Source organism: Ruditapes philippinarum, unplaced genomic scaffold, assembly GCF_026571515.1.
Source record: "Ruditapes philippinarum isolate M1 unplaced genomic scaffold, ASM2657151v2 ctg472_1_1_1_1, whole genome shotgun sequence".
Lineage (NCBI taxonomy): Eukaryota > Metazoa > Mollusca > Bivalvia > Venerida > Veneridae > Ruditapes > Ruditapes philippinarum.
In genome coordinates, this window is record NW_026858712.1 from 203472 (window position 1) to 275560 (window position 72089).

The 72089-nt window shown below is 31.2% G+C and overlaps 1 protein-coding gene and 1 long non-coding RNA gene across 2 annotated transcripts; one reads left to right on the plus strand and one right to left on the minus strand.

Annotated features, from left to right (window-relative positions):
- Window positions 1-1684: 1684 nt before the first annotated feature.
- LOC132754028 (uncharacterized) lies at window positions 1685-2417 on the plus strand. The gene is made up of 2 exons (XR_009629034.1): window positions 1685-1731; window positions 2136-2417. It is a non-coding gene; the product is annotated as an uncharacterized LOC132754028 (long non-coding RNA).
- Window positions 2418-44897: 42480 nt separating this feature from the next.
- Window positions 44898-54936, minus strand: LOC132754023 (uncharacterized). The gene is made up of 2 exons (XM_060744611.1): window positions 54270-54936; window positions 44898-48922 (listed from the first exon to the last, which is right to left on the minus strand). The coding sequence occupies exon 2, from the start codon at window positions 47915-47917 to the stop codon at window positions 46946-46948; it is 972 nt and encodes a 323-aa protein (XP_060600594.1). The 5' UTR covers window positions 47918-48922; window positions 54270-54936; the 3' UTR covers window positions 44898-46945.
- Window positions 54937-72089: the final 17153 nt, after the last annotated feature.

Genomic DNA, 72089 nt, shown 5'->3' on the forward strand with positions numbered 1-72089 from the left:
AGATATGTTAACAGAGACAAACCCCTATTTTAAAGTGAAAAGTTTGGGTTGGGTTTCAATGTGTAGGCAGTTTTTTTTTGTATTAAAACTTTCTGGGAAAACCCTCATTTGGTGGGGGTGGATGAGGGAGTGGCTATCCTTTTTCATGACTGGGTTCCCGCTTTGGCGCTGTGCCGTAATTGGGGCTTGGGGATATGATTTTTGGTGGTAAAAGGGGTGTATATAAACCCCTTTATTTTACAAATTTTTGCCCCTTTATCTTAAGTGATCCCCCGCAAGGGGAAAAATAAACTGTATTGAATTTAATTTTTCCCCTTTTATAACTTTATTGTCTAAATTCATTGGGATCCTACGGGTCTACTTGATCTTCGTGATCCCCGTTGACTTTCGGAAAAAGATTATTTTGGTTTTTCCCGGTCCCCAAACCCGTGAAGAAGAAAAAATAAAATTTATCGTTTATTTGGGGAATATGTTAAAAGAGAACAAACTCATATTTGAAAGTTTACTTGTTTCCCAAAGTTGTGCAGTTTTGGGGACTGGGAATGCTGTTTAAAAACCCTATTTTGGTGATGGTGGGTGAAAACAGTTTGGGGTAGTTTCCAAAGACTGTTCCGCTGGCGCTGTGGCCTAAAGGGCTGGGGATTCGATGTTTGGGGGTATGTTGTATATTTTTCCTCTCTTTATCATTTTTCCCGCACACTTGTAACTTAATGTCCCCCCGCAGGGGAAAATTTTTAAATGTATTGAAATTTTTTATCTCCCTTTATATAACTTTTTTTTGTCTAAATTCATTGTATCCTCGGGTCTATTGATCCCACGTGATCCAGTTGATTTTGGGAAAAAGATATTAGGGTTTTCCCCCCGGGGCCCCCAACCCGTGGGAAAAAGACAATTTAAAAAGTCATCGTTGATTTTGGGGAGAAAAAAATTTTTTTTTAACAGAAGAAAAAAACCTATATATGTGAAAAGTTGACTTGTTTTTCAATTTTAGTTGGGAGTTTGTTTACTGTATTTTAAAACTTTTTCTGAAAAAACCCCCTTTTTGGGGATGGTGGAATGAGCAGTGGCTATGCTTTCAAAGACTGTTTCCGGGTAGGCGCGTGCCTAATTGGGGCTGGCAAATCCGATTTTGGGTTTTGGGATGTTGGGGTAATATTCTCCCTTTATTTCATCAATTTTCTGCAAACCCTTTTATCTTAGTGATCCCCGCAGGGAAAAGTAACTGTATTGAATTTAATTATTTCCCTTTAATAAAATATTTTATCTCCCAAATTATTGTATCCTACGGATCTAAATTGAAACTTACCTGTCCTTTACTTTCGGGAAAAAGTATATAGTTTTCTTGGGCCCCAAACAGTGAAAAGAAATAAAAAAACATCTCCCTTTATTTTATATATTATATATAATTATATATTTTAAAATATATATATATTTTAATATATTATTAAAATATATATAAAATGTTTTATATCATCAACCAAAATAACGTAGGGCTTTTCCCGGGAAATAGTCTTCATTGGGCCTTTTTTTGCGTATATAAGAAAGGTATGGCCCCCTATTTCAAAATTTCTAAAGGGAAAATTCAACAAATATTAAATATTTGAAATCTCGTTTCTTTTTAAAACATTTTTTTTTTACTTTAAAAATTTGGGTTTTCCCGCCAAGACCTTAAACACAGAGAGAAACCGAATTAGATTTGTATCTGCTATGAGGCACTTTCCTTTCATAAGGGTAAAATTCTTTTTCTTTCTTTTTTTTTTTCATTTGCTATTTTATTCATTCATTTATTTCCAAATGCTTGTAAGTGTTAAGCACTATATCAGTTCGCAAGCAATTTCTTAATATCAAATTACTTATGGAGATTATTGTATCTTAAAGTCAATGCATGCCCCATGTTCGTAATACTTATTATATGTCTGTAGAATGTCTGCAACTAAGCACTCAAGGCAAACTAATTGGCATAAACATGTAAATCATGTAGTAATTGAATGTCAAATAAATTTTAGGTTGACTTTTCAATCATCTCATGACTGCATTATAACATTCAATATAGTTACAAGTTTTAATTGTTGTTGTTTTTTTTTTTTGGGGGGGGGGGGGGGTACTTTTTTGTAATGATTTTATTTCTTTTACAGGAAACGATCCAAGGAGATGTATTGGTATACAGTATGTCCATATTGTCACCAGCTGATATAGCTCAACTTGACAGCATGGAAAATAATAGCTCCAACAGCTATAATGTTTAACACTTCCAACTCCGTTCTCTTTTTCTAAAATTAATATATTGTACACTGAAATAAAATAAACATTGAATTGAAGCACGATTATAAAAATTACTAAGAAAAATAAATATTTGTCTTGGAAGTGAAAATATTGCCGTTTCCTTTTTGAAGATAAAAGGCTTGCAACATTTTCAATTGTGTCGTGTTGGGCTTTCTTTAGGGATTCTTATTTTCTCTATTTTATCGCCACATCAGCGTTGTTTTTGCCGTGTGGAGGCTGTAAAACGTCGCCCCGTACATTCAATCAGAGATGTTATATTTCCGATCCTTAAAGATCGTTCAGCGCGACATTATTGTTGTGCTTGTAGTAATTTAGTTCTTTCTATTCGGCTATTTTTGTTGGGTGGTTCCAGTATTCCTCATCCTCACTTGAATACTGTTGAATCACCCTTAGGATATGTGGCCTACTTTTTAAATTTGTCTTTTGACGCCTAATCTGTGATATGCAGGCTTCATAACCTCTTATCCCCTTTCAAAATACCATTTTATTTAGTTCCGCCCATTGTTTTCTCGTTTAGGGCACACGCATTTTTTTACTTGAGGACCATATGCCGCTTTTCATGGAATGGCACTTGCGTGTCACATTAAAGGTTCCATGATAACCGCCATATGAACACATCTGCGGATGTTTCTAAATTCAAAATTGTACCAGCTCATGTTGAATGTTGAATACTGCTTAAGCCGGTGCAAGGGGGCGTGGACGGTAGTTTGCACTTGACAGTACCGTCTATGAACAGGCTCAATCAAACCGAGCCTGCAATATTTTCAATTGTGTCGTATTTGGGCTTTCTTTAGGGGTTCTTGTTTTCTCTTTTTTGAACTGTTAACTTTGGTATCATTAGCTGCTTTTCGTTCGTTACTCTCCTGTGTACCTTACCGGTGCGACTTAATTATGTCGGGGTTTCCTACTTCGAAAAGTCCTTGCCTTGTAGGTTTTGTATTGTTTGACTATTTATCATTACCATCATTGATAATACATAATCTATCAAAAGGTTTTAACACATAAATTGTAAATGCTACATATTCAATATGGACGAGGTATGAATATGATTTTCCTATGTCAGAATTCGATAAATTGTTTTAAAATTCACATATGTTCATTAGAAACTTAACTCGTAACACATTAGTGAATGGTTTTCATATTGCTATTCGGAACTTTAGAGAGGGTGAAGTACCTTAACATTCCTACTATTATTTTCTATTTTATTTTGTTTAGTCAGTTGATGAACGTTACTGACCCTCGGTGATCTTGTTATGGAACAGAATTAAATCGCATTTATTCCATCTTGCTTTATGATATCAAAACTTACATTATGCTTGCTTCTATAACTTCTTTATGACAAATGAAAACCTGCGTTTTGCTGAATTCAATCATGTTATGATTACTGAAATGCACTTTCAATGAATTGCAAAACCTTGTGTGGTTTCGCCTAACTAAACCCATAAACTCACATATTTTTAATATGCTTATATGGTTTTTTTAAAAATTTTTGGGCAATCTTTTTTTAAGGACAAACGTATTATGTTTGGTGTTTAAAGATAACATTCTTTATAACTATATGTAAACATGGTAGTTGTATCTTTAAAATTTGCTTAATAAATCTGCCACTTAATATTGTGTGACAATTATGTCAAATTAAACTAAATTCATTTTTGATCAATAATTGGCTGATTTGATGTGTCTTAGAATTCATATGCTTCAATATATTCACATTTGATTACAAATATATGCAATAATGATCACTGCGCATTCGACAACGAAGGTGACAAGATAGCGATATTTATAGTCGCATGTGACATTACGGCACTAAGCAGTAGGCAGTAAGCATAATGCGAGTTGCAATAATTTGTGTTCATATTATGACAGAGGTGTCGCTTTCTCGGTTCATTCCCGTTATTTTCGGATGACCCGTGTTTTGGCACGTGGATTAAACAAAGTTACGTCCACTTTTATATAGGGGCGTATACAGAACAGTGTTAGTTGGGGGACTGACATGTAAATTTACACCCAAAACAACAAGAGAACACGAATGCGACAGACGAAAAGTGCGTGTTTTTGAGATTCCGCCAGCATGTGGAAAAAAAAGTTATATATGTCTCTAGTAACTCATCCTACAAGTGGCAACAATTGTTTACGCACTTCTTTTTGAGCGTGTGTGATAAGTGAAATTGAATTTTTATCAAACTTAAGGTGGCACGAAGGTGACATGTGTGTTTTTTTATTTATCTCGTGCGCACGGAATACTATGTCTGTGTCGTGGGCCACGGGCTAACTAAGGTGTGGCCACGAGATAGTAAAGTCGTGGGAACGAGATACTATGTTGTGGCCACGAGTTACTAAATCGTGGCCACGAGGTAATTTAAGTCGTGGGAACGAGATAACTTAGTCGTGGCCACGAGTTTACTAAAGTGTGGCCACGAGATAAATAAGTCGTTGGAACAAGTTACTATGTCGTGGCCACGAGTAAGTTTAGTCGTGGCCACGAAAATGTTAAGTCGTGCGAACGAGATAAATACCAAATCAAATTACACTATTTATATGAATTTTCCTAAACAAGGATGCCCCTACTTCATTTGTCCGTAAAAGTGCCAATTTATTATAAGTTATTGATTGGTCAAAGATTCAGCGTCATTGTGACCCTGATTTCTGACCAAATTTGCCTAAAAATTATTAGGTGTCATCTACTGATCTTTTTAGGTTATATAAACTTACGGCTTATTCTTTCTAAATCATTCAATCAGACAAGGATTTTGCATGAAGTGTCATGTTTATCCGACCTGTGAGCTCAAACATCCTTATAGGATATCTACTGTCCATGGGCAATGTCCCTTCCCAATAAAATAAACCAGGACTAAGTCCTCTCAAGTTATGGTATAAACAATGTTAACAGGCCTTTGTACGTACAAAATGACCCAATTCTATCATAGAATTGTCCAACAAAGGGCTATAACTAAAAGAGATAAATAAAAACACACACATGTCACAATAGTAACTCGTGGCCACGACTTAAGTAACAGTAAAACTTGATTTTTTTTTTTTTGTAAAATAAAATAAATATAAATTTGGCTTCACACAAAACATTGTGCTTTAAATACTTTACACTGTAATTGTGCAGTATGAATATTCATGTATAGTGTTATTACAAAAATATATATGGAAGTTTCTTTTAAGAGACAGGCACAACTTTACTTGACCCGTAATAAGGAAAAGCATATTCCTATACATTATGTGTAATGTGTTTTTATTTAAATAAAACATATTTAGTAAGAATATTATAGATTTCAATAAAAATTTCTGTGATAAAAATATATTACTGTAAGATGTGCATAGTATATCTTTAAGCACAAATGTATGTGAATGTGGTGGTGTGTGCGGGATGTCTGATCTATAATCAGACACACATTTGCCCAACATTTGTAATTGACTATGCACATGTCACAAAAATAAACAACTTCCTACTTTCCCTTATTATACATGTATATTTTTAATGTGTTACATACCTATTCGCCACTATTAGTGACTGAGACAATTTATTAAGTTAAAAGGCCAATTAATAAGTTTTGCTTTTCAATGTCCAAGTCATTAGATAAAGACCTTCGCAATCGTAGGCAGGTGCTTAACAACTGGATGACAGCATTATATGTTTTGATAAGGGAGTACACTATGACCCACTATTGCATGAAACTTACACGTATATATTCCATCCCAGCTCATCAACGTAATCTTTGGGGGTAGGTCGGCAGCCCTTAAGCCAAGGTCTGAATCCGCCACTGTACGTATAACTGCCCCATTGAAATAACTGTTTACGAGCATATTTTTTCTATTAGACTGTATACATATACATGTATAAAATTATATTGCATAATCCTTACTACTTGTATTTATATTCTTTCCACTGCAATTTATGTATTAAGCGATTGGTACGTATTTATAGCATTGTCGCCCTCTGTATTTTAACGTATAACCACGATGGCCCTAACGGTATTCCGTAATATATACATGTACGGAAAATTCCGATGATAGGCGAATCATGGAAAAAATCCGTTGATATCGATAACAGAGTTCTCGCCCCTTAACAGTTCACAAATTTAAATTGTTTATCATAATGTAAGATGATCAAACATAATCCACAAAGCCTCAGACACCGAGCTTTATAAAGCATAAACACTGAATAATGGATATAAGCGAAAGCTAATAGTAATCACGCCATGCGAGCTGTAAATCAAATAAGTCCCATTTTAACAAATTCCATCAGGGAACAAAAAATAGTCAATTTTAAATGACTTCTACATAAAAGTAATACAAAAAAACTAAACCGTAAATGGTTTGTATAGAGCATGAAGAAAGGTAGCTGATACATAAAGGAATAAGACGTTAATATTTTAATATTCCAAATGGCTTGTTCCAGTTTAATAGTTATCACTCAATGAAAGAATTGGTCACTACGAAATGTTTGAATGAAATAATGAAAAATGGAATCAAGAATAATGCAACGTTTAAATATCATAAAGCAAGATGGAATCAATCATAATGCAAGTTCTAATGTCATGTAGCAAGATGGAATTAAGCATAATGCAAGTTCCAATGTCATCAAGCAAGATGGAATCAAGCATAATGCAAGTTCCAATGTCATCAAGCAAGATGGAATTAAGCGTAATGCAAGTTCCAATGTCATCAAGATTCCTTCTCACAATAAATAAATGAATAAATAAATGAATAAATAAATAATATCAATCGAGTTATGTCAACTAGCAATTTTTGTGTAAAGTGACAAATAAAAACGAAAGGAAAAGGGAAAAAAGTAAACAAGAGATAGAAAAAGAATCCTAAAAAATGGATTTCGTTTCAACTGTTCACACTTAGTTTATATCTTCCTTGAGGTTCAAGTTAGTATGTCTTATACCATTACCCATTATACTCTTTTCACAAAAGATATGGGTTTTGAAAAAAATCTTAAAAATAAAATAAAACATATATGATAGGTAAATGTTTTCCTTTTGTAATACAACGCGAGTCTCTAGTATAAACCTTCACTTTATCAAATTGATCAAATGGCATTCTTGCCAAGCAGGAAAACATTTTCATATCGATCATATCAAAAAGCACCTGGAATGAATAAAATTCACCATATACATGTTAAAAAGTTAATTACTGCTTCTAGTACACTAATATCACTATGAACAAGTTCAATCAAACCTTTTCTTGCAAAGTTGTAAAGTTGCTGTTTTGAAAGTTCTTTTTTATCAAAACAATTAAAACATGGTAAACAAGATTAACAAGGAAAGTCGGCGTTCAATGAAAGCAACCCCCATATGACCCCGCAACAAGAACCAGTGGCGAAGAGCCCACGCGGACCCCAAACAAAAACAGGACAGGTCAAAGACAGATCACGGACAGGTTTATCACTAAATGATAAATAATTTGTAACTGAGGAATTAAAACAAAACAAATAAATGATTGAATAATAGGCCCACAAAGGGGAAGGGGACAGGAGACCGGGGAAGGGGGGGGGGGTTAATCAAATAAATAAAAAACTAGGGGCAATGGGGAAGATACCGTAGACGAGAAAACAACAAGGGACACAAGCAAAAGTGTCACCAAAACAGTATGAAACAACATAGACATACATCTGCGGAACACAGAGGGGCGCCGCCTTGGAACGGTCAACAGCATATTAATGACTGCTGGGGAGTTTAAACCTGTTAATGGTGCACCAAACCTCGCTCTTAGCCCCACCATGTTCCTATAAACGAGACAGTGTAAATAAAATGAATCCCCGCCAAGTGAAATTCTAACAGTTGTTATGGTTACAAAAGGTTAAATAAGTAAAACACCAAAATGATCATGTAGAAGCATATAAAAGTAAACCCAATGACCATCACAAAAGTACTCAATGTCCTAAAGGAAGACAGAGCAACAAGAAAATCACCTACAAGGGCCCGACGAAGCAAGGCAGAAGACGAACATTAAGACAATACAGTCCCAAAGGGTTTTAAGAACTATACATCATAGAGTCTCCCACTTGGTCCGTCAGATGTAAGCAAAAGAGGAAAGCGTATTGTCCAACTGTAAAAGGGTTGAACTGTAAACATGCTGTATCTCTTATGGCGCATGCACAAAATCATTGCTAAACGGATGAAACTCTACTTAAAATAGCAAAAGCAAAATACTAATTTGTTACGGAACAATTTATCCTGTTTACATACATTATTCATGTGTATTATGTAAGAGAGACATTCTATGTTACAACCTTTTTGGGAATCAACAATATAATAATGTCACCAATATAATTTTACTTTTGATAAATTTTATTAATTAAAAAAAAATCATAAGCCTAGGTATAAATTTATACCCGTTAAGCTATATTTGATAGTATGTTACTTTTCAGATACTTATGGGGTATTTTGAGCTTTTTAATAAAAATAAAACACAAATTATAAACAATTTACTGGTAATCAATATTTAGACTGTTTTGCACATTTATAAAAGTACTAAAATCAGTTATTGTTTCATTAAAAACTATTATCCTGCCCGCGACGTGGCTACCAATTTAAGGGCAAACAATTGTTTCTTTGAGCAAGAAAATTTATACTTATTGCTCAATACTGCTTGGTTCCAGCAAATGTAGAGAGTGTTTGACGTATACAGTTTGTTTGTTGTTTTTTTTTTTTCATTTTACACCTTTTTCCAACAGTATTTCAGTCATATAGGCGGGTAGTTACCTAACCATCGTTCCTGGAGAGTTACACCAGTACTAGACTACCTTCATCCGCGCCAAACTACCAAAGCATCTCCCCGGGATAGAGCCTACGCCAGAGAGGTAACTGGATTAGAAGTCATAGACTCTAGCCCCTCGACCACGGAGGCGGTAACGTATATAGTATCCTACACAATCGAGCTATAAGAAAATACTGTATACAGTAACGTGCACGAATCCACTGTTTAGTTAGAATTCATATTATCCGAAGCTATGAATACAACAGCAAAATGTGACATAGTTTCGAAGAAGGGTGAGCCATATTGAAGCGTTTTACATGTCGAATACAGTATCCTCCTTAGATATTTAATTTTTTGAGTGGATACTTAAAAGTGTTCTAAATGTTCAAAAAATGATATTTTGTATCAGTACATATAGATCTGACTTTAATGTAGAAGACTTCCGGTCTGCTGCATCTGACATTCTGATAGTTAACATGAATCTTACCTAGGAAATTTGAACACATTTGCGCACATTTGAACACATTTATATCCTCAGAAGATTTCATTTATATGATTATCCTACGGTGTTTGTCTATGCTTATGCTTGTACACCATTGCCATGATATCGAGATGCAATGCCGTTAACGAAAAAATGACATTTGATGCGTAAAAATGTCCTAGGTACGGACTTGATAGACGTGATATGCATTATTTAGAAGACAAATTTACATCAGGCAGTCTGATTTGTATAGTGCAGGTCAATATGATCGCATAATTTCATATTTACTGTTATCTAAAATGCAAATGTTAAGCATGATTTTTAATGAAAGAAATGTCACTTGCAAACATTTAATTTTGTCATGGCTATTTATGTATTTTTATTTATCACTGGTTTACAGGCTTCATAACCTCTGATCCCCTTTCTAAATTTTATTTAGTTCCCGTTAGGGCAAAGCATTCTTTTACTTCGGGACAATATGCCGCTTTTTATGGAATGGCACTAACGTGTCACATCGAAGGTCCCATGATGACCGTCATGTAAATACATCTTCGGATGTTTGAAAATTCCAAATTTTATCATTTCATTTGAATGTGTTTAATACTGCTTAAGTCGGTGCGAGGGGGGCGTTGACGGTAATTTGCACATTCCGTTGCCGTTCATTAACTGGCTCAATCAAACTGAGCTTCAACATTTTCAATTTTGTCGTTTTGTGCGTTCTTTGCTCTCTATTTTACCATTCGCATATAGATATAAACTTCCCTTATGCATAAACATCTGCAGAGAAACAAATAATATTTTGATGGTCTCGGAATTAAATTCAGCACGAGGCATCCGCAGCATAACGGTCCGGTAATATTGAGTTAGATTGAGAAATAAAATAGAAAAACAGTAACTAAATGAAAACCTAAAAGAAAGACGAAAAACAGACAATTTAAGAGTTGAACTCTGAAATGAAGAAAACCCGATATGAAGAAACTCTATTACAGATTTTTTTGTTTTGAATAGAAGGTAGCATCGTTTTGGATTTTATGTATCTTAGATATATTCCGTCATGTGTACAAACTCTTCATAACTTGGTTCAAAGAAGCATAATGAAATAAAGTAATGTAATATAAAAAAATTAAATTATATAGATTTAACGCGAATATTAATAACAAATGAATGTCAGCTGATTATTAAAGACAATGTGAAATATTTGGTAAGTTAATTTATATTCTTGGATACAAATATTGACTTCGTTTATGTCCGTGTTAGCGTTGATTTTGAAATGTTCCAGATTAAGGCTTTGTTATTTAGTATTATTTAGTATTCAAGTACATTACCAAAGTCTTGTCTTTATAAATGGATTCCTATATCGAATTTGTACGACCATTTTGTTCGTCCTTGTTAATGACAACTCTACTTTTGTCACAATTAGACACAACTTGAGTTTTGAGAAAAGTGTCCGTCAGTATGCAATTAAAATTAAAATACTTCATAATACTTCTAAAAGTAGGACTGTCATAATCAACAGATGTATTAGTTTACAATATTCAACATCACTTTGGCCACCGAATTGAACCACAAAGATGAGAAAATACTTTATATCAAAATTGACAAAAATCCATGTTCGTCAAGTTAAATAAGCGCATGCGTTTACGTTTTGCTATGTTCCACGTCTCAGAAACTTCATTCGTACGGAAAGTGAGGCAGAAATGTGATGGGATAACCCAATATAGAGTTTAACTTGAATATAACATTGGAAGTAAACTACTTATATGAAGAGTCAAGGGGTTATTTGTTTGAAAACGGGACAAGTACAAACAAATATAGCAAAAGTCAGGCCAGTTCCCTCAACAGTAAAACAGTCTTATCACTCTTTACTTAGGTATCAATTATGTTTCATGGCAACGATAAAAATGTAATTGATTTAATATCCATATCTGTTCAGCAAAAGGCAAACAAAAAACAGTTTTATAAACACAATTTCAGACCTTCATAAAACGAGTTTTTCCACATAAACACAATGATGTACTTTAAGTTATGAAACCTGAATAAATATAATGAAAGAAATTTACAAAAATATTCGATGTTAATACAATCATGGTCTAAGCAACGTCTCGTAACATTGCTTCTATGTAAAAGTATTAGTGTCGAAATTCGGTATATTTTGAAATCATTTACAAATATTCCCGACGTTTCTATGTAACACTACTATTCTTGCGCTTTCTTCAAAGAAGCGTCCAGCTGCAAGAGTTATATTGAATAGTTTGATATACAGCTCTTTAAAAAGTTCGACATTAAACACATTGTTTTGTTATTCTTGCAAGGAAGAAGCTAATTTTGATTTAGACATTTGCCACGAGACCAATTTATATATGTACTGTTGAAAATGATTTATTTTGAACTCTGACACCTAGCCGTCAACAGCAACTCTTGGAAACAAAATTGCAGAATTAATTATAAAAAAACACGATAAAGCGTGTCCCTATACGTGAGTATAAAATCAATTTTTAGCAATAGCATATATCAAGAAACTACGGTTGTTGACTCTCATTACTTACTTAATAGTCGTTTGTAACATTTCCGATTTAAATGAATGATTTGGTTTAAATTTGTTATTTTTAGGTATTTTAGTTTTTCTCTTTTCTATCCATCGATTGCTGGAAAGGATCAAATTACCAATAACGTATAATAGTATAATAATAAACAATATACTGTTTATACCATTTTTGTTTAAGTCGTAAGCTTCATGAAAGGATTTTGAACAATGTTGATGATAATATAGTGAACTTAATATTTTACAGTTTTGTGTTTGCGAAACAAATTGGTTTCAATTGTTTATTTGTGAATGATGCAATTTGTGTGACACAAGGATAAAAAAGAACAAAGAAGATACAGTTCAATAAGTAACAACCCCTTATACTGTTATTTTACGTTATGATTATGGTACCTTTTATGATGTAAAGCATACTCTTAAATCCGATTTAACTCACTAAAGTGGTGTTGGAGCAGTACCTATATACGCTTGCATAAACCATGATCACAAAGTAGAAAAATATCGCTTTTTTTCGTCGATTCTTACATTTCATTTTCCAGTCAAAATCGTATATAAAGCATTGTGAACATATTAATTAGAAGTCATAAAGTGCATGTCGGCGGGTACAAAGACGAGATTTTAGCATCAATTTTTTATCATTCAAGCGCCGTGTCCGGTACATACAAGACTGCGTGGGCGTGATTGGTATTTAGTGTGTTGCTCCAACACGTTTTAAGTCTCCCATGCACTCAGTGAAAACATAGGTAGATATAATAACATTGTGCTAAATGGAAATAGCCGATAGAATGCGATTGAATAGGGAAATGATCCAAGCAAAGTACAGTATCTTAATTATTTTGTATAAAGTAGAAACGTCAATCGGTACATTGAAGACTTCATTTGTTATGTGCAGTATAATTCTAAACCAAATCGTTAATATTTAATGACAATTTTCACGGAAATTAAATATGTGGTGCCATTGTGATAAAAATGCTTAAAGAAAGATCAATTAGACGGCGAATCTTTATCAATTTATTTAATAAAATAATTGTCTATCCTCAAACAATATATAATGTGTGTCAAAGTAATTAATTTTGAACAGTGTGTTCTGACGTTCCACACTCTACGGAGCTATTTCAATACTGATTATTATCTTAATTTTGTTTGCTTTCAGCGTCGTATTTACTGTGATGTACTATGTATTTCTTATGATTTGAGGAAGGAATCGTAAATTATATAGAATATTGAAATATACCATTCATTTGCACTTCCAAATGGATTATTAGTACTACCCAGATAATATCATACCGTAGTGTATAGTTGATGCTGTTACATTCATTCCTGATTCCCCTTAATTCAGAAGTAAAATTAATTATGTATTATGATTGTAAATTATTCAGTTGCTGGATAAAAGACTGTTCTGTTGAAAATTTCGATTAAATATCTGCCGTAAATTATTTGCCGTGTTAAGAAGTTTTGTCACGTAAACCCATATACTGTACAATAAAGTACATCTATCAGGCAAGTCACGTACAAATTTAAGATATGCAGGCAGGTAGGAAGAATCTCTCTTGCCACTAGTAATGGAAAGAAGTATATCAGGGTGCAGCTTACCTTAACACAAGTAAAGCAAATAAGAAGGAAACAAAACAAGAAAAAGTGCCAATATAGTGTAAGTGCCTTTTTTATATTCTTCTTCATTTTAACAAAAACCAATCAACCAAGTTGAACAATGATATTGTTAGAGTACCAAGCAACAGGTGATATTTCTTAAATATAATGTTTTAATTCAGTTAAGTCAGTATTTGAATCGACATCAACAATAGTTGTTATACAATTTTATAAAATGTTAGCAGAATAATTCATAATACATAAAACATGTTTTAAAGATGTTTTGTTCATTTTCTATTTTTTGTAGATCTGACCAAAAATGTTAATTCAATATTTGAACCGACATCAACAATAGTTGTTAAAAAACATTTGAAAAATGTTAACAGAATAATTCATAATACATAAAACATTTTTTAAAGATAATTTGTTTATTTCCTAATCTTTTTAGATCCGACCAAAAATGCAGGTAATCATTCTTTAAGCGTAAAAACATAAATACTACTGTGTTTATTTAAATATTTTTGCGACACGGATAACCTCGGAATACTTCATATGTATGATTAATCTACTGTTTCTGTCAAAGTTAACTCTTTAAAACCATCGCAAATATGTCCGCATGTAACGCATTAAACGAAAAATTTGTCTATAATATGTTAACTCAACTCAACTCAACTCAATATGTTAACAATACCTGAATATCACCTAGTATGATTTGAAATACACTATTTAGAAGACAAAATTACATCAGACAGTCAAATTTATACAAGGCCGGAACATTTAATAGAATGTGCTGGTTATTTCCTGTAAACTGAAATGTGACAGTTTAGAATATTTTTAAAGGCCAGAAATGTCACTTACAAACATTCAGCATGAACGTCTGCAGGGATGCAGGTTCAATCTGTTTAAGTTCGGGAGCATCGCAAAAGTTAATGCACGAAAAAATGAATCAGCAAAGATAAAATTCTTGTTCGATTATTTTGTGTCCATTATATAATTTGACTCCATAAAAAGTGAATAGTTTTGTCAATTGCGTAGGGTCCGACATGGGTGCACTTTAATCAAACACTTGGCATTTGTTACAGAGGCAACATTTTCCTCTTAAGGCGTTAAATGTGCGGGTGTCACGACATTAGACAGTTAGGTTTCTCAACAGTTTTGTTCTTCCTTGTTAATGACAAATCCATTTTTGCATAATATGATACAAATTGACTTGTGAGAAAAGGTGTCCCTATGCAAAAATATACAAGTTCTTTTAAAAGCTTGCTTATACAAAAAGCGAGACAATAATAGCAAGGATGACAACCGATTTAGTAGTGGACAACATCGAACATGTTTGATCGTTTCGGAAAGAAATTCAAAATTTTGCCATTGAAATTAACTAAATAAATTACACTTCATTAATAACCGGGACTTGAATTTAATGTTTTTTTACGTAATATCAGCCCTAGTTTTTATGAAGGATTCAAAAATAGAATTGGAAAATCCAAAACATATTGGAAATTAACTTAGAATTTATGTGTATAGCAAAAGTTAGGACAGTTCTTTCAGCAGTCAGTCTGGCATATCATACTCTCATTAAGAACTAGGTTTTCACAATGTTACAATGTCATTATAAACATATAACTGAGTTTATGTTTATAGCCGTGAAAACGTTTTTACATAAACAAATTTAAGGGTGACAGAAAAGAACGTGCATCACATTATCCGTTTATCTTTTATCTGTAAAAAATGAAATAATTTACTTGAAGTTTTGAAACCTGAATGCTTCATATGACATATTTAACGAAATTATTCGCTGTCTATACAAGCAGGTTCTAAGGAACGTTTCATTACAACATTGTATAAATTTGGGATATTTTGTATTTATGCAATTTATCACTTCAGTGTTGTTATATTTTTCCTAGTCCTTCGAAATCATTGATTCCAACACTTTCAAGTGTTGAAAATTGAGTACCGCTCATGCTGGTGCTAGAGAGCTTGACGGATGTTGTAATTTTCATAACACTTATGTACAGACTCCATTAAACCGGGTCTGCAATGTTCAGGCTATTTTGTTGTGATAAATGCTTCCAAGGGATCACACTTCAGATTTTTATGAAGTGAGTAGTGTTCAAGTATTTATCTTGCAAGGAAGAAATCATTTTAATAACAAATTTTGTCTCGAGACAAACTTATATAAATATTCGGTTGAAAATGATTTATTTTGTCGTTTTACACTCAGCCGTTATAAGCAACTTCAGAAAACAACAGTGTTGTTCTTCCTTGTTATTGACAAATCCATTTTTTTGCATAATATGAAAAAACTGACATGTGAGAAAAGGTGTCCCTATGCAAAAATATACAAGTTCTTGTAAAAGCTTGCTTATACAAAAAGCGAGACAATAATAGCAAGGATGTCAACCGATTTAGTAGTTGACAACATCGAACATGTTTGATCGTTTCAGAAAGAAATTTTCATAACACTTATATACAGACTCCATTAAACCGGGTCTGCAATTTTCATGCTATTTTGTTGTGATAAATGCTTCCGAGGGATCACACTTCAGATTTTTATGAGATGAGTAGTGTCATGTAGTTATCTTGCAAGGAAGAAATCATTTTAATAACAAATTTTGTCTCGAGACAAACTTATATAAATATTCGGTTGAAAATGATTTATTTTGACGTTTAACACTAAGCCATTATAAGCAACTTCAGTAAACAAAATTACAAAATTGATATAAAAGCACGTGTATACCTTTACGTTACGTATAAAAGTAATGCTCAACAATAAATATACCATTTACTAACGGTTATTGACTTTTACTAAGCAGTCGTTTGTACCATCGCCGATCTTAATGAAATAATTCGTTGCTGGTGTTTTGGGTCTTTAAGGATTATTTGTTTTCTCTATTCCTTCTATCGGCTGCTGAAGGTTGTCTAAATTACCATTCACGTATAACTATTTAGAATATACTGGTAAGTAAAATATATCTGAAAATTATCCAGTTCATCTTTTTTACAGTATTACTTAAAATGACATTATGACCATCCAAGGGTACATAGTGAATGAATATGTGACAGTCAAAATATATGTTGTCATAATTCCATTGTCTTCCATTTACTTCGCCTGAAAGATAAATATATCACGTGTTCAAAGTAAATATCTATCAAAAGCCATCAGAATTTTCCTATAACGCCCAATAGATAATATCCAGAACTTGCCAATGTGCGTTTTGCAAGCTAATCCCAAATTTCAAACAAACTTTTACCGTTATCGTTTAGGTCACAATAGATAAATGAACATTTTGCGCTTATTTTCGAAGCTATAACTGTAAAAGATCATTTGTATCACCGGATAGGCTGAATTAGCTGAGGAAAGTCCAAAGTATTCTTAATTCGGGAGTAAGTATATTTAAAGAAATAATCAGACAGTCGAACGCAATTTAAACAGTCAATCTTTTGTTAATTCATCTCACCTTTACAATGAACCTATAAGCAAAATGTCACTTTAATTATTAATCAGATTTACTATTGGTAGCTACCATTCGTATGGGAAACAGATGTGATTAAGAAACGGTTAATAAAATACTATAAGTAACGTTGAGTTCCTTATATTGTTAATTTAATACGTCGTGACAATGGTACAATGTAAGACGATCTCACTGTGACCTAATCAAAATAGGAAACACAAACGAATACATATAATGCAAAATTATATAACATTGTTCTTAATGGTTTAAGCTGATAGAAAACTATTAACAGGGATATAAATCTAATCCATTTATCGTATCGTAATGCCCTTTTGATTATAGTACAAACGTCAATCGGTACATTGTGTTAGAATTCAATTGCTCTGTACAGTGTCATTCACAACAAATTGGAACGAAACGTTTTTCTCAATAAAAGTTTTCACCGAAGTTGAATCTTTGATGCTTTTTGTGATTAATATGCTAAATGAAAGATCAACAATGAAAATAATTATATAACGGTGAATCTTTATCAAATTATCAAATAAAATATGACGTTATTTCTTTTGAACAGTGTCCCTAACGTTCCAAACTCTAATAGAAAATTTTTAATTCAGTTTATTTATATATTAATTGTATTTGTTATCACCATGCGATGTATACTATTTTCCTTAAGATTGGATAAATGAGTTGCAAATAATGTACAGTACTGCAATATATATCATTTCACTTCAAAGTGTATTAATTGTACTGCACAGACAATATCATATTTTATTGTATAATTTGAAAAAAAATAGATATATTTAAATACATGTACTTTAAATTCTTTATTTCCTTTTATTCGGAATAGGTGAATTTATCTCTGGAATAAGTTGGTATATTATTCAGATGAGGGATAAAAATTCTTCTTTTGAAAATTGAGATAATAATCTGCTGTAAATTACGAGTCGTTTTTTAAAACTCATTTCACGAAACCCATTTACTCTATAATAAAGCATATCTCACAGGCAAATCACGTGGATAGCCTAGAAGTTATAAGAATTCTGAAATAAGCTAAGGGGTTACTCTCCGCAAGGAAAGGGGTAGTAGTATGACATGATGTTAAACAACACAAAACAAACAACAGCAACAACAAACAAAAAAACCAGAAAGAGAGAAAATAAGTTACAAAAATGTATTGTTTTTAATATCTGTAGTTTTCAGGTTCTCCAAAAAGAATAGAACCAAGCAAAATGTAAGATGATTATACATGTACGTTATAGTAAATTTATAATTGCATTTTCTTTTTAAACGGACATCGAAATTGTTTTGATAATAGCCGATGAATACTGTTACTATATGTTAATTGGAATATAACCTAAAGGAATAAATACATTTGATTTTCTGATTTGTTTTATTCTTTTATTCTTATTGAAGCTAATAAGTTTTATATGTTTGTTAACGTGACCGGCTTGATCCTACACCGCTGTGAGTTCGAATCCAGTCCTGGATTCCTTCATGTAAGAAAGCTATCCCAATCGTGTTAGCTTTCAGTACGTCGGTAGTTCAATTCGGGTGCCAATTAATGCATAAAATAAAGAGCGAAAGTTGGAGGTTATTCTCTCCCAGTAATAAAAGAAAACCCACAATTAGTCTTTTGAAAACACAACCAAAAATATATAAGTAAGCAAATGCCTCTGATTTGTTTTTTACCTTTGCATTTACATAATAATTAGTACAGATAATATCCGAACGTTTTCGTTTTTTTCTCTTGCAGCATATACGTCTTATTTACTTTGCTTTAAATTGAATCTCAGTTTTTTGGTTACTCACAAGAGTAATAAATTGAAATAATGGCCTGTTTAAATAAGGTATAATAATCTGCCGTAAATAACGACTCTCTTACAACATGCGTCACGAAACCCATTTAACGAATTATTTAGAAAATGAAGCACGCAAAATCATGGGCTATTTAAGAAATTCTGAAATTCAATCATTGAAACTAATTGATAAATTTGAGGTAAACGAAATGAATTAATTGCGTTTTTCTCGATTTCAGTTGTGGGATGTTTTCATTTGTTTTGTTTGTGTATTTTGATTGTTAGTTCTCATTTTATTGTCGCTGTTGCCGTTTCCTTTGAAAGTTTTGTATTCATTTCTTTTCTTATATTTCTTCTTTTTGTCATTTATATTTTCATTTTTCAATGAAGGTTTATACATGTTGTTGTTTTCTTATACTTTACATTTCATTTAAATTCTTTGTTAATTTCTGAGCAAACTTAGATTTTGTTTGGTTTTCTTTATTTTGTTGCCTTGACTTATTATCAACGGTTAACGTATCAGGCCTATGAAACAGAAGCCCCAATTTCATAGCCTTTACTACTGAGCTCTGACGTCCCTTCTACATAAAACTTTTAATAAACACACACAATAAAATGACATATCTTTAAACAACTGAGTACAGTTTATATAATACTGATTATTATAAATACGTCTATTAAAAAGTATTGAAAGAATAATTATGTCGAATTAAAGAATATAAAAATAAATAAATCTTTATATGCTTAGTATGTTTAAATGATCTGTGTTGAACTTCGTAGAATCTTCAAAATTACAATATAGTATTTTCATACATTTCATTTCATATATTTATATACAATTTAAATGTAACATAAACATGCGTTTTTGCAAGATTTTATTCTCTTTCTTAGAAAATCATTCTTTGTGTGAGAACTTAAATGCGTTCAAAGAGTTGCAAAATTATGTTCTGTATCTGCTCGGTACATACATATAGATCTAAACAAAATATGGGTGATTTCCGTATCTGCTCCATTTGAAATTATTACAGTTATCATGAAACATACATGTTTATTTAAATACACTAGCGCCTCGGGTAACCTCAGAAGATTGCATTTATATGATAACCCTTAGGTTTATGTCAATGCTGACTTTTAGTAACCAGCACCATTTTATGGTAACGCAATGCAGTTAACGATAGATTGGTCTGTTATGTGTGAAAATGTCCTAGATATACCATTGTTAGATGTGACATGCATAAATAGTCTTTAGAAGACAATTGTACATCAGGCAGTCAAATTTGTATAATGCAGGCAAATATGGTAGCATAATTTCCTGTTAACTAAAATACAACGGTTTAGACTGATTTTAAATGAAAGAAAAGTCATTTACAAGCATTTAATTTGATCATGGCTACTTATTGTCGTTTTCTATTTACCAATGGTTTACAGGCTTTATAACCTCTGATCCCCTTTCAAAATTCAATTTCATTTAGTTCCCGTTTAGGGCAAACGCATTTTTTCACTTCAGGACCATATGCCACTTTTTATGGAATGGCACTAACGTGTCACATTGAATGTCCCATGATGACCGCCATATTAATACATCTTCGGATGTTTCAAAATTTCAAATTTTATCATTTCATGTTAAAGTGTTTAATTCTGTTGAAGCCGGTGCTAGAGAGGCGTGGACGGTAACTTGCACATTCCGTTGCCGTTCATTTACTGGCTCAATCAAACCGAGCTTAAACATTTTCAATTTGTCGTTTTGTGCGCTCTTTGGGGATACTTTCTTTCTCTATATTTTGCCATTCGCATACAAACTTCCCATTATTCAGAAATACAAATAATCTTTCGATTGTCTCGGAATTAAATTCAGTACGAGGGCTTCCGCAGCAAGGTCCGGTGTTATTGGGATATGATTGACAAAATAATTAAATACAAAAACAGTAACTAAATGAAAACCTTAAAGAATGACGAAAAACGGACAATTTAAGAGTTTAACTCTGAAATGAAGAAAGTCCGATATGAAGAAACTCTATCACAGAAATTTTGTTTTGAATACAAGGTAGTCTCGTTTTATAAGTATCTTAAATATTTTCGGTCATTTGAACAAACTCTTCATAACTTGGTTCGAAGTAGCAAAATGGAATAAAGTCATGTGATATAGAAAATTATATAATGCGAATAACAAATGAATGTCAGCTGATTATGAAAGACAATGATTAATATTTGGGAAGATAATTTAATATTCTTGGATACAAATATTGATTTCATTTATGTCTGTTTTAGCGTTGATTGTGAACTGTTCCAGATTAAGGTTTCGTTATTTAGTATTGTTTAGTATGCAAGTACATTACCAAAGTCTTGTCTTTATAAATGGATTCACATATCGGTTTGTTCGACCATTTTGTTCTTCCTTGTTAATGACAACTCCATTTTTGTCACAATTAGACACAAATTGAGTTGTGAGAAAAGTGTCCGTCCGTATGCAATAAAAACTAAAATACTTCATTATACTTCTAAAAGTTGGACATACATAATCAACAGATGTTTTAGTTGACAATCACTTTGGCCACCAAATTGAACCATAAAGATGAGCAAAGAATTTATAGTTAAACATTTTATTTAAAAATTGATTGACATATATGTTCGTCATGTTAAAGTATGCGTTTACGCGTGTTCTATGTTCAAGTCTCAGAAACTTCATTCGCAAGGAAAGTGAGGCAGGAATGTGATGGGAAAACCCCAGTATAATGTTTGAGTTGAATATAACTACTTAAATGATGAGTTGAGTGGCTATTTATTTGAAAACGGGACGAAGTACAAAAATAGCAAATGTAAGGTCAGTTCCTTTAACAGTAAAGCAGTCCTATACCTTGTTACTTAGTTATTAATTATTCATAGAGTTTTATGTTTCATGGCAAAGGCCAACAATTTAATTGATTTTATATCTATATCTGTTCTGTAAAAGGCATAAAAAATCAATTAATAGACACAATTTCAGACCATGATAAAACGAGTGTATCCAAGTACACGTTTATCCCTTAAACGCAGTGGTGTACTTTCAGTTATGTAACCAGATGAATATAATGAAAGAAATTTACAAGAATATTCGATGTTAATTCAATCAATCATCGTCTAAGCAACGTCTCGTAACATTACTTCTATGTAAAATTGGCGAATTCGGTATATTTTGAAATCATTAACAAGAATTCCCGCCGTTTCCTTAAGGAATATCAAATAAGCATATCCTTGCGTTTTCTAGCTGCAAATATTATATTGAATAGCTTGATATACGGCTCGTCATAGAGTTGGACATTAAACAATTGCTTTGCTATTCGTGCAAGGAAGAAACTAATTTTGATTTAGAAATTTGCCACGAGACCAATTTATATATATGCGGTTGAAAATGATTTATTTTGAACTCTGATACCAAGCCGTCAATTGCAACTCGAGAAAACAAAATTACAAAATAAATTAAAAAACACGATAAATTGTATCCATTTACGTAAGAATAAAAGCAATTTTCAGCAATAACATATATCAATAAACTACGGTTGTTGACTCTCATTAATTACTAAACAGCCGTTTGTAACATCGCCGATTTTAATTTTTAAAAAAAAATCTTTTTGTTTTTTGGTTATTTTAGTTTTTCTCTATTATATCCATCTGCTGCTGAATGGTGTGACTATATTACCATTACTTATAATAATAAAAATATAAATATACATTTTTTGTTTCAGTCGTAAGATTTTTTAAAGTATTGATGATAATAAAGTGACCTAAATATTTCACAGTTTGGGATTTTGCTAAACAAATTGGTTTTAATTTTAATTGTTGATTAGTTTATAATGCAATTCGTGTGCCAAAAGGATAAAAAGCCGACCTTAAAAAAGTAGATACAGTTCAATAAGTTACTGTCCCTAATACTGTTAGTTTTACGTTGTGATAATGATACATTATATGATGTAAAGCAAACTCTTACGTGACCTAATTAAAATGGATTTTAATCACTAAAGTGTTGGAGTAGTACCTCTAGATGCTGCATAAATCATGATCACAAAGTTAAAAAATATCGTATCTGTCGCCGATTCTTTCATTTTTCAGTGAAAATACAGGAATGTTGTGCTCTAAGACGTTTTAAGTCTGACTCAGTAAAAACAAAGATGGATTTTAGAGCTTATTGTGCTAAATTACATACGCTGATAGAATACAATTAAATAGGGATAAATATCCAATCCAATTACAATATCTTTAAAATTTTCTGTAATTAAGTAAAAGATGTCAATCGGTGGTACATGTTGAAGAGTTCAATTGTTGTTTGCAGTATTAATAATTACCTATTCGGTAGAATCGCTATATTCAATGACAGCTTTTGCGAAAGGGAATCTTTGATGTAATAGTTATAAATATGCTTAAAGAAAGATCCACAATGACAATTATTAATATAATGACGGTAAATCTCTATCAGTTTATTTAATGAATTTATTATCTACTGTACCAACGAGTTAAACAATTTATTTTGAATAATGCTTTCTATCGTTCATACCTTACGGAATTATTTTTCTATAGTTATAACAAACTTAATATACATGTCATTCGTTGTCAGTATCGTACTTGTGCTGCAAATGTCTTATGCTTTGAGTAATTAATAGTAAATGATATAATATATAAAAACATATCAACATATCCAAATGAATTACTTGAAATGCCCAGATAATATCATACTATAGTGTATAGTTGAAAAAAGAATATATTTAAGCCCATTTTTATTTCTTTTCATTCAGAACAAGTAAAATTATTTCAGAATTGAGATGGTGAATTTTTCAGTTGAGGTATAAAAACTGTTCTTTTGACAATTTCGATAAACATTCGCCGTAAAGTACTTGTCGTGTAAAAATGTTGTGTCATTTAAACCCATTGACGGTATTATTAAGCACATCTTACGCGCAAATCAAGTGGATGCAGCTTACCTTAACAAAATATAAAAAACAAAGCAGAAGAAAAGAAAACAAAGACAAACACAAAATATAATAAGCAAAATCATTAAAAATGTCAATATAGTTTATTTGACTGCCTCTTTATATTTATATTCACTTAAACAAAATCAAATCAACCATCAATGATTTTTTTCAAATACCAAGCAATTGTTGAAATATGTAAATGACTTATTTTCATGGAATGACGCTGCCGTGTCACATTGAATGTTCCATGATAAGTGCCGTATGAACACATCTGCGGATGTTTCTAAATTTAAAAGTTCATCATTTTTGTGTTTAAATGTTGAATTCTGCTTAAGCCAGCGCTAGGGGCGTTAAAGGTAACTTGCACTTTCCAGTACGGTCCATGAACAGGCTCAATCAAACTAAACATGCAACATTTTACAATTTTGTCGTGTTGGGCTTTTTTTGGGGATTCTGTTTTTCAATATTTTATTGATTATTTTAACAGACATCAAAAATATTTGATGCAAACAATTGAAAAATATTATTGATAACAAACAGGATTCGAACATAACATAAACCATTTTGAAGATATTTCATTAATTTCCTATTTATTAGACCTGACCTAAATGTTTAATAATTATTAAAGCTGTCTGCTCCAAAAATGACAGGTAAACCCCGGAAAACTTCATTTTTATGAAATTACCTATGTTTCTGTCAATGTTAAATTTTTTGAAAAAACCAAAAACCAAAATTTTCAAATTTGGGCGTGCAAAAGGAAATTAACAATGATTTTTTCTGTTATTGAGAAAAATTTCCTTAATTTCTTTGTAAGGTCTGAAAATAAAATTATTTAGTAGAAAAAAACATCAAAAAGTAAAAAGGTAAAGGGCCCAAAAATTTAAAAGAATTCCTGGTAAAATTTTGTTGAACTGAAATTTAACGGTTAGAAAAATTTTAAAACGGGCCGACAAGTCACTTTTCAAACATTTTTTGCATGAACATCTGCAGGGGGCCAAAATTTCCCAAATTAAAATTTTTGTCCCGGGACCCTGCAGAGTTAAGAAAAGAACAAAAAATTTCCCTTAACAAAGATTTAAAATTTTTGTTCGGGAGTCTTGTGTCCGATATATGATTTTTCTCCATAAAAGATAATTGGTTTTGTATTTTGCGTAGGGGCGAAATGAATGAAAGCACTTTAATCAAACGTGTGGCTTTTTTCTAACAAGCGCAGCAAAAATTTCTGTCTTAAGGCAATTAAATGTGCCAGTGTTTCACGACATTTGACAGTTAAATTTATACATGCATTGACATTAACATGGCCATCAATAAGATAGATAAACAAGAATCCCTAAAGAAAAGCCCAAAACGGCACAAAATTGAAAATGTTGCACCTCGGTTTGATTGAGGCCTGTTCATGGACGGTACTGAAAATGCAAGTTACCGTCCCACGCCCCCTAGCACCCGCTTAAGCAGAATTCAACATTTAAACATGAAAATGGTGAGAATTTTTGAATTTAAAAACATCCGCCAAATGTGTTCATACGGCGGTTATCATGAAACCTTCAATGTGACACTTCCGTGCCATTCCATGAAAAGCGGCGTATGGTCCCCAAGAAATAAAAAAGCGTGTGCCCTAAACGAGAAAACAATGGGCGGAACTAAATAGAATGGAATTTTGAAAGGGTATCAGAGGTTATGAAGCCTGCGTATCACAGATAAGACGTCAAAAGACAAATTTATAAAGCAGGCAACATATCCTAAGGGTTATTCAACATTATTCAAGTAGAAATATTGGAACCACCCAACTAGAAAATGCCGAAAAATTGAAACTTAAAATACCACAAGCACAACAATAATGTCGTGCTGAACGATCTTCAAGGATCGAAAATATAACATCATTGATTAAATGTACGGGGAGACTTTTTACAGCCGCCACACGGCACAAATAACACGGATGTGATCATAAGATAGATAAACACAGAATCCCTAAAGAAAGCCCAACACTGGAAATAAAGTCATACTGCAGATAGACATTTTTTGAAACTGAATAATTTAGACGTGAAATACATTTTTTGGGAAGGCTAGCAAATTCTGGAGGCAGCATTGAAACTGCACAGGCCAAATATAATTTTACCATATCACTGTTTTGTTTTAGAAATGAGATGCTGTCGTTTTCGAATTTTATGTATTATTGATATTGTGCGTCTTTTGAACAAATTTTCAAAAATTTTGTCAATGATTAAACGCAAAAAATAATAAGGGAGAATTATCAGTTGATAACGAGAAATAATAATGATTGTTTTGTAAGATAATTTGTATTCTAAGAAACAAATATGTTTTGCTATCGTTAATATTTATGTAAGCCTTGATTGAAAAAAAAGTTTCAGATGAGGGCTTCGTTATTTATTGCTATTTAGTATTCTAATGAATTGTCAATATCTTGTCATTTTAATATCGAGTTTGTTCTTTCCTTTTGTTCTTCTTTGTTAATGACAAATCCATTTTGTATGATATCGTAGAAATTGAGCTGTGCGGAAATGTGTCCCTGTGCAATAAATCACAAAGTTTTGTTAAAGCTTCCTTATAAAAAAAATTGAGACAATCATGACAAGGATATCAACCAATTTAGTAATTGACAACATCGAACATGTTTGATCATTTCAGAAAGAAAAACAAAATTTGGCCATCGGAATGAACCATATAGATAAGCAAACACTTCAATTTTAACCTGGACTTAATATTCTTTAGATCGTATCTGCCATCGTTTTCACGAGGGGTTCAAGAATAGAATGGGATAATCTAAGTAATTTTGGAAATTGGAGGTTATTTGTTTGCTTCATATGACATATTTAACGAAATTATTCGCTGTCTATACAAGCATGTTCTGAGGAACGTATAATTACATCATTGTCGAAATTCGGGATATTTAGTATTAATGCAATTTATGACATGATTAGTGTTCTAGTATTTATCTACAAGGAAGGAAGGCTTTAAAATCATTAACAAGTATTCCCAACATTTCTTTAGGTATTTCAAATTATTCTAAGCTTGTCCGTTCTAACTGCAACAAGTTGCAAGAATTGTGTTGAATAATTCAATTTTAAGCTTGTCATAGAGTTAGAGATTTATCAATTGCATTGCTATTCTTGCAAGGAATAAATCGTGTTAATTACAAATTTTGCCTCGAGACAAACTTATATATATTCGGTTGAAAATGATGTATTTTGACTTTTTACACTCAGTCGTCATATTAAGCATCTCCAGAAAACAAAATTACAAAATTAATAAAAACAAGACACGATAAAGCGTATCTTTTAAGTAAATCCTAAACATTTTTAATATCAACTGTTGGCCGATCGTCATAAAAACATTATTGTTAAGTCAGTTCAACCTATGAGCATAATGTCACTTTAATAATTACTTAGGTTTAAAATTTTAATTCGTTATTCGTGTGGTAAATTAAGTTGTGTTTTAAGACAATCACACTGTGGCCTAGATAAAACAAGAAAAATAAAAGAAAACATAGATTATAGAGCATTGTGCTAAATGGCATAATCTGATAGTAAACAATTAAAAGGGATAAATATCCAATCCATTTACTGTATCGAAATGTCCTTTTGATTATAGTACAAGCGTCATTCGGTACATTGTGTTAGAACAGTGTAATTCTTAACCAATTAAAAGAAACGCTTTATTAAATGAGAGTGTTCGCGGAAATTGAATCTATGATGCTTTTGTTATAAAAATGATAAAAGAAAAGAACCACCATGAAAAAAAAATTATAACACAGTGTATCTTTATCACATTATTTTACGGTCAATAATATAAAATTGATGCCGAAATTTGAAAAGTTTCCCTAACGTTCCACACTCTAATGGAACAATTTTAATTCAATGTTTTATAATATTAATTGTGAGTTATGTCAGTATGCGATGTACAGTATTTTCCCTTCAGATTTGCTGAATAATTGCAAATGATATACACTACTGCAATATATAATTTTATTTCCAAATATATTAATTGTACTGCCAAGACAATTTCATATTGTATCGTATAGTCGTATAGTTGGAAAAATAGAAATATTAAAAAAAAACAATTACAGTCTTTAGTTTCATTTATTCGGAATAGTTGAACTTATTTCTGGTATTAGATGATGTATTATTCAGATGAGGGATAAAAAATCGTCTGTTGAAAAATGGGATAATAATCTGCTGTAAATTACAAGTTGTGTTTAAAACTCATGTCACGAAACCCATTTATTGTATGATAAAGCACATCTAACACGCAAATCACGTGGATAGCCCAGGAGTTATGATATTTCTGAAATAAGCTAAGGGGTATCTATCCTTTCGGCAGGGGAGGGGCAGCAATATGCCATGATGTTAAACAAAAAAAAATGTTGTTTTTAATATTTGTAGTTTTCAGCTTCTCCAACAAAAAAAAGATACCAAGGTAAGTGTGGGATGATTATTTGTTTTAATTATTTTTTTTATGAATTTGATTTAAATTTTATATGAAAACGAGCATCAATATTTTTATAATAATAGCCAATGAATACTGTCACAATCTGTTAATTCGAATATAACATAAAGGTATAAATACATTTTATTTTCTGATTTGTTTTATTCTTTTATTCTTTTTGAAGCAATTAAGTTTTATATGTTCGTTAACGTGACCGGCTTGATCATATACCGATGTGAGTTCGAATCCAGTCCTTGATTCCTTTGTGTAAGAAAGCTATCCCGATCTTTTTAGCTTATAGAACGTAGGAAGTTCAATTCGGATGCCCATTCATGCATAAGTTTGAGGTTATTATCCCCCAGTAATAGAAGAAAAACGCAATTATTCTTCTAAAAGTGTCGGAGTGACTTAAAACACAACACAAAAATATTAAAGTAAGAAAACGTCTCTGATTTGCATTTTTACCATTGGTTTTACAATACAAATAAGTATTGATAATCTCCAAACGGTTTTCGTTTTTCTCTTGCAGCTCATTCGTCTTAATTACTTTACTTTAAATTGAATCTTAGTGATTGGTTTACTCAGAAGAGTAATAAATTTAAATAATGGCCTGTTTAAATAAGGTATAATAATCTATCGTAAATTATGACTCTTACACCATACGTCACGCTAACTATTTAAGGATGATTTAACATATGTAGCACGCAAAATCATGTGGCTATTAATGAAATTCTGAAATTCCATCTTTGAATTAATAGTTTTGAGCTCAACGAAATTAATTAGTGCCTTTAGCTCAATTTCAGTTGTTGTGAGATGCTTTCATTTGTTTTGTTTGTGTATTTTGATTGATTATTTTCATTGTATTGTCGCTGTTGCCGTTTCCTTTGAACGTTTTTGTTTTCATGTTCTTATATTTTTTCATTCTTCTTTACTTCTATTTTTCATTTATGTTTTCATTTTTCAATAAAGGCACAAATATGTTGTTGCTTTGTTTTCTAATGCATTTCTTTCAATTTAAATTCTGAACAAACTTTTGTTTGGTTTTCTTTATTGGGATGCCTTTTCTTATTTCAACGGTTACCATATCAGACCTATGAAATAGATGCCCCAATTTCATAGCCTTTACTGCTCGCTCTGACGTCCCTTCTACATAAACATTCTAATAAACACACATAATAAAATGACATATCTTTAAACATCTGAGTACAGTTAATATATTTCTGATAATTGTAAATACGTCTATTAAAAAGTATTGTATGAATAATTATGCCTAGTAAAAGCATTTAAAAATAAATAAAGGTTATGCTTAGTATGTTTAGATGATTTTGTGTTCAACTTCGTACAATCTTCAAAATAACAATATAGTATTATTTTCATGAATGTCTATAATAGTAGGTTCATGTAGGATTCAAAGAATTTGAATAACCCTTCCACCACTGTTTTCTTTCGGAAAATAATTTACGTATGGCAAAAGTCTTTTTCGATAAAATAACTCTGGGATATTTATTTTCAAAAATAGATAAAAACAGTTAACGTGTGTAAATTTCAAGACATGTTGATTCAAAAACAGCTAACGTGTGTTTATATCACGACATGTTAAGTCAGAAATAGCTTATATGTGCTTAAAGCGGCACGCCTACAGATGTGTAAACTATGTCTTTAAAAATCAAAGCTAAGACAACTATGTTTTGATAGAAAATATCATTTATACAGGTGAATTTTCGAATGAAATGACATACTTTACTTCAAACCACCAGCATTTTATATTGTTTTACCGGAGTTAGAGTATTTCTATATATCTGTGCAAATTATACATAGTTTGTATGTTGATAATTTGTATCAAAGTTTAGGCAAGATAAAATCACTTAATGGCAAATAAATGGAAGTAAAGATACCACCCTGCTTACATTAAATTTTGTTGTTTTTGTGTTTTTCTAAACAAATTAATTTCAATTGTTATTAGTTTATAATGCAATGTCAAAAGAAATTTAAAAAAAACTGACGAAAAAAGTAGATAGTTCAAAACGTTTTTGTCCGTTATACTGTTAGTTTTACGTTGTAATGATTGTACATTCTAAGATGTAAAGCAAACTCTAATGCGATCTAATTACCCCCCCCCCTTTTCCCCGGGTCTCATGTCCCCTTCACCTGTGCCTTAACGGGCCTAATTTTTAACCATTGATTTGTCTTATTTTAGTTCCTTATCAGTTAATTATCATTTATTCTTATGTAGTGGTTTGCCTGCCCGTGCTCTGCCTTGTGCCCTGTCCTGTTTTTGTTTGGGGTCCTCCTGGGCTCCTTGACGCTGACTCTTGTTACTGGGTCGGGTGGGGGTTGCATTCATTGAACGCCGCATTTCCTTGTTGATCTTCTTTATCATATTTCAAATCACTGCAGTATTGGAAAAGTACATCTAGATGCTGCATAAAAAGCATGTTCAAACAGTATAAAAAATATCGCTGTTTTGCCGATTCTTACATTTCAATATCCATTCAAAATCGTATTAAAAGCTATGTGAACAGATGAAATTGACGTCATAAAGTGCAAAACGAGCATTCAAGCGCCTTGCCCGGTAGGGTTATGTGGTATGTAGTGTGTTGCTCCAGCACTTTAAATTTTTAGTCTCACTTAGTTGAAACAAAGGTAGATGTTAAAACATTGTGCTAAATGGAAAAGCTGATAGAATGCAATTAAATAGGATAAATGTTCAATCTAAATTACAATATCTTAAAGTTTTTTGTAATTAAATAAAAGTGTCAGTCGGTAAATGCTTAAGAAATCAATTTTTGTGTTTATTATCATTATTAACCAATTCGATAGAAACGTTTAATTCAATGACAATTTTTGGGAATCTTTGATGTAATAGTTTTAAAAATGCTTAAAGAAAAATCCACCATGGCAATGGTTAATATAAATGACGGTGAATCTTTATCAGTTTATTTAATGAAATTATTATCTACTCTCCCAACACTATCAAATGTGTGTCGAAGAACAATGTTTTCTAAAGTTCAATACTCTACGAAACTAATATCTATAATAACTTTTATCTTAATATTTGTTGTTGCCAGCATTGTATTTGCTAGGATATGCACTATATATGTTTTGAGGAATTAATAGTAAATGATATTATATATTGAAACATCTTATTTTGCTTCCACATGGATAACTTGAACTGCACAGATAATATCATTCTACAGTGTATTATTGAAAAAATAAATTCAATACATTTAAGTCCATTCTTTATTTTCTTTTAATTCTTGATAAGTAAAATTATTTCAGTTTTTTTGATGGTGAATTATTCAGTTGAGGTATAAAAAATGTTCCGTCGACAATTTCGGTAAAATATCCGCCGTAAAGTACTTGTCGTTTTAAAATGATTGTGTCATGTAAACCCATTGACGGTATGATGAAGCACATCTAACACGCAAATCAAGTGGATGTAACTTACCTTAACAAACTATAAAAAAAACAAAGCAAAAGGCAACAAGACAAAAACATACTCAAATATATAATAAAAGAAATCATTAAAAAAAATGTCAATACAGTTTGAATTACTGCTATTTATATATTCTTATTCACTTAAACAAAATCAAATTAACCATCAATGATATTTTTTTAAATACAAAGTAATTGGTAAAATCTTAAAATGATTTACATGGAAAACATGGAATGACACTTCTGTGTCACATTGAAAGTTTCATCATAACCGTCGTATGAACACATCTAATTCTAAATTCAAAATTTCCCCATTTTTGTGTTTAAATGCTAAATTCTGCTGAAGCCGGTGCTAGGGGGCGTGGAACTTGTACTTTCCAGTACCGACCATGAACAGGCTCAATCAAACCAAGCCTGCAACATTTTACAATTTTGCCGCGTTGGGCTTTCTTTATGGATTCTGTTTTTCTCTATTTTATAGATTATTTTAACAGACATCAAAAATATTTGATGCAAACAATTAAAAAATATAATTGATAACAAACAGGATTCGAACATAACATAAACCATTTTAAAGATATTTCATTAATTTCCTATTTATTAGACCTGACCTAAATGTTAACCATTATTTACTGCTCCATCTGACAGGTAACCTTGGAGGACTTCATTTATATGTTTGACCAACTGTTTCTGTCAATGTTAACTTATGAAAAAACCATTGCCAATTTGCAATTTGTCGTACAATTGAGTTAACGAATGAATTGTCTGTTATGTGAGAAAAATGCCTTAATGTATCCTTGTAAGGTCTGAGATACATTATTAAGTAGACAAAATAACATCAGACAGTGAAATTGGTACAAAGCCGGAAAATATAATAGAATGTCCTGGTAATTTCATTTAAACTGAAATGTAACGGTTTAGAATAATTTTAAGTGACCGAAAAGTCACTTACAAACATTTAGCATGAACATCTGCAGGGGCGCAATTTCAAATGATTGATGTCCGGCGCACCTGCAGAAGTTAATGCACGAACAAAATGCATAAGCAAAGATAAACTTCTTGTTCGGTAGTCTTGTGTCCGATATATGATTTTTCTCCATAAAAAGTAATTGGTTTTGTATTTTGCGTAGGGTGCGAAATGAATGGGTGCACTTTAATCAAACGTTTGGCTTTTTTGTTACAAGCGCAAAATTTATGTCTTAAGGCGTTAAATGTGCCAGTGCCAGACATTTGACAGTTAAATTTTAAACATTCATGACATTAACATGGCCATCAATAACCCATAGTGCAGACAGACATTTTTTGAAACTGGATATTTTAGGCGTGAAATACATTGTTTTGGAAAACTGGCAAATCGGGAGGCAGCATTGAAACGGTGCAGCCAAATATGACTGTACACTATAACTGTTTTGTTTTAGAAATGAAATGCTGTCGTTTTCGAATTTTATGTATTTTTTGATATTGTGCGTATTTTGAACAAATTTTCTATAATTTTGTTAATGGTTAAACGCAAAAATTACTAGTAATAAGGAAGAAATACCAGTTGATAATGAGAAATAATAATGATTGTTTTCTAAAATAATTTTTATTCTAAGAAACAAAATTATATTGTTTGCTATCGTTAATGTCCATGTTAGTCTTGATTGAAAAAAGTTTCAGGTGAGCGCTTCGTTATTTAGTGCTATTTGGTATTCTAGTGCATTGGTATTCGAAACTTAGCAATATGGGTTTTCCAAGCTAATACCAAGGTAGAAATAAACTTTTACCGTTATCGTTTCGGAAACAATAGAATAATTTACATTTTGTTCTTATTTTCGAAGCTGTAACTGTCAAAGATTGTTTGTATGGATTAGCTGACGAATATTCCAAATGTGCTATTTGGTATTCTAGTGCATTGGTATTCGAAACTTGTCAATATGGGTTTTCCAAGCTAATACCAAGGTACAAATAAACTTTTACCGTTATCGTTTCGGTAACAATAGAATAATTTACATTTTGTTCTTATTTTCGAAGCTGTAACTGTCAAAGATTGTTTGTATGGATTAGCTGAGAAATATTCCAAAGTATTCTTAATTCGGGATTAAGTATATTTTTAAAAAATAATGGGGCAGCCTTATATTCTAGGCTAATTTATGTTTAATCTTAATCAGTTTTAATAGCAACTGTTGGTTAATCACCATCATAACAGTCAATCATCTGAAATATTGTTAATTCAGCTTAACTTGACAATGAACCTATGAGCATAATGTCACCTTAATAATTACTTAGGTTTACTATTGGTTGCCACCATTCATATAGAAAGCAAATGATATTAAGAAACGGTAAAAATGGTTCTATAAGTAACTTTGAGTTCCTTTATACTGTTAATGTTCTAAGTTATGACAAAGGTACATGTACTTTCTATAAAGTAAGACGATTTCACTGTGACCTAATAAAAATAAGAATCACAAACGAATACAATATAAAGCAAATTGATATAACATTGTGCTTAATGGTATAAGCTGATAGAAAACTAATAACAGGAATAAATGTCTAATCCATTTATCGTATCGTAATGCCCTTTTAATTATAGTACAAACGTCAATCGGTACATTGTGTTAGAATTCAATTGTTCTGTACAGTGTAATTCTAAAGCAAATCAAAGGAAACGTTATATTCAATGCGAGTTATCATGGGTTTTTTATGTTTTTGTGATAAATATGCTAAAGAAAGATCCACCATGAAAATAATTATATGTTGGTGTACCTTTATCAAATCATTTAATGAAATAATTATCCTTCCGACCAACACTATAAAATAGGTGTTTTTCTTTTCTTTTGAATAGTTTACCTTACGTTCCACACTCTAATAGAACAATTTTAATTCTGGTCCTTCGGGACCATTGGTTCCAAATCATTTGTACATTTGAGTACCACTAAAGCCGGTGCTCGGAGGAGTGCGTGAGTGATGTTTCACTTTTTTCATTATCCCTCATGGACTCAATTAAACCAAGTCTGCAATTGTCATGTAATTTTGTTGTGATTAATGCTTCCGAGGGGTCACACTTTATCCAGATTTTTATTACAATAATAATTGTGTTTATGTCAGTATGCGATGTACAATATTTCCCTAAGATCTGACGATGAGTTGCGAATGATTAACACTACAGCAATATATCACTTTACTTCCAAGTGTATTAATTGTACTGCCAAGACAATACAGTTGAAAGAAATATATAAAATATTTATATACAATGACATTCTTTATTTCCTTCTATTCGGAAAAGGTGAAATTATTTCTGGAATTAGTTGGTGTATTATTCAGATGAGGGATAAAAATTTGTCTGTTGAAATTTGAGATAATAATATGCTGTATATTACGAGTCGTGTTTAAAACTCGTGTCACGAAAACCCATTTACTGTATGATAAAGCATTTCTAACACGCAAATCTCGTGGATAGCCTAGAAGTTAGGAGAGTTCTGAAATAAGCTTGAGGTTTACTCTCTTTCCGCCAGGAAAGGGGCAGCAGTATGCAATGATGTAAAACAACACAAACAAAACAAACAAAAAACAACAACACAACAAAGAAACAAAAAGTAAGGAAGAAAATAAGTTACAAACTAAAATCAACGTATTGTTTAAATATCTTTCGTTTACATATTCTCTATTTGAAACCAAAAGTAGTACCAAGCAAAATGTGAGATGGTTACTTATCATTATAGATTTATGATCAATTTGATTTAAATTTTATATTTAAACGGGCATCAATTATGTTTAAATCATAGTTAGTGACCAGTGTTAGTGTTTACAAATTCGAATATAACATAAAAGAATAAAATACATTTTATTTTCGGATTTGTTTTATTCTTTTTTTTCCTGATTGAAGCTTATAAATTTTATATGTTCTTTAACGTGACAGGCTGATTAATTTTTGTTGACCCCTAACCGCTGTGAGTTCGAATCTAATAATTGATTCCTACATGTAAGAAAGCTGTTCCGATCCTGTCAGTTTACGAAACGTTGGAAGTTCAATTCGGGTGCCAATTCATACATAAAATAGAGCACAAAAGTTGAAGGTTATTCTCCACCAGTAATAGACGAAAACCACAATTAGTCTTTTAAAAACACAACTAAAATATATAAGTAAAGGAGGTCTCTGGTTTGATTTTACCATTGGTTTTACATAATAATTAGTATTGATAATATCCGAACGTTTTTCGTGTTTTTCTTTTCTTTTGCAGCATATACGTCTTATTTATTCTACTTTAAATTTAATCTCAATGTTTGGGTTACTCAGAAGAGTAATTAATTGAAATAATGGCTTGTTTAAATAAGGTATAATAATCTGCCATAAAATTACGTCTCTCTTACAACATGCGCCACGAAACCCATTTAACAGATGATTTATCGTATGTTGCACGCAAATTCATGTGGCTATTTAAGATATTCTGAAATTCCATCTTTGAATTAATGGATAGAGCTCAACGAAATAAATAAAGTGCTTTTTGCTAAATTATAAATGTTGTGGACTGTTCTCATTTGTTTTTTTATGTATTTTGATTGTTATTGTTTGTGTTGTTGATGTTTCTTTTTCATTTGAAGGTATTTTTAATTTACTTATTTGTTTATATTTTTTAATATATATACATGAATGTTCAGTTTCCAATGTAGGTTAATATATGTTATTGCTTTGTTTTTTCCTATGCAATACATTGCATTCATATTCTGTGCTAATTTCCTAATTTGATTTTGGTTTGTTTTGTTTATTGTGTTGCCTTAACGGTTAACTTATCTGATGTATGAAACAGATGTCCCAATTCCATAGCCTTTACCACTGAGCTCTGATGCCCCTTCTACATAGAGATTTTAATAAACATGCACAATAAAATAACGCCTATCTAAAAAACTGAGTAAAGTTCATATAATTTTTAATAGTGTAAATACGTCTTTTAAAATGTATTGTATGAATAATTATATCTAACTAAAGCGTATAAAGAAAGAAATAAATAATCAAAGTTCATGCTTTGTCTGTGTAGAAGATCTTGTGTTAAACTTCGTTACGAAATACAACATTGGGCAGTATTATCTAATTTATCGAACTTACGATAATATTATTTTCATAAAACGTCTATAACAGTTTGTTCATTTAGGAATAAATTTTTTTGGATAAACCTATCACCATTTGTTTTCATTCGTTAAACTATTAACTTGTTGTATAGCAAAACATGATGTGTGTGCTTCTTTGTCGAGATTTTGAGACAGGAATAGCTGACGGGTATCTATTTCACGACATTATGAGTCAAACGAAAATCCAACATATGTAAATATCAAGTCATGTTGAGTCAATTATGGCACATGTGCTTTATGTGTAAGATATGTTGACCCAAATATCGCAAAAGTGTGTTTATGTCACGAAATGTTGAACCAAAAGTAGCTTATTTGTGCCTTAAGCGGCACGTCTACAGATCTGTGAACTATGTCTATACAAATCAAAGATAAGGCAAATATGTTTGCTGATATGTGTGTTGATCATTAGGGTCAAAGAGTAGGTAAAATAAAATCACTTTATTTGTACATTTGACTTACTAAAACATTGTTTCAGTTTGCATGAAATTAAGGAAACATGTGTAAGCTGGTCTGATATTGAATTACAGCTCCATTATGACTGTTTGAAAATGTTTTGTTTTTAACAGATTTATCATTGTTGGTATCATATTATAGTTTCCAAAATATATTTTTTCATAATAGCCTTCAGGTGGAAGTCAAGATAACTCCCTGCTTACAAATGTTAATTTCTTGATTAGAAAATGTCACACTCGGTGCTTTCCTTAAGATGATTTTTATCTATCATTTTCCCAAATTAGATATTAAATGTATTATAACGATATGCTGCCGTTTTCGAATTTTACGTATTTTTGATGTTTTGCGTCTTTTGAACAAATTTTCTAAAATTTTGTTAATGGTTAAACGCAAAAATTAATACGGGAGAAATACCAGTTGATAATGAGAAATAATGGTTATTCGGTAAGTTAATTTGTATTCTAAGAAACAAAATATTGTTTGCTATCGTTAATGTCCATGTTAGCCTTAAATTGAAAAAAAAATCAGATGAGCGCTTCGTTATTTAGTGCTATTAAGTATTCAGTGAATTGTCAATGTCTTGTAATTTACATATCGAGTTTTCTCGTTCCTGTTTTATTCTTATTTGTTAATGACAAATCCTTTTTGTATAATATCGTAGAAATTGAGCTGTGCAAAAATGTGTCATTGTGCAAAAAACACAAGGTTTTGTAAAAGCTTCCTTATACAAAAATTGAGACAATAATGACAAGGATGACAAACGATTTAGTAATTGACAACATCGAACATGTTTGATCATTTCAGAAAGAAATACAAAAATTTTGCCATTGGAATGAACCATATAGATAAACAAAAACATTAATTTTCCTTTAAACTGAAATGTAACGGTTTATAATAATTTTAAGTGACCGAAAAGTCACTTACAAACATTAAGCATGAACATCTGCCAACATGAATCTGCCAACGTTTTCACGAGGGGTTCAAGAATAGAATGGGATAATTCAAATTATTTTGGAAATTAACTTAGAGGTTATTTGTTTGTAATCCTTTTATAGCAAAAGTTAGGTCAGTTCTTTTAGCAGTCAATCTGACCTTGAGTACTAGTTTTCACGATGTTTGATGTTACAATGTCATTGTAAACATTTAAAAGAATTTATGTCCATATCATTGAAAACCTTTTTACAGAAACAAATTGAGAGAGTGACAGAAAAGAACGTGCATCAAATTATCCGTGTATCTTTTTTCAGTAAAAATATAATAATTTACTTGAAGTTATGCAACCTGAATGCTTTATATGACAAATTTAAGGAAATTATTCGCTGTCTATACAAACATGTTCTGAGAAATGTTTCATTACATCATTGTCGAAATTTTGGATATTTTGTATTAAGGCAATTTATGACATGAGTAGTGTTCTAGTATTTATCTGCAAGGAAGGAAGGCTTTAAAATGATTAAGAATTATTTTCAACATTTCTTAAGGTATTTCAAAATATTCTAAGCGTGTCCGTTCTGTCTGCAGCAAGTTGCAAGAAATGTGTTGAATAATTTAATATACAGCTCATCATAGATTTAGAAGTTATCAATTGCTTTGCTATTCTTGCAAGGATGAAATTATTTTTAAATTAGTACAAATTTTTGCTTGAGACAAACTCATTTATATTCGGTTGAAAATGATTTATTTTGACTTTTTACACACAGTCGTCATAAGTATCTCCAGAAAATAATTTACAAAATTAATAAAACAAAACACGATAAAGCGTATCCTTTTACGTAAATCCTAAACATTTTTATATCAACTGTTGGGCGATCGTCATAATAAAATTATTGTTAAGTCAGTTCAACTTGACAATGAACCTATGAGCATAATGTCACTTAAATAATTACTTATGTTTAAAATTTTAATTCGTAATTCGTGTGGAAAAGTGAGGTGAAGAAACGGTAAAGAAGTTCTATAAGTCACTGTTCTTTATATTGTTATATTTAAGTTGTGACAATGGTACATGTGCACTCTGTGTTTTAAGACAATCTCACTGTGACTTAATTAAAACAAGAAAAATAAAGAAAACGTAGAATATAGAGCATTGTGCTAAATGACATAAGCTGATAGTATACAATTAAAAGTGATAAATATCTAATCCATTTACCGTATCGTAATGCCCTTTTTATTATAGTACAAATGTCAATCGGTACATTGTTTAAGAATTCAATTGTTCTATACAGTGTAATACGTAACCAATTCAAGAGAAACGCTATATTCAATAAGAGTTTTTATAGAAATTGAATCGTTGATGCTTTTGTGATAAATATGTTAAAAGAAAGGTTCACCATGAAAATAATTATATAACGGTGTATCTTTATCACATTATTTAATGAAATAATTATCTTCCCGGTCAACAATATAACAAAGGCGCTGAAGTTATTTATTTTGAACAATGTAACTAACGTTCCACACTCTAATGGAACAGTTTTAATTCAATTTAATATAATATTGTGTTTGATGTAAGCATGCGATGTACACTATTTTCCCAAAGATTTGACGATAAGTTGCGAATGATGTACACTACTGCAATGTATCATTTTATTTCTAAGTGTATTAATTGTTCTTCCAAGACAATATTATATTGTATTGCATATTTGAAATATAGATTTATTTAAATACAATAATTTTATTTATTTTTTTATTCGGAATAGGTAAAATTGTTTCTTGTATAAGATGGTGTTTTATTCAGATGAGGGATAAAAACTCGTCTGTTGAAAATTTAGATAATAAATTACAAGTCTTGTTAAAAACTCGTGTCAGGAAACCCATGTACTGTATGATAAAGCATATCTAACACGCAAATCACGTGGGGTAGCCTAGACGATATATGAGTTGTGAAATAAGCTAGGGTTTCCGTCAGGAAATGGGTAGCAGGATGTTAAACATCACAAAACAAACATAAAATATTATTTTTAATATCTGTAGTTTTCATATTTTCCATCTAAGAACAAATATAGTACGAAGCAAAATATGGGATGATTATTTGTTATGATAAATTCATAATGAATTTGATCTAAATTTTTAGAGTATCAATAATGTTTTTACTCTAGCCAGTGAGTTACTGTATGAATCCATTTTTTTAAGATTTGTTTTTTTCTTCTATTCTGATTGAAGCTTAATAAGTTCTGTATGTTCGTGAACGTGGCAGGCTGGTTAAGATTGTTTACCTCGGATCACTTATCCATTACCGTTGTGTGTTCGGATCTAGTCCCGTATTCCTTCATGTAAGAAAGCTATTCCGATCTTGTAAGCTTACGTAACGTCGGTAGTTTCCATTCATGCATAAAATAAAGCACAACTTAAAGTTAAATGTTATTCTCTGCTAGTAAATGAGAAACCTTTCCGTGCTTTGCCTTGCGTCTTGTCTGTTTTGTTTTGGGGTCCTCCTGGGCTCCTTGCCACTGGTTATTGTGGCTTGGTCATGTGGGGGTTGCGTTTTTGAACGCCGCCTTTCCTTGTTGATCTTGTTACCATATTTTAAAAAGTCTTTTTGATTTTTAACAAAACCAAAGAATATAAAATTAGGTAAGGTCTCTGATTTGCTTTTTACCATTGGTTTTATATAATAGTTAGCATTGATAATAACGTTTTTCATTTTTTCTCTTGCAACATATACGTCTTATTTATTTTACTTTAAATTGAATCTCAGAGTTTGAGTTACTCAGAAGGGTAATAAATTGAAATAATGGCCTGTTTAAATAAGGTATAATAATATGCCGTGAATTACGACTCTCTTACAACATCCGTCACGAAACCATTTTAACGGATGATTTAGCACAGGAAGCACGCACAATCATGTGGCTATTTAGGAAATTCTGTAATTCTTTCCTTGAATTGATAGATTTGACCTGAACGATTTTAAATAAAGAGTTTTTTGCTCAATTCCAGTTGTTGTCGGATGTTTTGTTTGACGTGTATTTTGATTGTTATTTTTGTTTTGTTTTGTTGTTTGAAGGTATTTTTTTAATTTTCTTAATATTTTTTTTATAAATATATATGTTTATATTTTCATTTTTCAATGTAGGTTTATACATGTTATTGCTTTGTTTGTGTCTTATGCAATACATTGCATTGGTATTCTTTGCTATTTTCCTAACTTAGATTTTGTTTTGTTTTGTGTTTCCTTTACTTATTTTGAACGGTTAACATATCATACTTATGAAACAGATGCCCAAATTACAACGCCTTATTAATGGATTCTGTAAAAAGCATTGCATGAATAATTATATCTAGTTCAATATAAATAATCATAAGTCCATGCTTGGTCTGTATATTAAATAAGAACTTCGTAACGAAATACAAGCTTGGGCAGTATTATCTTATTTTCAAACTCTCAATTATAATATTATTTTTCTTAATGTCTATAATAGTTTGTTTATTTAGGGTTAAAAAATATTAATAAACCTTCCACGACTTTCTAATGCGGAAAACAATTAACTAATTGTATGGCTAAAGTGATGTTTGTCTTTTATTTCCGACACTTTTGACAAACATATCGCATACGTGTAATTTATTTCACGACATATTGAGTGAAAAATAGCAATCGTGTTTTAATCTCAAGACATGGTGAGTCAAAAAAGCAATCGTGTATTAATTTCAAGACAAGATGAGTAAAGACATCTAACGTGTATTTATTTCACATGTTGAATCAAAAATAGCTAACGTGTGTAATTTTCAAGACTTGTTGAGTCACAAATGGCTAATGTGTATTAGTTCCAAGTTATGTTGAGTCACATATAGCAAATGTATAATAATTTCAAGATATGTTGCACGTGTGTTTATGTCACGACATGTTGAGCCACAAATAGCACATCTACGCCTACAGAAGTGTAAACTATATCTATAAAAATCAAAGATAAGGCAACTTTCTTTTGATATCCGGTTAGAAAATAGTTTAATCCAAAACGAAAAAGTGTATACATTTCATTTCATATATTAATATACAATTCAAATGTTATGTATAATTAATAATCAGAATATTAATAGTCCGAAGCGATTAAAATGATAGCAAAATGTGACATAGTTTCAAAGAAGGATTAGCCTAATGTCAGAATCGAGAAGCGTTTTTGCAAGATTTTATTCTCTTTCTTATAAAATAATCCTTTGTGTGAGAACTTAAAGCGTTCAAACAGTTGCAAAATTATGTTCTGTATCATTATATACGTATAGATATGAACAAAATGATGGAGATTTTTGTGTCTACTCCATCTGACATTCTGTTACTTTACGTTTATCTTATCTTGTTTATTTAAATACATTTGCGCTACAGGTAACCTCAGACGATAACATTTATATGATAACTCTACGGTTAATGTGTTACTGCTAGCTTACCATTGCCATTGTATCGTAATACAATACTGATAACGAAAAATTGGTCTGTGATGTGTGAAAATGTCCTACATATGCCATTGTTAGACATGAAATACGTTATTTAGAACAAATTTACATCAGGCAGTCTGGTTTGCATAATGCTGGCAAATGGGGTAGCAAAATGTCTGTTAAAAACAAGAATAAAGATCATCAAGGCAAAGGCAACGTTTACAGGACGCAACCCCCGACACACCCAAGTAGGGCACCCAAAAGGCACCAAACCAAAACCTGGAGTAGACATAAGGGCTGTGAGATGAGAGGGACATGTCATGTGTGAAATAGTATAAACTAAAACAGGCCCATATGGGAATTAAAGGGACAAGGGCGAAAAAGGGAGGGGGTCGAAAATTGGAGGGTGTGTGAGAAAATACCTACCGTAAACGACAATCTTACAAGGCAGACATCATAAAACATGTAAACATTCAAAATAGTAAAGTCCTGTTGCTTAAATGTAACATTTTAGCATGATGTTTAATGAAAGTCATCACAAAGCATTAATATACTCATAGCTATTTATATAGCCCGATTGACATATAAGTACAAACTTCATCTCGTGCAATAAGACATCTGCAGAAACACCACACGCATCCTTCTTTCGCTCGGTCTACCAATTTGAATACCCCCGTAAATACGAGTGCTTCCGCAGTATGAAGGTCTGGTGTTATTCGGTTCGGATTGACAAATAAAATAAAACTGAAAACCTTAAAGAATGACCCAAAACGGGCAATTTTAAAGTTGAATTCTGAAATGATGCACGCCCGATATGAAAACAACTCTGTTACATACAATTTGATTTTAAACACAAGGTGGTAGTTTCGTTTTGGTTTTTATGTATCTTAAATATTCTCCGTCATTTGACAAAAAACAACACTTTGAACTTGGTTTAAAGTAGCAAAACAAAATAGAGTTATGTAATATAAAGAATTGAATTCAATAAATGAAATATTGATAACGAAGGAATGTCAGCTGATGATTAGAGACAGTATCAATTTTTTTGTAAGTTAATTTATATTCCTTGATTCAAATATTGATGGCAGTGTAAGCGCTGATTTGAAATATTCTAGATACAGGCTTCGTTATTTAGTATTCTAGTACATTACCAATGTCTTGCATTTATAAATTGCTTCATATATCGAATACGTTGGGCCATGTAATTCTTCCTTGTTAATGACAACTCCATTTTGTGCAAATGAGACACAAATTGAGTTGTGAGAAAAGTGTCCGTTTCCATACAGATTATGATATTTCATGATAGCTTGCTTCTAAAAGTAGACAATCATAACCACGATAATTATTATCAACAATGTTATTATTTCACAACAATAAGCATGTTTGATAATTATTACTTTGCCCACCGGAATGAACCATAAGGGCGAGCAATGATTTAATATAAAAGCGATTTTGTCACAATTTGACTGAAAATTATGTTCGTCAAGTTATTTCAGCGTGTGTTTACGACTGTACTATTATCTGAGACTCAAAACCATCACCCTGATGGATAGAAGGACATGACTAAGATTGAATAAGACCAGTATAAGGTAAAACACGCTGTAGTGTAACGCTCAGATCTGAATAAACTCAATATGAACAAGTCAACACAATATAAAGTTTATAAACGTCATATATATGTATTTATTTTATATGATTTACTGTTCACCAATACAACACAATTGCTTTAACAATGTCTTTAACAACTTAACAATTCTTATACCAATATTTAAAATAATAAGAATTAATGCCAATTGCGTATTTAGCATAATTTAACCTTAAGTGAGTGAGTCTGCTTTAACATCAAAAACTACACTAAATAATCAAATATTTCGCTCCCCTTATATACTAAAATACTTTACGCCTAAGATTTAATAACTTAATAATTCATAGAGTATATATGCATTTGTTGACAGCTAAACAATTAAATAACCCATTATATATGCACGATCTAAAGTACAAAAGGTACACTTCCCGTTTAGTGTTGACAGGTCTATTAATTAACTAAATTAAACATAGTATTCGTGACAGCTCATTAAATTAATATATCCGTCTATGCATACCGTTAACTAATTACCGGCTAATTACCGTTATCCTACAATATCTTCCCGACCAATTAAAAATACTTCCAGGTATTTTAAAATAAAACTTATTTAAAGAAAAAAATATGTCACTTTTAAGTATGAATGACTAAGAATAGGTTCAAGAGTGAAAAAGGAAAAAAATCGAACTCAAAAATAAAAAAAAAACTAAAGGTAAGCAATTGACATTTTACAATTTATATATAGCAAGAGATATAATTATTCATATACAAGTTTAAAATTGAAAGTAATATTACTTAAAACAAATCATATTTAATAGTTTTTTTTTTCTTTACATATTTCTGTTAACAAACATATAAGAATATAATTTTATATTAATATGAGAAAACAAGAAATGTTCCGTATATATAACTATTTTCACTGATTGAATTGTCCTAAAATAACACTGTTTTGTATTGCGAGAATAACACTTATCTGTCCTAAAAAAAACATAATCACTTTCTTAGTTTTAATTAAATTTTAACACCGGTATGTCCTAATTTTTTAAATTCACATTTTAAAATTTTTCTTGTTGACGAAAGCAGAATCTCCAAGAATAGAATTAATTACACTATGTATTAAATAAGAAAACACAAAATACACTTTTTATAAAATTAACACATTGTCTGTATAATTTGTCCATGAAACGTAGTTTCTTTTCTGCTTTTTGAATATCTATCCTGGAGATTATGCCTCCGTGTTAATCTGAAACGACATAAAATATAAAATTAAGAAACATGTACATGTAATGTGTATTAGCATGTGAAAAAAAATGAGAGAAAAAAAAACAAATATTTTAAATTAATCAGTGGAAGTCTTAAATTCCTATCATTTATATATATACAGAAATGATGCAGTAAAAATTGTTATCAAAGTAATTACTAAAAGTGTTAAAAAACAATAAGAAAATCAAAATAAAAACAATAAAAGAAATATATAAAACCCGTATAATACCCTTAACCAGAACCTGAAAATAGAAATCAAAGAACTATTAAAAATGTAAATAAAACTCTGTCACCAATAACGATATAAACAATGGTATTTAAAATTAAAGAATAAAATATAAAAAATCTGACCGAATAAGATTTAAAAGAAACTAAATGAAAGATTTTCCATGAAATACTTAATATCTAAATTTTCTTTTTGTTTTACTTAAAAATTTTTCGAATTTTCTTAAAATAATAATCTTTAACATAAAATAAAATAAATTTGGTGACGTCTTCTAATCCACTTCGTCCATTTTACATCTTTGAGCGGTCTGCCAGAGCGGATAAAGTGACTTGCTGTCGCATGTTCAGCTTTGTTCAATAACCGGTCGAAAATCGATTCCATGAACCGACAGTCATTGACAAGATTTCCCAACGCTACCGGTGTAATTTCCAGTTCTAGACAATGGTCGCAGGCCTGTTGATTTCGTGCTGCTACTCGTTCTAGAATGTCCCGTTCTGCCCGTAGGAGGAAGAAATGCCTAGTTAACTTCCCCGTTAAGTTTAGAACAGTTTTTGAATAACACCACGTAAAGTTAGAAATGATGTCAATTTTATGCACCACATGATGACTACATTGCGTGGCTGACTCACATATGTCACAATATGGTGCTGGCCGTTCCTCGATTGCACAAAGCACCTTAGCCACCAAATATTCAAAAAGATATGCTCTGAAGAGCATACCAACATTAAAGCGACGGATAAAGGTATTCATTTTCTTCACGGTAGTAACACTAAACTCAAAAAAAAACTGTAGATTTTCAAATGACACGAGTTGTTCAAACAATATTTCCTCCGAAAAAAATTCCTTTTTTTTAGCAGTTAGATGTAATAATTTCTAACACTGTTCCAAATTTACAAGTTCAAAATATAACAAGTCCTTGTAATATAAAAATAACACACTGTGAACAGTTTAAAATAACAAAGTATCAATAAGATATCCTTGTAAATGGAGTACAGTAATTCGCACAGAAAAAGTTTTACTACTGTACTGCAAAGATGGTGGAACAACGTTTTTATACGTTTCATTCTTAACAAACTAATTCGTCAAACTGATAACATTGTCATTTCTTTGACAGTTATTTATTATCTAATGTGCAACAAAAGTGCGTTTTATGTATATTTCAGACTTCACTCATTTATAATTATATGTTAAGTTGACAGTTCTCCTATTATCTTGAGAATATCTTCTGATGTTGACGTCTCTTTTACGTTAATGTTGTCTATCTGGAAGTGTCTACAATTTTGGATATAATGAAGAGAGGATAGAACCCTGAAGCTGCTCCATTTTTTCTGAAGAATTGTCGTCCATCTCTGACATCTTAGACACGAGCTTATAGAGTGATTTATCTCTACCCTTTGCATTCATTATCAACTCCGGACCATGACATTTAACAGAGACATATTTTTTTGAAAGACGTTTTCGTATGAAAAATACACTGATTAAAATCACAATGATCGAAAAAATAACCCCAGATATAATCAAAATAATGCCCCATAAAGGAAATGGTTTATCGCTATCTAACGATATCGTTTGTAGATAATGTAATTTAGAGACTAATGCTTCGAGCGGTATATGACTTATAGGTTTTAAATCAGTTGGTATCTTTATACTTGAAAAATGATGTAAGCTTTCATTTAGTGTCTGAAATAAATGGTTCTTTGATGTGTTTGACCAGAACAATGTATTTGAGTGCATATCTCCATTTAGAGAATGAACTGTGGAATTCTTATTGAACCAAGGCGTCAAAATCAGGTAATTATTAAAAGCTTTACAGTTTTGATTTAAAGAGATTATGGAAACCGGCGCTTTTGCTATTACTTCCTGTCTGTTTGTTTGTATATTGTCACATAATATTACAAACTTTAAGTCTTTGTCAGAACTAATAATCCATCGTCCATCAAGAATGTTAATAGCTTTTGGTAACCTTGCATTTGTGTCTACCATAATTTTACAGTTGTTACGAATGTCGTTGTCGTCTTGTAAAAATAATGCGGAAACACACATTTTGGAAACACTTCTTTGATAAATTGGAGCTGATATCTGACAATATTTCAAAAAATTATTTTGACAACTATCAAGTTCTTTTCTTGTTAAAACTGAAAATTTTGTTCTCGCCTTATTATAGATTAAACCCTCATATTCAAACTTGTATTTAGCAACTACAGACTCTGAAGAGTTATTCGGTGAAGTATACGCTGTTTCCATATTAAAAATTTTATAGACTTCGAATTTCTCATTTAATTCCGTAATAGGAATTTCAATTTGAATAAGTAAATGGTCTTTTATAAAACATTGTAGTGGTGCTTAAATGTCTGTAAAATTTGAACAATTGTGTTTTCGGGTCGGCTGGTAAGGCATAATTTTTGGGTGCATGGAGCTGAATATCTAACAATAATTGAAGTAAATAAGCTGGCGAAATTAAACTTGGAGTACACTGTGCTAAACTCAATACATCTAATTTATCTTTAAAATCGTTGATGTGCAAAGCTGCCAAGGAAACTGCAAATTTTATATCGTTTAATATTAACATAATGTGGTTGCTATTGACAGAATATGTTTTAAAACGTTCAAGACTTCTCTCAAAAGCAATTTTCCATTTATGTATTTGAGTTTCTACTGAAGTTAATGCATGGATTATTTCATTTATTTTGTTATGATTTTCCATAATGTGTGACTGAGAAACATTAAGAATAGAAAGCGAATCCTCCACAATATGCATGATATTTCTTTGTGTTGAAGCTAATTTATTAACATTTCTTTTAATAGATTGAACATCGTTATTATCCGCAGTACCAAATAAGAATCGAAATACTTTACCTAAGCCAAAAAATACTTCTTTTTTTGTTTATTAGTGTCACGAAAGGCTTAAAAAATCTGTGTATTGATTTAGTACGTTATCATATGTTAGTCGGAGATTATTGATGTCTAAATTCATGTCATGTATTGTCTGTAAATAAGGCAAAAAGTTATCTTCATCTTTAGTTTGTAAATAATGTTTTTTCATTTCAAGCAACGTTTTGTTAACTGTATCAACATTAGTAGAAATTTGAGTGAGATAAGTGCTGAATAATTTAGTATCATAAACTAAAATTGCGTTCCAATGCGCTTTTGTTATAGAAATTTCATTAACTTTTGAAAAAATAACATTATCATATCTAGTCATGGCCCAGGCAAATTGAAATAAGCAACTCAATATAAACATCTTCATGTCTGAAAAATAAATTGAATGCATTTTTTTTAAAGTAACATAAAAAATTTACTTTGATTCAAACAACAAAATCTGCTTATAGTATCTTAGATAAACATTCAACTAACAATTTATTGACAGATTGATGTTTAGAATCTGAAGACTGAGGCTTGGAGCGTTTGTGGAGAAAACGTTTTTTCTTTTGTGTTTGTATAGATGAAACATTAAATTCATAACTTTCTGTGTCAGAAGAGTAATGATTATTTACGAGTGACCTTGTTTGTACTTGACTTTCGTCTGAATCTGAGCTATTTGTTGACATTTTATGGCTAGAAGCATCACTTTTGTTACCTGTATAAGTTTGATTACGTAATTGACCGCGTAATTCGGATAAAGGTACATTGTCCATTTTGTCGCTAGTTAATGAGTCTGGTTTTGACATTTGATTTTCTTGTCTTAATTGTTTTTGTAAATGTGACAAAGGAACATGGTCTAACACGTCTGAATCGTCTAGTTGATGATTATATCTACGTAACACCGCGGGCGATGTTTGATTTTCATCATTATTTTCGTCCGTCGAATCTGAGCTATCAGAGTTACTTTCATTGGTCGAAGTTATGTCTTTGGGCGAACAACATACTGACAAGAACGCCCTCTGCCTGAAGGTTAGGAATATCCCAATCTAAAACATTTGCTAAACGAATCTGCCGTGCATGTACTTTATGTAATTTTGATCTAATTGACTTTTTTATAACATATGTGAGTGGAGCAATTTGCTCTATAATACGGTAATAGGGAAATCCATTTGAATCTAATTTACTTGACCTTTTAAAATTTTTGTAGTAAATCGGGTCGTTAATTTGAAAAGTAACGTCTGATCTATTTTTATTCGCATTCTCGACTCGTTTTCTTTTATTCTTTTTCAACATTTTGTATGTTGTTAGAAAAGCTCTATGGTTTTCACTTAATATGATTTGACTATAATCTGTGCCGTGATATTTTGCTCGAGGCTTCAGAAGTGCGTCGATTGAATCGTAGGATCCCTTCCATATAGATTAAAGAAAGGCGATTGCTTGTTCTGGTATGAAACCGAGAATCGTAAGGCGGCCAAAGTTAAGTTTAAGTGAATATCCCATTCTCTTGAATTATTGTTGACCAGTTTGATAAAAAATTTACTATGTCTCTATTTCTGCGTTCTAAAGCACCATTGCTAGTCGGCGAATAGGGTGTGGAGCGTACGTGTTTAATATTTAATTCTGCTAACATATTAGTAAAAGATGAATTAACAAATTCAGACCCGTTATCTGTAACAATCTTTTGGGACAAGCGTATCTACTGTAAATTTCTGTCATAAAGAAATGTACTATTGACTGGGCTGACTTATCCGGACTCGCAAATGCTTCAATAAAACCCGTGAAATGATCCAAAAACAGATAATAACCCTGTTCTTTGATGCAGTAAGCGGCAGCGGTCCCAATACATCTATTGCTATGATATGAAAAGGATATTTTTGGTGTTTCAGTTTCCATAAGTTTGGTTATTGATTGGTTTTAAATTTCTACTATTACATGCCACACACTGTTCTCCAATTGAAACTATATCTTTAATCATATTCCGCCAATAATATTTGACCTTTATAGTTGCAAAAAGTCTCTGTATTCCTAGATGACCAAAATTATGATAATTTGTCATTATCATTTGTTGTAATTGCCTAGGGACAAAAAGTCTTAATGAAGGCTCGTCGTCACAGTTCGAAATGTAATAAATAATGTTATCTAACTCAATATAATGTTTTTCCTCATGTTTAGACATTTTATTCTGTTGTAATTTTGATTTAATTAAAGCGATTTCTGGATCATTTTCTTGTTCAACTTGCATGTTTAAATTTTCTAAGTTTTTAACCGGTTCAACTATTAATTCATTAGGCTCATCTGCTAATTCGCTTATCTTCCTGACATCTACCTGATTTGTATTAATTGCATTACATTGTTTGATTTCATACATGTTATCTGGAATATCGCTGAAAATTTCTGACTCTGTCTCAGATTCAATTAATTCTTCCTGTGGCTTTGCTGGTCTACTTAAGAAATCTGCAACTACATTTAATTTTCCTGGGATATGTTCTATTTTACAATTATAAGTTGATAACACAGTTGCCCACCGCTGTATTTTTTTATTGTTAAAAGGCTTATCTAGAATGTGGATTAATGATTTCTGATCAGTATAGATAGTGAATTCTGCGCCATGTAAATAATGATGTAGTTTATTTACACAGTAGAATATTGCCAAAAATTCCTTCTCAACTATGGAATATTTTCTTGGCGTTTTATTGAAACGGTGTGATATGAAATAAATTGGCTTCTGATTAACATAAGAACCTTTGTCGTTTGGTTCACAATCCTGAGATAAGACCCCCGATAAACATAATTCACTTGCATCACAGTACAGTTTATAAGGCTTATTAATATCAGGAAAACCCACATATGGAATTGAAGTAAGACTTTCCTTCAATAAATCAAAACTTTCTTGACATTCCTGTGTCCAGTTAAACTTAATATTCTTCCTTGTTAAGTCAATTAGAGGCGATATAATTTCTGTGTAACTTTTTGTTCCAGATCTAATCATAAATCTATAAAATCCAGTCATACCCAAAAGTGAGCGAACCTGTTTAGAACTAGTAGGTGGAGATAATCTTCTTATAGCTTTTATTTTGTTTTGATTTGGTTTAATGCCATGGCGATTAACCACGAAACCTAAATATTCAATTTCAGCCTGTAAGAATTGACATTTCTTCAACTTGAGTTTTAACCTATGTTGCCGTAACCTCTGGAAAACAGTTTCTATATGCTTTAAATGATCCTCGTAATTAGAACTAAATACAATTATATCATCGATATAACTGATAGCAAAATCATCAGAGTCTTTAAGAACTATCTTCATTAAAGCCTGAAAATAACCTGGAGAGTTTGCTAATCCAAAAGGTAACCGCTCATATCGATACATGCCAAAGTTTGGAGTTGAGAATGCTGTTTTTTGTTTATCTTTTTCTCTAATAGGTATTTGGTGAAAAGCACTCGCTAAGTCAAGACTCGTAAAATATTGACAATGTCCAAGTTTGGCTATTATATCCTCAATACGAGGCAATGGATACGCTGTATTGTCTGTTATCTGATTAAGTTTTCGAAAATCTACGCAGAAACGCTTGGAGCCGTCAGACTTTGAGACAATGACCAGAGGGAATGACCATGGCGAGTGACATGGTGTAATAATGCCTGCCTGAAGCATTTGTTTTATAGCGTCCGATGTATCTTGAAGATTTTTAAAAGGAATTCTATATGGCTTTAATTTAATTGGTGGATGGTCACCTGTGTCTATTTTCATTTCAATTGTATTAGTACCTATCAATTCTGAATCATCTTTAGCAAAAACATCTCTATTTGATTTTAAAAAATCTTTAAGCATATTAGCGTGCTGAACTGGTACCTGAATATCATCAAAAAAATCTGGCTCACACGTGTTTTTTAGTACGTTCTGAGTTATGGATGATATTTCATATCTGTCAACAACCTTTACCTGCGCGAGTGAAGTACCTGCCCTTAACCTAATAGATTTGTGAGTATTATTTACTATCATGACAGGTATTTGCCTATGGCTATGAAGGTATACCACTGAATCTATAATTTTTACCTGAGGTTCAGAATTTATGTCACAGTCAATTTTGCCGGACAATTCATATGGAACATTTTCCTTTAATAAACCATGATAATATTTTAATTTTCCTCTTACTATGTGTGATGTTTGAGGTTGTAAAACACAATCATTTTCGAGTCTAACAATAGAAGCTACGTGTATATCTTCCTCTAAAGCAATATAATGGTGATCAATTCGTAAACAATTTAAATCATAATAAAGTCGAACACCATTTTTCGACAAAAAATCTCTCCCTAAAATAGCGCTTCGATTAATATTTTCTACCACAAAAAATTTATGTGTTTTTCTTTACTGAACCAATTTTAAATGTAAGATCTATACAACCTTTAACGTGTAAAAATTGACCATTTACAGACTGAAGATTCGCGGATTTATGAATTAATTTTGGTTTATTTTTGAGTGACAAATAAGATCTAAATGATAAAATCGATACTTCAGCACCTGTATCAATAAGGCTTCTAAATCTAACATTTCCAATTTTTATAAAACAAGAATTAGGATTACCGCAAATTGCAATATTGAAAACACGTGACTTCTTATTTCTCCTATTATCGACTCTATAATAAGAGTTAATTAGTTTTTTCGTGGCGTATAACGCATTTGTGTTTTACATTCCTAGCGATGTGACCTTTTTGCCCGCAGCTAAAACAAGTAAGTTTAGATTTCCAGTCTTGTTTTGCTAATTGTCTGTCCTGTGTATATCTGTCATTATTACCAAAATTTCCCCTAGGGTAATATCTCTGTCTGTAATTATCATTATTTTGCCTAAAATACCTTTGTTGGTTGTCATGAGGTCGGTCTGATGATCTATATTGACCGTTATTCGAGGTAGAGTATCTGATATCAGAATTTACCTGTAATATTTGCCTAGGTTTTTTTCTACAATCAGAAATATGATGACCTGGTTTTCTACAATAAGCACAAGTTCGGACTTTAAAATGATCAATTTCCATAGGTTCTTGCCCTGGAGAAAGGTGATATTCAGAGGAATGATGGTTATTTTGAAATCTTAAATTAAACCTAGTTCTTAAATTTTGTTCATTCATAGCCGATCGAACTGCATTTTGTAAAGTATCTGGATTATCTCGCATGACTTTCATCTTGAGATAATTTTCACGTAACCCGTCCGTAAAGAACATGATAATTTGTCTTTCAATCAGAGCTAAATTCCCGTCAGTTCCCCTATAAGCTATTTCCGCTAAAGATAATAATCGTTCTGCAAAAAGTTGAACATTTTCATTTTTGTTTTGTTTCATTGATCGTAACAAAGAAAATGCGTATTGTGGATCTTGAATAATGTCAAACCTTGAACCTAATTCTGTTTTGAATTCATCCCATGTGCTGTCAGGATGATCTCTTAAATGTCTATTAATAAAATCACTAACCGAATTTTTACTTGACTGATACGCGACAAGCTTTAATCTTTCCTCAGGTACCCTATTTAATACCCCAAATTTCTCAATACTCTTAATCCATAATTTAAAATCCCCCGGATCACCTTGAAAAGCCGGGATAACTTGGGAAATACTTTGTGTGCCAACATAAGAGCTAACATTACTTAGTTCCCTACTTAAATTCTCAAAAATTCTAGCAATATCTGGTTCTGCCATAGTCCTAAGCCAACAACAAATACAAAAAAACAGAGGATAAAAGACTCACCGAATCTCGTGTCTGGCTCCGCTGGAAACTGGTTCCCGTGGCTGATCGAATAATGGCCCCCTTCGTCGTTGTGTTCCGCAAAAAACTTCTGGTGTATCGAATCCTGTAGTCACTAGAGCACCAAATCGTCCCTTATAGTGTAACGCTCAGATCTGAATAAACTCAATATGAACAAGTCAACACAATATACAGTTTATAAACGTCATATATATGTATTTATTTTATATGATTTACTGTTCACCAATACAACACAATTGTTTTAACAATGTCTTTAACAACTTTACAATTCTTATACAAATATTTAAAATAATAAGAATTAATGCCAATTGCGTATTTAGCATAATTTAACCTTAAGTGAGTGAGTCTGCTTTAACATCAAAAACTACACTAAATAATCAAATATTTCGCTCCCCTTATATACTAAAATACTTTACGCCTAAGATTTAATAACTTAATAATTCATAGAGTATATATGCATTTGTTGACAGCTAAACAATTAAATAACCCATTATATATGCACGATCTAAAGTACAAAAGGTACACTTCCCGTTTAGTGTTGACAGGTCTATTAATTAACTAAATTAAACATAGTATTCGTGACAGCTCATTAAATTAATATATCCGTCTATGCATACCGTTAACTAATTACCGGCTAATTACCGTTATCCTACAACGCGAAAGAGAAAAACATTAAAAATTAACTTAAATGAAGGGCCACCGAGGGCAGTAAACGGGATTTGTTTTATAGTTTTTAAAGTTTCATTGCAACGATATAAATATTGTTATTATATCTTCATATGTTCAGTGAACACAAACACTTTTTCAAAGACATAGATTCAGTAATAAAAATATTGCACCTAATTACTCGTTTATACTTTAACCGTAATGACTTTTTATAAAGTAATGAAATAGAGAAAACAGAATCCCTAAAGAAAGCCCAACACGGCTAAATTGTAAAATGTTGCAAGCTCGGTTTGACTGAGCCTGTCCATTGACGGTAAAGTGCAAGTTACAAGTTGGCACCGGCGTCAGCAGAATTCAACATTTAAACACAAAAACGGTGACATTTTGAATTTAGAATCATCCGCAGATGTGTTCATAGGGCGGTTATCATGGAACCTACAAAGTGACACAGAAGTGTCATTCCATGAAAAGCGGCGTTAAGTCCCCAAGTAAAAAATGCGTGTGCCCTTAACGAGAAAACAATGAGCGGAACTAAATAAAATGTTTTTTGAAAGAGGATCTGAGATTATGAAGCCTGCATATCACAGACAAGACGTCAAAAGACAAATTCAAAAAGCAGGCAACATATCCTAAGGGTGAAACCTTAATGAATCTTATGACACAAACTAACAAGAACTAGACAAGTATTGTCTAAGCAACGCCGCATAACATTGTTACTATGTAAAAAAACATTAGTGTCCAAATTTGAAATATTTTTCATCTATGCAAGTATGACAATGTGCTCGTATTTTTGGCAGAAAAGGAGGTTTTAAATCATTAAACAATATTCCTGACTAATATGTAAGGAATATCAAATAATCCTATCCTTGCGCTTTCTTCTAAGAAACGTCCAGCTGCAATATTTATATCGAATAGTTTGATATACGGCTCGTCATAAAGTTTGATATTCAACAATTGCTGTCCTTTTCTTGCAAGGAAGAAACTAATTTTGATTAAAATATTTGCAACGAGACCAATTTATACATATGCGGTTGAAAATGATTAATTTAAACTCTGACACCCAGCCGTCACTTGTCACTCAAGGAAACAGAAAAAAAAAAAATTAAAAACACGATAAATCGTTTCCCTTTACGCAAGGATAAAAGCAATTTTCAGGAAGATCATATAACAATAAACTACCAATGTTGAGACTCATTAATTACTAAACAGTCATTTGTAACATTTACGATTTAAATAAATGATTTGGTTTTGTAATTTTTTGTTATTTTAGTTTTTCTCTTTTCTATCCATATACTGCTGAATAGGGTCTAAATTACCAATCACGTATAATAATAAACAATATACTGTTTGTACAATTTTTGTTTCAGTCGTAAGCTTTATGAAAGGATTTTGAACGATGTTGATGATAATAAAGTGACCTAAATATTTCACAGTTTTGTGTTTTTCTAAACAAATTCGTTTTAATTGTTAATTAGTTAATAATGCAATGCCAAAAGAATAAAAAAAAAAACTGACGAAAAAAGTAGATACAAGTCTATAAGTTACTGTCCCTAAGACTGTTTAGTTTTACGTTGTGATAATGATTATGGTACATTCTATGATGTAAAGCAAACTCTGACGCGACCTCATTAAAACGGATTGAAACAACTAAAGTGTGTGGAGCAGTACCTCTAGTTCCTGCATAAATCATGATCACAAAGTTAAAACATATCGCTTCTGTCGCCGATTCTTACATTGTTCAGTGAAAATACAGGAGTGTTATGCCCTGAGACGTTCTAAGTCTGACACAGTTAAAACAAAGATGGATTTTAGAACACAGTGTTAAATTATATAAGCTGATAGAATGCAATTAAATAGGGATAAATATCCAATCCAATTAAAATATCTTAAAGCTTGTTGTAATTCAGTAAAAGACGTCAATCGGTACATGTTTAAGAGTTCAATTGTTGTGTGCAGTATTAATATTTACCAATTCGATAGAAACGCTATATTCAATGACAGTTTTTGCAAAAGGGAATCTTTGATGTTATAGTTATAAATATGCCTTAAAAAGATCCACAATGACAATTATTAATATAATGACGGTAAATCTTTATCAGTTTATTTAACCAATTTAATACCCTCCAAACAATATAAATTGTGTAACGAAGTTATTTCTTTTGAACAGTGTTTCTGACGTTTCACACTCTACGGAACTATTTCTATAATTATTATTTTCTTAATATTTTTGTTGTCAGTATCGTATTTGCTATGTTGTACTATAATTGTCTTATGCTTTGTGTAATTAATAGTAAATGATATAATATATAGAAACATAATTATCATTGTACTTCCAAATGGATTACTTGAAATGCCCAGATAATATCAAACTATAGTGTATAGTTGAAAAAAGAATATATTAGCGGATGTTTCTAAATTCAAAATTTCACAGTTTTTGTGTTTAAATATTGAATTTTGCTTAAGCCGGTGCTAGGGGGCGTGGAAGGTAACTTTCACTTTTCAGTACCGTCCTTGAACAGACTCAATCAAACCGAGCCTGCAACATTTTACAATTTTGCCGTGTTGAGCTTTCTTTAGGGATTCTGTTTTTCTCTATTTAATTAATTATTTTTACAGACATCAAAATTATTTCATGCAAACAATTGTTAAATATAATTGATAACAAACAGGATTCGAACATTACATAAACCATTTTAAAGACGTTTCATTAGTTTCCTATTTATTAGACCTGACCTAAATGTTTACCATTATTTACGTGTCTGCTCCATCTGACAGGTAACCTCGGAAGACTTCATTTATATGATTGACCTACTGTTTCTGTCAATGCTTACTTATGAAAAACATGCCAATTTGCAATATGTCGTACAATGGAGTTAGCGAATGAATTGTCTGTTATGTGAGAAAAATGCCTTAATGTCTCCTTGTAAGATTTGAGATACAATATTTAGCAGACAAAATAACTTCACACAGTCCAATTGGTACAAGGCCGGAACATATAATAGAATGTCCTGGTAATTTCCTGTAAACTGAAATGTTACGGTTTAGAATATGACCGAAAAGTCACTTACAAACATTTAGCATGAACATCTGCAGGGGCGTTATTTCAAATCATTAATGTCCGGCGCATCTGCAAAAGTTAATGCACTAACAAAATGCATTAGCAAAGAAAACTTTTTGTTCGGTAATTGTTTGTCCGTTATATGATTTGATTCTATAAAAAGTGAATAGTTTTGTGATTTGCGGAGGGTTCGACATGGGACCCATTCAATCAAACACTTGGCATTTGTTACAAGCGCAGCATTTCTGTCTTAAGGCGTTAAATATGCCAGTGTCACGACATTTGACAGTTAAGTTTTAACATGACATGACATTAAAATGGCCATTAATAACACATGCTGCAGACAGACATTTTTTGAAAGTGAATATTTTAGGCGTAAAAAGCCTTCTTTTTGGGGGAGACTGGGAAATTGAGGAGGCGGCATTAAAGCATCGCAGGCCAATATGATTGTACTCTATAATTGTTTTTTTAGAAATAAGATGGTGTCGTTTTAGATTTCTATATATCTTTGATATTGTTCGTCTTTTGAACAAACTTTCCTGAATTTTGTTAATGGTTAAACGAAAAGATTATGGTGGAAATATACCTTTTGATAATGAGCAATATTAATGATTGTTTGATAACTTAATTTGTATTCTAAGAACAAATGTCGTTTGCTATCGTTAATGTCCATGTTAGCCTTAATTGAAAACAAAGTTTGAGATGAACGCTTCGTTTGTAGTGGTATTTAGTATTCTAGTGCATTGTGATTGTTTGTGTCATTTACATATCGAGTTTTGTTCTTCAGTGCTAATGACAAATCTATTGTGTATAATATCGTAGAAATTGAGCTGTGAGGAAATGTGTCCCTGTGCAATCAAAAATAATGTTGTGTGAAAGCTTGCTTATAAAAATGTGGTAATAATAATAACAACGTCAAAAGATTAAGTAGTTGACATTAAACATGTTTGATAACTTGAAAAAGAAATACAAAATTTGGCCATTGGAATGAACAATATAAACGAATAAACACTTCATTAATATCCTGGACTTAAATCATATGTTCTAAAAGTGATATATGCGCACGTTTTGACGAGAGATTTGTAAACCCTTTATAGAAAATGTTAGATAAGTCTTTTAAGCAGTCAGTCTGACCTATCATACTCTCATTAAGTACTAGTTTTTCACAATGTCTGATGTTACAAAGTCATTATAAACATATAGCTTTATCTAAATTCATATTAGTGAAAACCTGTTTTACAGAAACAAATTAAGAGGGTTACAGTAAAGAACATGCAGTCAATTATCCGTTTATCTTTTATCAGTAAAATTAAATAACTAACTTGAAGTAATGAAACCTGAATGCTTCATATGATAAATTAACAAGAATATACAAGCATGTTCTGAAGAACGTTTCATTACATCATTGTCGAATTTCGAGATATTTTGTATTTATGCAAGTTATGTCTAGTATTTATGATTAAAATTTAAAGCTTTGAAAGCATTAACATGTATTCCAGATGTTAACTTTAGGTATTTCAAATTATTATAAGCGTGCGCGTTCTACGAGCAACCAGTTGCAGGAGTTATGTTGAATAATTTAATATAGTGCTCGCCATAGAGTTGGACATTTATCAATTTTGACTAAATGGCATAAGCTGATAGTAAACGATTAAAAGGGATATAAGAAAATTATATGAAAGAAATATAATATCTAATCCATTTACCCTGTCATAATGCCCTTTTTATTACATTACAAATGTCAGTCGGTACATTGTGTTAGAATTCAATTGTTCTGTACAGTGTATTTCTTAACCGATTCAAAAGAAAATCAATACTCAATAAGAGTTTTCACAGAAATTGAAACATTGATGCTTGTGATAAATATTCTAAAAGAAAAATCAACAATGAAAATAATTTTATGACGGCTTATCTTTATAAAAAAAATTAATAACCTAATTATCTTCCTGTCAACAATATAAAATAGGTGCCTTTTTCTTTTGAATAGTTTGTCCACACTCTTATGGAACAATTTTAATTCTGGTCATTCGGGATCATTGGTTTCAACAAATTCAAGTGTTGAAAATTGAGTTCCGCTAAAGCCGGTGCTAGGGAGTGTAAGGGATGTTTCACTTTTTCATTATCCCTCATGTACAGATTCAATCAAACCGAGTCTGCAATTTTCATGTAATTTTGTTGTGATTGATGCTTCCGAGGGTGTCACAGTTAATCAAGATTTTAATTAATATATTAATTGTGTTTAATGTCAGAATGTGATGTACTATATTTTCTCTAAACTTTGACGATAAGTTGCGAATGATGTACAATACTGTAATATATTATTTTACTTCTATGAGAATTAATTGTACTGCCAAGACAATATCATATTGTATTTATAGTTGAAAAATTGAATATATATTATTTAAATAGAATAACATTCCTTATTTCATTTTATTTGGAATAGGTGATTTTTTTTCTGGCAATATTGGTGTATTATTCAGATGAGGGATAACAATTCGTCTGTTGAAATTTTAAATAATAATCTGCTGTAAATTTCGATTCGTGTTAAAATCTCGTGTCACGAAACACATATTCTGTCTGACTTAGCATATCTTTCACGCACATCACGTGGAATGCCTAGAAGTTAAGAGAGTTCTGAAATAAGCACTAAGTTTACCCCGCCAGAAATTAAAGGGGCAGCAGTATGCCATAATGTTAAACAACACAAAACAAAAAAACATTGTTTCTGATATCTGTAGTTTTCGTATTCTCCATCCAAAAAAATATACTTATTTAATATATAGTATTAAGCAAAATGTGAGATGGCTATTTGTCATAATAAATTCATAGTTAATTTGATTTATATTTTAATCGGAATCAATTATGTTTTAAATATAGCCAGAGAATAGTGTTAATGTATGTTAGTTCGAATATATCATTAATTAAGAAGAAATACATGTTTTTTTTTTCAGAATGTTTTATTCTTTTATTCTTATCGAAGCTAATAAGTTCGTTAACGTGACCGACTGGCTAAATTGGTTGACACCTTACCGCTGTGAATTCGAATTTAATCACTTATTCCTTAATGTAAGAAAACTATTCCGATCTTGTTAGCTTACGAAAAGTCGGTAATTCTATTCGGGTATCCATTCATGCATACATTAAAGCACAAAGAGGTTATTCTCTGCTAGCAATAGAAGAAAACCAAAATAAGTCTTTTATAACTGTCGGTGAGACTTAAAACACAAAAAGTAAGAAAAGATCTCTGATTTGTTTTACCATTGGTTTTACATAGTAATTAGTATTGAAAATCTCGTTTTTCATTTTTTCTCTTGGAGCATATTCGTCTTTTTTTACTTTACATTAAATTGAATCTCAGTGTTTGAGTTACTCAGAAAAGTAATAAATTGAAATAATGGCCTGTTTAAATAAGGTATAATAATCTGCCGTAAATTACGACTCTCTTACAACATGCGTCACGAAACCCATTTAACGGATGATTTATCACATGTAGCACGCAAAATCATCTGGCTATTTAAGAAATTCTGAAATTCCATCTTTGAATCTAATTAATATATTTTCACAGAATGAAATGAATGAAGTGCGTTTTCCTCAATTTCAGTTGGTGTGAAGGTGTGTGATGTTTTCATTTGTTTTGTTGGTGTATTTTGATTGTTATTTTTGTGTTGTTGCTGTTGGCTTTTCCTCTGAAGGTATTTTTTATTTTCATTTGTTTTATTTTCATTTTTTTTAATATGTATATACTTGACACCTACTGTTGTGACGTATAAAAATCTTAACCAACATATTAATATATTCATTTTCAATGTAGGTTAAGATTATTATACGTCACAACAGTAGGTGTACGGTTTACAGATGTGTAAATTATATCTATAAAAATCAGAGATAAGACAATTATCTTTTGATAATTTGAAATATGTTAAGATATTCTTTATACAGGTGAATCTTTGACTTTTTTTCTTACCACCATTTAGCCTGTTTAAGCGGAATAATTGTATATCTATATATTTGTGCAAATTATACATAGATTAGGAAAGGTAAAATCACTTTATTCATAATAACTTACCAGGACACTGTTTTAGTTTTCATGAAATGAAATAAAGAACACAGGAAGTAGAGGACCCGTGTTGACGTGCTGATATTGAATAAAAGCCCCATGTAGCAAAAATATTTATTGTCTTAAATTTTTAACATATGTTATTTTTATTGTTGGTGTTCTGTTACAGTTTCCAAAAAATCTATAGTTATCGCAATTAGATGGAACCTAAGATATTGTTAACATTTTAATTCTTTATTTACAAAATATGCCAGCAGTGCTTTTCCTAAGTTGAAAATTATCTCAAATATTCTCTAGGCATTAAATGTTTTATAACATAATTAAGTCTGCCAATTCTTCTGAACGTAAACATTAATCATGTACACGGCTTAATGTGACTTAAAACACATCCAACACGGCAATAAAATGATACTATGACCATGAGGGATATGTTTTTATAAATGTTCGTGCTTTCCATGAAACCTGGTTACTGAAAGAAAACCCAATATCCAATAAGAAAAGACCATAATAATCTCAAAGTAAAGATTAACTGTTATACAATTCATTCATTTTATATTATATACAATGATTCAAAAATGTTATATTAAAAAAAATGATTTTGAATTGGAAGTCAAAACACACCTGTCAAATGATGGTGCATTAGATATATTATGATTACAGTGGCGCCGTTCATATTTCTTTTCTACTTTTTAAGCTTTACTAAACAAAAAAATTAATAATAAAAATCTATATACCCTTCCGCTGTGAAATTGGAATGGAAAACAAATGTGAAGAACAGAAATTAGAAAACAAATATATATGACCTTTCGTGGAAAGTAATTTCTAAAAAAATCTTTCATTAATTAAAAAGTAATGAAGCGGTCACAAAATGTGGAGTTATTTACACTTGATATTGAAGAGTAACCTTGACCTTAGTTGTTGCGTTCTCCACGTCGTCAAGTACTGGGGATTATTTGTGCCAAGGTTTGTTAAAAGGTTATGAAGCGGACACAAACTGTGGTATTTTCTTTTACTATTGACTTTTAAGTTGAAAAATTGTGGCATTGGTTTTAGCGACCTGATTTTTCCGTTCAGTACATTGTAGCAATGCTAAATAGTGTGTGCCAAGTTATTTTAAAAACCTTTTTTAAGTTTAAAATTTCATGGGCGTGCACAGTAATGTTATGGACAGCCAGACAGACGGACGGACTGAAAGACGGACTGATGGAGGCCATTCGTATAAACACCAACCATGCTGCGTCACAGAGTATTTAAATGTTAGCAAAATATAAGAACTGTGTAAAAACGTGTTATATTATCAGACAGGGCATCCAAGACCGAGTGGTTTTGGTCCATGAATAACATAAATTACACCCGATTCCTTTCACTCCGGGAGCAAGGTCATCTCTGATATTTTACAGAGGTGCCAACTGATGTATCCCTCAAACAAGCTCGGAAACAATGCCTGTATATGTGACTTAAAAAATACCATGAAAACATATGAGAGCAGTTTGTATCGTTGTATCGCATTGACAATCCTATGTTTCCAGTTGATGTATATATTCTTCAGCTATCTCTTCCAAAAAACAAAACGCATATTTCAATAATCATAAAAAGGAAATGTTCCGAACATCACTTATATTAGGGAAACGTTGTGCAACGATTAATGTGCCTGCCTCAAAAAATATGATAAACAAGATCAACAAAGAAGGGCAGCGTTCAGTGAACCTGAATTTTGGAATGTTTTGTTTCAAAAAAATACTCTTTAATTCTAAGATGTTATCTAATGAGTGGTTCAGAAAATCTGAATTGAGCTGAAAAACACAATCATGTAAATACTTCAATAATACCTAATGTAAAAAAACATATCTTTGTATTCTTATTAAATTTCAGTGTAACATTTAAATTACTGTATGGTCGGTTAAGAATTTTGATTTTATCACTTTAGTGAAATATAATTTTTGTTAAACGAATCAAGTCAAGTGTTCATGTTTCAATACTTAAGTAAACGCAAAGACAAAATGTTTCGTTAATGTTTAGTCTAAGGAAAATAAGTACATTTATTCAGTGTTATATCCGTACCATCCAAATTAGCATACCATAAGCCTGTATTAGATTGTGTAATTACATAATCGTGTTTTTATCCTGACAACATCCCAAATGACCATTCTTTATCCTATATTTTGATTTCCGATCCGTAATCAAGTTTATTGCAGATATTTGTTTTGTAGATATGGGACCAGTCATTTATTTATAGGACAGGCGCGTAGTTTGGTAGTAAATTACGCCAGTCGGTATAATTCTAACGTTCTTAAGCCGTTTCTTTCTCTTTTTCAGCTCGAATATTTGGAAATTAGGGAGAGCTGTTGTATACTCACATTCCGCGCCGGCATCAAACTTCGTTTGAGTTTTGCGTGCAAGATGGTATCTCGTACACTACTGAAAGGAAGTGGTTGAAGCTTCATACACTCAGTAAAGAGCATAAAATAAAATCACTATCCGAAGTTCATAACTCTGACATAGATTTTAACAGAATTATGACCCTTTTTTAATTAAGAAATGCTACATTATTGAGATAAAAAAGTACTGGTAAAAGTCGAGCAGCATGTAATCAAAAGCATTTTAGTGCTGAAGTAAGTTATCGCGTAAAGACAATGTTAGAACGTACGTGGATTTTTTTAAAGCTGAGACAAAGATGTAACAATAACTTATAACAATTCAATACAAGGGACATCTCTCTGGGGCAATAACAACGGCAAAGATTATAAAATCGGAGACTCAACTGTATTTCTTATTTTACTCACACGCCCCATCACCCTCTCATTTCATAATATGTAATACATACCACCAAATAGTTTTAAAATGTTTGTCATACAGTCACATTATGACATTTCGGTATAGTATTCTTAAGTTAAGTTGCGGTATTGACTCATATTGCAAAAAACATGGTATGAAATTCATGTTACGTTTCTAACGGTTCACCCTCAATTTCATTATAGTGCAAACTAATCATCAAAATGGTGTGCACTTTGTAATGCCTCAATGTTCAGCCGTAGATGTATACACACACTTACCATTAAAAATCTATATCTATAAAGTGATGTATTTTCAGCTTATTTATGACACCCATTGGTCAGTTATAATTCCTAGAAACAACTAAAAGCACGGAAACATGAAAAATATTCTGTTCGTTATAGACTTAATCATTGAACAATTGTCTTGTTATTCTAGCAAAAAAGGCTTTCTCTCCAAGAGATCAATTCCTATTGCTATCTAATATGTGGTTAAAATGATTTATTCCCATTTTGACACCCAGATGTTAGTTACAATTTCTGGAAACAATTTGAATCACGGAAGCAACTAAATAACGGATTTGGCATGTCATTTTACGGAAACAATAAAGAAAACTTCAGCGATGAGATATGTCTTATTTCATGTCTCCTTAGCCTTGTCTTTTTCTAGGCAGTTATATCAGATATAAATGAAACAAAATTATGTCTAAATTTAGGATAATGGATGGTCTGCTGAAATGGATGTAGAAATCTACATTATAATTTGTTTTCATATACCCACTTAGTAACAAATATATATCAAATGTAGGATATGCTACAATATTTTTTTAAAGTCTGAAAGTCTGTTGCCAGTTGTTCACATTTCTGTATAAAGATCATTAAAAGTGTCCTGAAACTATTATATACCCTGCATATTTAATAATTTTATATTCAAATACTATTTTTTTTCAAAAGGCGTGTAATTACTTCCATCTTTCAAGAACAAAGGCTGCAATGCCCATAAATAAAACCCATTCATAAAGTTATTTTAAACATTTAAGTATTTATCATAGTGTGGATTTACCTGAAATATTATGAAATGAGATGTTCAGTTGTAAAGAAACATATTTTGCCAAATTAAATCAGTTTTCATTTGTTTAATTTCAACATGATCACATAAAGATTGTCAATTAATATCATTAAACTAAACAATCAAAAAACCCGTTAACGAGTGAACGTTATAAAAATTTATCATCATCATCATCATTATCATAATCATCATTTTCATCATCATCATTATCATCATCATCATCATCATCATCATCATCATCATCATCATCATCATTATCATCATTATTCTTATCATCATCATCATTATCATCATTATCATCATTATTATCATCATCATCATCATCATTATTATTATCATCATTATTATCATCATCATCATCATTATTATCATCATCATCATCATTATTATCATCATCATCATCATCATCATCATCATCATCATTATTATCATCATTATTATCATCATCATCATCATCAAACTCATCATCATCATAATCATCATCATCATTATCATAATCATTATCATAATCATTATTATCATTATTATATTTTTAAGAAGTACAAAAAGGTAAAGTTTTAGCCAAACAAATCATGATGTGTATCGGTGAAAATATGCAGGCCAAATATGATTGTACTCTATAACTGTTTTGTTTTAGAAATGAGATGCTGTCGTTTTCGAATTTTATGTATTTTTGATATTGTTCGTCTTTTGAACAAATTTTCTAAAATTTTGTTAATGGTTGCACGCAAAAATTAATAACTTGAAGGGAGAAATATCAGTTGATAACGAGAAATAATAATGATTGTTTTGTAAGTTAATTTGTATTCTAAGAAACAAATATTGTTTGCTATCGTTAATGTCCATGTTAGCCTTGATTGAAAAAACAAGTTTCAGATGAGCGCTTCGTTATTTAGTGCTATTTAGTATTCTAGTGCATTGTCAATGTCTTGTCATTTACATATCGAGTTTGCTCGTTCCTTTTGTTCTTCATTGTTAATGACAAATCCATTTTGTATAATATCGTAGAAATTGAGCTGTGCGGAAATGTGTCCCTGTGCAATAAACCACAAGGTTTTGTAAAAGCTTTTTTATAAAAAAAATTGAGACAATAACGACAAGGATGTCAACCGATTTAGTAATAGACAACATCAAACATGTTTACAGAAACAAACAGAGAGTGTGAGAGTACAGAACGTGCATCCAATTATCCGTGTATCTTTTATCAGTTAAAATAAAATAATTTACTTGAAGTTATGAAACCTGAAAGCTTCATATGACATATTTAACGAAATAATTCGTTGTCTATACAAACATGTTCTAAGGAACGTTTCATTACATCAATGTCGAAATTCGGGATATTTTGTATTAATGCAATTTATGACATGAGTAGTGTTCTAGTTTTCATCTGCAAGGAAGGAAGGCTTTAAAATCATTAACAAGTATTCCGAACATTTTGTAGGTATTTCAAATTATTCTAAGCGTGTCTGTTTTATCTGCAACAAGTTGCAAGAATTGTGTTGAATAATCTAATATAAAGCTCGTAATATAGTTAGAGATTGATGAATTGCTTTGCTATTCTTGTAAGGAAGAAATAATTTTCATTTCAAATTTTGCCTCGAGACAAAACTCAAATATATACGGTTGAAAATGATTTATTTTGACTTGTTACACTCAGTCGTCATAAGCATCTCCAGAAAAAAAATTACAAAATTAATAAAACAAAAGAAGATGAAGTTTATCCTTTTACGTAAATCCTAGACATTTTTAATATCAACTGTTTGTCGATCGTCATAATAACATTATTGTTAAGTCAGTTCAACTTGACAATGAACCTACGAGCATAATGTCACTTAAATAATTACTTAAGTTTAAATTTTTAATTCGTAATTCGTGTGGAAAAAGTGGGTTAAACAAACGGTAAATAAAGTTTTATGAATCATTTCTTTCTTTATATTGTTATTTTTAAGTCGTGACAATAGTACATGTGCATTCTGTGTTTTAGGACAATCTCACTGTGACCAAATTAAAACAAGAAAAATAAAGAATACATAGAATATAGAGCATTGTGCTGAATGACATAAGCTGATAGTATACAATTAAAAGGGATAAATATCTTATCCATTTACCGTATCCTAATGCCCTTTTTATTAGAGTACAAATGTCAATCGGTACATTGTTTAGGAATTCAATTGTTCTGTACAGTGTAATTCTTAACCAATTCAAGGAAAAAGCTATATTCAATGAGAGTTTTCATGGAAATTGAATCTTTGATCCTTTTGTGATAAATATGATAAAAGAAAGGTCCACCATGAAAATACTTATATGACGTTGTATCTTTATCACATTATTTAATGAAATAATTATATTCCCGGTCAACAATATAACATAGGCACTGAAGTTATTTATTTTGAAAAATGTAACTAACGTTCCACACTCTAATGGAACAATTTTAATTCTATTTATTATTATATTGTGTTTGATGTAAGCATGCGATGTACACTATTTTACCTAAGATTTGACGATGAGTTGCGAATGACGTACACTACTGCAATATATATTTTTATTTCTAAGTGTATTAATTGTTCTACCAAGACACTATTTTATTGTATTGTATATTTGAAAAATAGATATATCTAAATACAAAAACTTTTTTTATTCCTTCTATTCGGAATAGGTGAAATTGTTTCTTGTATAAGTTGGTGTTTCACTCAGATGAAGGATAAAAACTCGTCTGTTGAAAATGTACATATTAAATTACGAGTCTTGTTATAAACGCGTGTCAGGAAACTCATTTAATGTATGATCATGCATATCAAACACACAAATCACCTGGATAGTATAGAAGTTATGAAAGTTGTGGAATAAGCTAGGGTTTTAGATGACTATTTGTCATATTTAATAGATTTAATGAATTTGATCTAACTTTTATATTTAAACGAGTATCAATAATGTTTTTATTATTGCAAATGAAAAGTGTTACTGTATTTAATTCGAATATAAAATAAAAGAATTAATACATTTTTTTTTCAGATTTGTTTTATTCCTTTAATCTGATTAAAGCTTAATAAGTTTTGTATGTTCGTGAACGTGACCGGCTGGTTAAGTTTGTTTACCTCGGATCACTTATCCATTACCGCTGTGAGTTTGAATCTAGTCCTGGATTCCTTCATGTAAGAAAGCTATTCCGATCTTGCAAGCTTACAAAACGTCGGTAGTTCAATTCATGCATAAAATAAAGCACACAAAAGGTGAATGTTATTCTCTGCCAGTAAATGACAAGCCTTTCCATGCTTTGCCTTGCGCCCTGTCCTGTTTATTTCTTGTTTTTTTTTGTTTTTTGTTTTTTTTTTGTTTTTTTTTTTGTTGTTGTTGTTTACGTGATACTTTACTTATGACCCAGACTGTTAGGTTTTAAACATGCCGCTGTTTTCGATTTAAATGCATTATTCAAGGAAAACACACTATCCGAATAAAAATGTCTAAAGTGTATCATGCAATAATATACAATTTAAAATGTTAGAAATACATGTGTAATTAATAGTCAGAATCTACATGATCCGAAGTGATTAATACAATAGCAAAAATGTGACAGAGTTTCAAGGAAGGATGAGCCAGATTTAAGAATCGAGAAGCGTTTTTGCAAGATTTTATTTCTTTCTGAGAAAATAATTTTATGTGTGAGAACTTAAAGGCGTTTAAAGTGTTGCCAAATGATGCCTTTTATTAGTACATAAGAATAGATCTGACCAAAATGTGAGACATTTCCGTGTCTGCTCCATCTGACATCCTGATAGTTTACATGAAACTTACCTTGTTTATTTAGAACCATTTGCGCCAAGGGCCACCTCAGAGGATTACATTTATATGATAACACTATGGATTTTGTCAATGTTAACTTTTGAAAACCATCGCCCTTTTTTCGTAATGCAATACCGTTAACGGGTAATTGGTTTGTGATGTGTGAAAATGTCCTTGATATACCCTTGTTCGACATGAATTATTCGCATTATGTACAAGACAAATTTACGTCAGGCAGTTTGGTTTGTATAATGCAGGCAAATATGGTAGCATAATTTACTGTTAACTAAAATGCTACCGTTTAACATGATTTTAATGAAAGAAAACTCACTTACAAACATTTATTTTCCATGGCAATTTAATGTCTTATTTATTTATTAATGGTATACCATTCGCATGTAAGTACAAACTTTTCTCGTGGATAAAACTCCTGCAGAAATAAAAAAAAATCTTTTTGATGCTCTAGGAATTGAATTAAGTATGAGGTCGTCCGCAGCTTAAGGGTCCGATGTCATTGGGCTAGGACTGACAAATACACTAGAAAAATAGTAAAATGAAAACCTTAAGGAATGACCAAAAAAAAAAAAACAATTTGAGTTGAATTCTAAAAAGATGCAAGCCCGATATTAAGAAACTCTGCTACAGACAATTTGTTTTGAATACAAGGTACTATTATCTTTTTACTTTTTATGTATCTTGAATATTCTCCGTCATTTGAGCAAACTCTTCATAACTTGATTTAAAGAAGCAAAAAGAAATAAAGTCACTTAATATAAAGAATTAAAATACATCGTATATAAATTAAACGCAATTATTGATAGGGAAGGAATGTCAGTTGATTATGGAGACAGTGTTAAAAAGTTGGTAAGTTAATCTATATTCTTTGATACAAATATTGATTTCGTTTAGGTTTGTGTTAGCGTTGATTGTAAAATGTTCCAGATTTAGGCTTCGTTATAGCGAATTTGACCATTTTATACTTCCTTGTAAATGACAACTCCATTTTTGTGAAAATACAGGAGTGTTAGGCTCTGAGACGTTTTTAGTCTGACTCAGTTAAAACAAAAATTGATTTAAGAACACAGTGCTAAATTACATAAGCTGATAGAATGCAATTAAATAGGGATAAATATCCAATCCAATTAAAATATCTTAAAGCTTGTTGTAATTCCGTAAAAGACGTCAATCGGTACATGTTTAAGAGTTCAATAGTTGTGTGCAGTATCAATATTAACCAATTCGATAGAAACGCTATATTCAATGACAGTTTTTGCGAAAGAGAATCTTTGATGTAATATTTATAAATATGCCTAAAAAAGATCCTTAATGACAACTATTAATACAATGACGGTAAATCTTTGTTAGTTTATTTAATCAATTTAATACCCTCCAAACAATATAAATTGTGTAACGAAGTTATTCTTTTAAACAGTGTTTCTGACGTTTCAGACTCTACAGAACTATTTCTTTACTAATTATTTTCTTAATATTTTTGTTGTCAGTATCGTATTTGCTATGTTGTACTATAATTGTCTTATGCTTTGTGTAATTAATAGTAAATGATATAAGATATAGAAACATAATTATCATTGTACTTCCAAATGGATAAATTGAAATGCCCAGATAATATCATACTATAGTGTATAGTTGAAAAAAGAATATATTTGCGGATGTTTCTAAATTCAAAATTTCACCATTTTTGTGTTTAAATATTGAATTCTGCTTAAGCCGGTGCTAGGGGGCGTGGAAGGTATCTTGCACTTTTCAGTACCGTCCATGAACAGACTCAATCAAACCGAGCCTGCAACATTTTACAATTTTGCCATGTTGGGCTTTCTTTAGGGATTCTGTTTTTCTCTATTTTATTAATTATTTTAACAGACATCAAAATTATTTGATGCAAACAATTGAAAAATATAATTGATAACAAACAGGATTCGAACATAACATAAACTATTTTAAAGATATTTCATTAATTTCCTATTTATTAGACCTGACCTAAATGTTAACCATTATTTACGTGTCTGCTCCATCTGACAGGTAACCTCGGAAGACTTCATTTATATGATTGACCTACTGTTTCTGTCAATGTTAACTTATGAAAAAACCATTGCCAATTTGCAATTTGTCGTACAATGGAGTTAACGAATGATTTGTCTGTTATGTGAGAAAAATGCCTTAATGTCTCCTTGTAAGATTTGAGATACATTATTAAGTAGACAAAATAACATCACACAGTCAAATTGGTACAAGGCCGGAACATATAATAGAATGTCCTGGTAATTTCCTTTAAACTGAAATGTAACGGTTTAGAATAATTTTAAGTGACCGAAAAGTCACTTACAGACATTTAGCATGAACATCTGCAAGGGCGCAAGTTCAAATGATTGACGTCCGGCGC

Bases quoted from the DNA above. Each gene is read 5' to 3' on its own strand.
- LOC132754023 (XM_060744611.1), bottom strand. From the start codon at position 47,917: ATGGAAACAGCGTATACTTCACCGAATAACTCTTCAGAGTCTGTAGTT.